Genomic DNA, 72,089 nt, shown 5'->3' on the forward strand with positions numbered 1-72,089 from the left:
GATGCAGCATGTCAATTTTTTCTTTCCGCTGCAGCCTTGCTCCTCTCTATAAGGGAGAGAAAGACGCAGCGGAAAGCCAGCGGCCGAACCACTTCAGAACTCACGGCGAAATGCGTAGATGTTGAAGCTGCGCTTTTCCAGTGGCATTCTCGTGTTTTTTAGGCACGGCCAAACCGCAGGAATTCCGCTGGAAATCCGCGACGTGGGAGCCTAGCCTAAGGGCTCCTTCACACAAGCATATTCGCACACATTTTTGAGCGTGTGAAATTTGTGCATGTAACACGCAGAGAATGGAACCCATTGGAGTCAATGAGCATGTTAACATGTGAGTATTTTTCACATGCATTTCGGTATAAGGAAAAAAACACAGCACGCTCTCGTTTTGTGTGCATTTAGGCACCAAATGTTCCCATAGAAGTCTATAGAGTGTGAACAAATGCGTGCGCAACACGTAAGGAGATGCAATAAGCTGCAAAGTTTCTGCAGATAGAAGTACCCATCTGTAACTCATTAGGCTAAGTAGCCATTTAAATCGGGTTGTCTTTGTCTGCCACGAGCAAATGAACATGCCCCGCAGGCCCCAAAAGTACAGTAAAATACGCGGATACCAGTGCAAGAAAGATTTATTTACAGTGCAAATACATTGCCCTGCACACGGGCATTTACAAATATGACCGTGTGAAGGAGTCCTAATAAATTAAATAAAAATGATACATTTACTATTAAACATTTTAAATACAAAACTAGATGTCTGAATATAAAATATTATAAAAGGGTTATTATTATTATATATTTTTTGTGGCACAAGTTATGTTTTTAAAAGGTGCTATTTAATGTACTTTACAATGCACTGACAACCTTTAGAGTGGAGTGAAATGGGAAAAATACTTCTTTGGGGAGGTATTGGTTTTATGGCGTTCATAGTGTGTTAAAAATGACGTTAACTCTATTTTTTGTGTTGATGGGTCTGTGTGAGCACTTTTTTCTTGTGGGGTGAGCTATAGTTCTTATAGGTACCATTTTGGGGTATATATGACCTTTTTTTAATCTTAGAAATGTTGTGACCATAAATTGCTGAGACACCTCCTCATTGCCGTTTCTGCAACCCCGCAGTAAGGAAGAGTGTGAATGGAGTCCTGGTCACGAAAGAGATTCGTGGCTCCATATTTCGCTCGCCCGTGTGAAGTTAGCCTAAATCTATTACATCACACCCTTACATTTCCAGGACACCCTTTTTATATATCCTGTGTTGCCACGCAATGCTTAAAGGGGTTGTCCCGCGCCGAAACGGGGTTTTTTTTTTTAAACCCCCCCCCCCCCGTTCGGCGCGAGACAACCCCGATGCAGGGGTTAAAAAAACAACCCCCACAGCGCTTACCTGAATCCCGGCGGTCCGGCGTCTTCATACTCACCTGCTGAAGATGGCCGCCGGGATCCTCTGTCTCCATGGACCGCAGGGCTTCTGTGCGGTCCATTGCCGATTCCAGCCTCCTGATTGGCTGGAATCGGCACGTGACGGGGCGGAGCTACACGGAGCTACACGGAGCCCCATAGAGAAGAGGAGAAGACCCGGACTGCGCAAGCGCGGCTAATTTGGCCATCGGAGGGCGAAAATTAGTCGGCACCATGGAGACGAGGACGCCAGCAACGGAGCAGGTAAGTATAAAACTTTTTATAACTTCTGTATGGCTCATAATTAATGCACAATGTACATTACAAAGTGCATTATTATGGCCATGCAGAAGTGTATAGACCCACTTGCTGCCTCGGGACAACCCCTTTAACCCTCCTATTCCCTGGGACAGCACCATCCATCAATCAAAGCATGGAACTTAATATAACCATAATCAACAATAAAACCTAACAAAACGGGGTTAGGGACACCATGTTACACCTATAAAAGGGTGCAAGATGTTAGGTTTCAAGTAAACATTTCTCGAAGATGTGCTGGAAGCAGGAATATGGGTACATGTCAAGATCTGAGCAACTTTGACAAACACCAAAGTGTGATGGCTCGACGATTAGATCAGCGCATCTCCAAAAGAGGAAGTTTGTGGGATGTTCGTGGTTTGAAATGGTTAGTACCTACCGTATCAATAGTGGTTTGAGGAAGGACAGCTGCTGAACCAGCAACAGGTTCATGGGCGTACAAAGCATATTAATGCAAGTGAGGAGTGAAGGCTACCCCATCTGATCTAATCCTATAGAAGAGCTACTGTAGTGCAAATTGCTTAACAGGTTACTGCTGAGTATAATAGAAAGGTCAGAACACGCAATCCATCACAGCTTGCTTTTGTATGGGGGTTACATAGCCACAGAATAATCAGAGTGGTCATGCCAACCCCTGTCCACTGCAGAAAACGCCTTCCATGGACATGTGGGCATCAGAAGGGGACCATGGAGCATTGGAAGAAGGTGGCTTAATCTGATGAATCATGTTTTCTTTTAAATCACGTGGATGGCTGGAGGTGGGTGTGTTACCTACCTTGGTTGGAGATGGTACCAAGATGTAGTTTATGAAGAAGACAAGCTGGCAGAGACAGTGTAATACTTGGATCCTGGCATGTGGATGTTACTATGACATGTACACATCAAGTACATCCTTCATAGCAATAGTATCTCATCTTACATTTTTTTATGTCCCTGATCGCTGCTTGTGTACTGCAATATCTTATTGCTTACAATAACGATCATAGGCCATGGTAACCCATGACACCAGTATCTGGCTTACAGTCGTCATGGCAGCCCATAAGCTCTCCACAATTACATGATGTAGGGCCGGTGACATCACAGAGGGAGGGCGCTCCCTCTGTGACTCCTATACAGTGGGGATCACTGTTCTTGGCTATCAGTCACAGCCGACTCCTGCTGTAGGATGGTGTGGGCTCAGCTTTTAAATGCACGCCATTTACAGGATGTATGTTTATGTCCTGTTGTGTTAAGCAGCCCACAGCCAGGACGTAAGCTTACGCCCTGTGGCATTAAGGGGTTAAGTAATCACCTTGTAGTTACTGACTGGGAATTGAAAGCTCTTTAAACATTTTTTTTTAGTATTATTACGGGTGAAAATCTAATATTAGAAGCTTTTCACATCGTTACTCCCCTTCACAATAGAGACTTCCTTTGGAATAATTCCACAGTCTCCATTGTATAAATTCTTGTATATTTGAATAATTTCAAATTTTTATAATCTTGGCCTTTTTGTTTGTGCATATGTATAACCACTGTCATTGATACATGATTAATGCCTTACTTTCCAATAATAATGTGTGATTTTCTTTTTTCAAACTCTGAAATATTCCTGATTTTTCACTATTCACTGGAGAACATGCAATCAGTCCACATTTTAGCTTTGCTGTGTAGACTTTGGAAGTCATCTCATTATCATTAGAGGGTAGGAAATTTAATGACTGACTACTGCTATGTTGTATTGCCCAGGGCCAGCTCCACGTGCATGTGGACTCTTGGGTGACGGTTACAGCAGGCCTTCTGCCTAACCCACGCTAGGTTTGGTAAGCATAGAACATGTTCAGCCAGATAGTCATTGAACCAGAGTCCACTGGTGGTGCTCTGGAAAGGAAAGGGATAAAACCATGTTCTAATTAGGTTAACAAACCAAATAACAGCTCTACAGGCTGCAGAGGGTGACATTTGTAACTCTATCATTTCCAGAGTACTTGGCATTTGCCTTGGTTTGCCTTGCTGGTGAGGTTCCTAGACTTAAAAGGTCACCTGTAAAGTTATGCAGTGATTTTACTAAGACGTAAATTGAGTATGGGGGAATTCTTTAAACTTGCGTCTGAAAAGTGGCTGAAGCTTGTACATAAATTTTCTGAATATTTTTAGTAGCCTGTCATTTAGAACATTTACATAACACTCTGAATATAATGCTGTCCTTTCCTTTCAATTGCATCTAAAGTGCAGCTCAGGAGAGCAGCCAGAGACTTTTCTTAGATCCAAAGGTGTTGCTAATTACAGTCCTTGTAAAGCTCAGCGTAATGTCTAAATCACTTTGAGCATACACAGCAACTCAAGTAAGCGCCAATCACTGTTTTCTATGGCCAAGACTAGCTGATGTCTGTTGACTTCGATTACATTAGGAGACCCTTGTCACGTCTGTAGATGAGAACACATTGAATCAACACAGATGTTGGGTAAAGTACAATTCTGTTTCTCGGAGTACTTAAAAGTTTAAAGGGGTAGTACAAGTAAATGAAGTTATCGCCTTTCTTGTGGATAGGCTATAACCAGTCGATCAGTTGGAGCTGATGTCTGGGACCACATCAACCCTAAGAACAGGGTTCCCTAAGATCTCTTAATTATGGAGCTGTGGTTAAGCATGCATACCTCTGCTCTATTTATTTCAGTGGGACTACCAGAGATAGCTGAGCACTTGTAGTCCGCTATTTTGGACCGTTCCACTCAAGGGAGAAGTTTGCCGGTGCGCATGCTTCATTTATTCAGGGATTGGGGATGAAGTTTGTGGGCATCCCAGTAGTTGAACCCCAACTATCAGCTAGTTATTCCCTACCCTGTGAATAAGACAGAACCTCATTTGGTAGGACAACACTTTACAGTCTCCATAATAAGTGCCTAACTTTAGAAATACTTTCATTGTCTTTGTGTAGGTTTTAAGTTCTTTCATACAATTACATTTATATACAGAGCCGCCTTTAAATCCTGCTGCTTTTCTTTAGAAATATGGTAGGAGGCTGTCTAGCTCTATCCCATTCTCAGACATGTGATTTGACCTAGCAGCTGGGATGTAATTGGGTTGCATTGGTAATAACTATGTTAGCACCTATTGATTTCTGTTTTTGATAAAGGTCTCAAATGAGGTATCCTCTACAACGGACAGAGAAATGTTGCTTGTGTTGTGGGTAATGACAGATGACGGCAGTATACAGAAAAATTCAGACATTCCGTATGATCAGTCACAGAAACTTGTATAAAACTCATAAGGCATATGGAATCCTGTTTTACAGAGGTGTAGGTACATTGTGTTCTACCACATGGTACCTTCCAGGCGAGATACAGTATGTGCCCATTATAGTCTATGGGTATTGTATTACTAATTTTTATAACAGAGATTCTTAAAATGCCATGTGTGATAGGCGAAGTGTGTAGCACCTTCAGAAAGTAAAAAATATGCTAAGCTATAAATGTAGCATGCCATAGATGTCTAACACCCGATGTGCATTTTTTTCACTTTAATGTGGAATTAAAATGAGGTTCAATCTTTTTGGACTGAAGGGACAGACTTACTCAGCCAACTAATCAAACTCCCTGTCCAAAAAAAAGTTTATTTAGTAAGGGCCATTTCACACGCAACACTTATCGCTCAAAATTCATTCAAATGGCCCAAATAATTGTAACCTGTAAACACGAGCAGTTGTGCACTATTCATTCAATTGTCATTTAGCGCATAAAACCCATCAATTAATCTCTCAGAATTCATTCCATTTGAATGGAATTTTGAGCGGCTTTTGTTTGCCTTGCATACATAATGAGTAAACAGTGTACTCATTATGTACTCTGCTGAGAGGAGCCAATTGGATCCTGTTGGCCAGATGACAATCGTATAAACAGACGCCCAGCTGAGCAAACAACTCATGGAGGAAATGCAGGTGATTAAAAGCCATTATCTGTACATGTAATTTTATTCAAAAATGTCGCCAGTTCGTTCCATTATGCGGTTGTTTAAGCGATAATCGTGTGTAAAATGGCCTTTAGTCTTCTTGATGCTGAAGAATGGCGTCACCATATACTAATCTTACTTAGTGAAGTACTTTTCGTAGCCCCTAAGACAATGGCGATTAAATGAATGCACAAGGGACCCCCAACTATAGCTCGATGGCATAACCTGGTTAATAGGATTATTAAGAAAAGAGTGTTTTTAGGAACAGAAAATATGCTGAAAAATTCCACTAGATATGGGATATATAGTGTAACTCTACATACAGTCTTCTCTCAAATGTACCTACTAGATAATCTAGTAATTTGATCATATTGTCAAAAATATGACATGACCAAAAAATTAACTAAGGTAGACTTTAAAATATTGGTTTGACAATAAACAATATACAATTTCTCCTCTTTTAACATATTTACCTTCTTCTTTTCCTTCTCTTCCTAGAAACTATTGGTATCCAAATCTGAATACTATGTATTTTGGGACTGTAGTCTTTGTATTATATCATTTTGAATCTATCACACATATCCTACTTATTGTAAATGGAATACATTGTAACTGCAGTTGTTCATATTAGTGGAATATGTTATTCTTCAATAAAATAAGTTTTAGAAAAATGTAGCATTGATTTTAATTAGCGAAAGATTTTAATTGGTTGTCTGAGCTCATAACCTGTCAAGGGCTGAACTAATGGCCTACCTGAACACTCACCTAACTGAATCAATACACATACAAACAACATTCTTTATTAGACAGGTGACTGGTTACAGTTTTATTGAATGTTCTTTTTAAATTATAAACCTGGAAGATCTAAAGTTAGGAAAACACAAAGCTATACATCCATCATGTAAGGGCTCAGTCACACGGGCGCATCGGCACCCGTACACCGGCGCCGATGCGCCCGTGTGACTGACAGTTAGAAGACGGCCGTACCTGAAGACTGCTGTCTCTCTCCAGCGCTGATCATAGAACACATGACCGGCAATGGAGCCGGTCACATGTTCTTTCCTCCAGCGCTGCAGAGAGACGGCCGTCTTCAGGTACGTCCGTCTGCTGGTGTCAGTCACACGGGTGCATCGGCGCCGGTGTGACTGAGGCCTAATGTTGCTATGGCAGAGTCCTTGACACTTATACTGTATCTATACATCTCATCATTAATCACATATACAAAACTGTGCCAAAGTGTAATTTTTAGACAAGTGTGGAAAATTCTGCAAGTAATGGCTTTCAAAACATAAGTGTTAATAGTTTATTTTTGTTAGTTAAATGCAAAGTGAATGAAGAAAGGAGAAGTCAAAATCAAATCAATATTTGGTGTGGCCACCTTTTTTTCTCCTAAAAAGTATGGCTTCCTCTAGGTACAATTGCACAAACTCAGGCATTTTGTAGGATTATAGTCAGGTATATGATTGATCATTTATTATACCAAACAGGTGATAATGGTTATCATTTTATTTGTTGGTTGAGACGGTCATTAACTGAAACAGACAGCTGTGTAGGAAGCTTAAAAATGGTAGAGGAAAAGCCAAACTCGGCTACAAATGTGAGTTTGTGGAAGACAGTCTCATGTAACAGGTCATACACCATGGCAATATTTAGCCCAGCAACAAGACACAAGGTAGTTATACTGTATCAGTTCGTTCTTTCCCAGGCAAAGACTTCAAAGCGAACTCTTTTGCTCATTTACTTTGTATTTTTTTAATTGACAAAAACTATTAACACTTCTATTCTTGAAAGCATTCTTACTTTGCAACATTTTTTCCACTTCTGCCTAAAATGTTTGCACAGTTCTAGCTGTGATCTTCCTAGCTAAAGTGGCATAAACCAGGGTAGTGCCTCAAAATCTTTAAACCGAACTACAGTGTGCGTCCTGGTGTCCGCTCCTTAGATGAACCCTAATCAGAGCTAAGGAGAGAGCAGGCTGGACTAACTTCATCTCCCAAAGCTAACGTACCTATCATTTCTGGTCTACCCTCCACCCACCAAAGTCCCACCACCCTCACGTCTGAAAGTATTATCTCCTCTTATCCCCTCCATATCATGACTGCACTTCACCTAGCTTTTTGCCCAGCTCCATGCTGAAAAACTTTTGCATTCATGGTATATTGCAATTCTGTTCTGTAAACAAGTGCCAAATTATCGGATGCCGAATGAAACAATTTCACATCACATCTATAAAGCTGATTAAATAAACAGCTGAATGTTCACAATCCTCATTGAGCAGTCTATTAAAGAGTTTTCTGGGTCTGAGATATTGATGACCTTTCCATGTGATTGCACCCATTGATCTGATATCAATGACCTAATACAACCAAATTATAGAAAAACAGACATGGGCACACAACCACATACTATATATTGATCTAGTGCTTCTCAGCATTATTTTAAGTATGAACATGAGATTCTTAGTTACATTTTGATCAAATTGTATAGGCACACTAGCCACATCATGGCAACTTCCTTTAATGGGTTCTTAAACTACTAGGCGCAGCACCGCATGGCGACCCCTGCCATTTCTGGGAGCATATGGACAGGTAAACTTTGCTCCTCCTGCAGGTGCTGTGTGGTGGCAGCAGGGGTCGCCATGCGGTGCTACGCCAAGTAGTGTAGGGTCCCACCAAAAGAGGTTGCCATGACTTTCATGAGGATTAATCATCAAAATCTTAGTCTCAGAAAACCCCTTTAAAAATACATTATATTCATTTAGAGTTTGGGGAGTTCTTCTGGTAGTTGAGGGTTTGTTTGGTTCTTTGTGTTTAGCTTGCTGCAAAGACGGTTCACCTGCATGTGAAATGTTGATGTCCGGAAAATAATGAAAACCCAGGGGTTCACTATAGAATTGACGCACAAGAGTCTGAGGATTATAAGGTCATAATAATCATTTGCTTCATCTGAGAATACTCTTACATAGACACGTCCCTGTGGAGAGAAAGTCAGACATAATGATGCAGTTATGCAAATTAGCAGGGTCATTTAAGTGCATTTACCATTATACAGTATTTTTGCATGGGAATATATGAAACTTTATAATGTATCATATTAGAAGGGCGCAGTATTTTTTCACCATCTAGCAGCCTGTAGCTTTCTTTTCTCAGCCTACAGAATTTTAAAAAAAAATCCCGAGTCCCTTTAGTGTAATACTATGCAGTTAGGGGTGCCCTGTCTATGCATTTATGGTCTATTTGCAAGCAGTGATAGCTAAGGAAATATTTAGGCGCTGTATGGTGGAATGAACAAAGAAAATAACCATAAAAAAGCACACTAAACTCATTGTACGCAAAGGCAGCACTAAATTACTAGTACATCTTTATTTGCAGCTATCAGGACTTGTCTGCTGAGAGTTGTAGTTTTTGAACAGCTGAAGAACCACAAGTTGAAGATCAACACCATAGATATAGTAGCAGAGGCCCAGGAAGTACCATGTTCCCTGAAAATAAGCCCTACCCCGATTTTGGGGGGGGGCTTGAAATATAAGCCCTTCTCCGATAATAAGCCCTAGCTAAACTACATGAAAAAAACACATCAATACTCACCTAGCCCGTGCCGTCTGAGTCCCTGACTCTGGCCTGCGGCCCTGCGGCAGGCTTCCATGTCCTCTGCACTGACATATCACTCTCTTTCTGGTGACGGGGCTTTGAATACCCAGCTAGTGCTGTGATTGGTTCATAGAGCGCCGGCTCTGATTAGCTGAGCCAACGGCGCTTGTGATCCAATAACAGCACTCACAGTATTCATAGCCCCGTCACCAGAAAGAGAGTGATATGTCAGCGCAGAGGACACAGAAGCCCCTCACAGCGCCGAAGACCAGCGTGAGGGACTTGGACACTGACGGCCAGGTGAGTATAAGACACCCCCCTGAAAATAAGACACTGTGCCTCAAAGGCAAAAATCAATATAAGACAGTGTCTTATTTTGGGGGGAAGCACAGTATATAGCACTACATCTAAATATAATGATTTACTTCCCTTCCTTACTAGTTAAAGGGGTTATTCCAGAATCTGCCTTCATGACAGATCCACAGGGTGGATGATAAAATTTATGATCAGTTAGGGCTCACAGCTGGAATTCCAACCAATATCGAGAATATTGCCTCCTCTCTTTCTCACTGCAACCACTCATTTAGGAAGAGCTTGAATGAAGTAGGGACCAAGCATGTGTGCAGCCAATCTATTCCATTTTATGGGTCTCCTGGAAATAGCTAAATGCTTGTACTTGGGGCAATTGTAAATAGGTGATAAAAGTCAATTTTGGGATACTCCACTGAAGGTTTGAGAATCCAAGTTGGCTGGGTCCCGTCCAAAGTCCTTCTCACTCATAACTGGTATGACTGGAAGTAGATAATGACAGGCGCACAGAGTACCAGTGTAGCAGGTTGCCCCAGCTAGAATTGGTGTGGAGCCAGCCCCAATAAAGTCAGTGGACAGACTGCAATAATAAAGTTGGTCACTAGATGGATACAGGTAGTGACTATGGTCAATAGAAATCAATGGATCCTACTGATCATGCTCAATAGGGATGTGCTGGAAACTTCCAAAAGAAGGCTCTGAGGAAATCTAAAAGAGGCTGAGCAGTAGTTGTTGTTGGTGGAAAGTTTAGAGGAGACGGTTTTGCTGTGTTAATTGAACTATGGCTAAGGATTGCTAGAGCTGAAAAGTGCTGCTGCCAAGCACCTCTTGTTCAGCAGGCTGCCAGATTGCCCAACTTCAGAATGTGTGCCTGCTACAGACAGGGTCTCCCAATGATTATCCAGGGGGTTAGTAACTAGGTTAAGATCCCCACCCCTACAAATCTGACAAGAAGGATTTGCTTGAGCTATTCATCAAACCAATTTAGACATATCTGCTAGTCGCATAAAAGACCGGCCTCTGACTAGCTATTGTGCACACTCTAAGGGCTTATTCAGACGACTGTATATCGGCCAGGTATTCAATTTGCAATGAGAGGAGGCAGGGCAGGGGCGGGGCTAAGTTACCAGAATTAGCCCCGTCCCCGTCCCACCTCCCCTCATTGCAAATAGTGCAAAGGGGCGGGGAGGGGGCGGAGAGGGGGTGGGAGCTCAGTGCACTGCTCCCAGCTTTTCCAGCCTCCTCCCCCTGCTGAAAGGGACGCCGTATATCGGCCAGCGTGAATACGCGGCCGATATACGGTCATCTGAATAAGCCCTAATAGACTGTTACTTTAAGGACTGTATGGCTCAAAAGGGCCTGATTACTATGGACTGAGACAAGTTATGGGGGTATCTCCTTCAAATGATAGTGGCTAACATACTGATTGAACTCAGAGCTGGCCTCTGGTTAGATGGCGCCCTGTGCAATCTTTTTTTACTTTGCACTTTTCCCTAGTATTCCACATTATAGCAAGAAATACTACGTAAAACAGTGTTGGGATGTCAACAAAGGCGAGTGCAGCTGTGCTAGTTGAGTGCAGCAAAGGGGCTGGCTGCCAAATTTTAAGATGGAGAGAAAGCACAACACACTGGTCAGTGAATAGTGACCCACCCTTAGGGCATATTCACAAGTGGTGGATTTACTATGGTCTCTCTGCAGTGGAAAGAATCCACAGCAAATCCACACCAAAATATGCATGATTTTATGTAAACTTCAACCCTTTCCAATCCAATTTGTATCCTAGTTTTCCTATGGGGCTTACTCTTTTTCTGCCATTTATACAGTGGCGCTATCTGCTGGCTGAAGCCAGTACTGCATGAGGTGACACGTTGGATAGGCTTTGACAATAGAGAGGCTGGCATTATACAGTAAGAGAACCCCAACAGATGTCTTCCAACATCGGAGCTGTACAGCCTTAAATCATAATGTCTTTAGAGGTCAGACAGTGGATTGGAAAGAGTTAAAATATATTTTGGTGTGGATCTGCAACAGAGTTCATTCCTGCAACTGAAGGCGTGAAATCTGCTATGAATCCACACCAAAATTAGTTTCAAAAGCTGCACCAAAAGGTGTGGATTTTTTTGGTGCAGATCTGCTGTAGATTTTTCTGCCATGGAATCTCCATTGCAAAGAGTTGTTGATCCAGGGATTATTCTGAATGCCAGATGGGGAAAATTGGCCCCTACCTCATTGGGTTGTTTTTTTTTGTCTTCCTCTGGATCAACATTGGGGGTTAATAGGCTGAACTGAATGAACATATGTCTTTTTTCAGAGTAACATACTATGATACTATGAAATCTGCCAAATATTAATGTACCCTCAGCCAAAGTATGGGCACACAAATAATGGTTCAAATTTAGCACACCTCTAAATAATAGTTACCATATAATGTACGAAAATACTGGCTCTACATAGTCATTACAGACCTCCTGTGATCACAGGTTCACAGTCGATGTTGTCTTTATTTGGAGTTGTCCATATTCTGTTTTCTTCTCTCTGGGCCCAGACTACCAGTAAGATGTCTTCCAGACATGACTCTTCTCTGCATACACTCCCCAGCCTTTTGCTGCAACTTCTATTCAACTTTTCAGTGACTCCTCAATAATTATGATTATTAATATATCGTCTGTGTGCCCCCACTTTGTAATAGGACTCCTATTTGCCCCAATTAAGAAAAAGATCTCCTATGTGGCTCCAATTAAAGGTATTGTCTCATGACAAACTTTTATCACCACTGAAACACCAACTTATCTCTTGCCCCCCTCTTTTTGTCACTGAACCGATCTGGAGTTATGTCATTTTTGAAAGAGCAGTGGCTGTGTGTGTGTGGTGCCGCTCCATTAATTTCAATTAACCTGACTGAAATAGCCGACCATTAGCCCTACTAAAAAGAATGGAGCAGCGGAGCGCATGCACAGCCCTGGCTCGACTCAATGTGATATCACTTTGAGATGGTTAAACAATCCCACAGTGACGAGATGTGGGTGCAAGGGACTCTATTACATCCAACCTGGATATGCTGGATCTATCACTCACAGATCTACCAGAAAAGCATTAAACAATAAAACAATAATGGAACAAAAATATGGGAAACACTGTCCCTATGCAAAAAAACACTGGGAAGGGCCCTGCCTAATCGGCAGGCCGATCGCTCTGATAAGTGCGGACCCACACACGCACCTCAGCCCTAGTTGACCCTTCGTGGGGTAAAGAAACAAAACAAAAAAACTAAAGTAATAATGTAAAACAAAGGCAGTATTTAGCTTTACGCTGCAGCAAGTGACTGAATGATGCAGCAGGAACCATCTGACTGCTAGCCTAGTCAGGGAGAGACTGAGAATCAGTCTCAGTTCATCTCAGTGTCCAGCCAGGTTAAATAGCCCAAGTATTCATCCCCAGGTGTGACCAAGCACGTTACACCACATAGCACACTCACTGAGCCAGAAGATGTAGAAACATCTCCAAAACCAGCATCAGACTATCAGCAAGGCGGCAATCCCAGAACCGTCACAACACTCTCATTCTAGAAATTGGGTGGAGGTGTCAATGGTTTCATTACCTGTGGATAGGTAATAAAAGTCTGCTGTGAGACAACTTCTTTAATAGTAATATCCCCTCCGGTCCCACTTATTGGTAGGACCCCCTCTGGGTACCCTGAGATAATAATAGGACCAGGGTTGGACTGGGATTAAAAGACTGGGATTAAAAAGCAGCCCTGGCACACAAGCCCCACCAGTCCACTTACAATATTGCCTCCTCCATATTGTAGAATAATAGCGGTGCGCAATGCATGCTGCAACAAATTATGCTTAAGGTATAAGCATAATGCCTGTAATATGGATGAGTGTCCTAGCTTGACCGCAGGTCTACTGACGTAAAATCACAATATCATGGGGATCAGTAGACCTGCAGTTGGGCTGAGATGCTTGTCTATATTACAGGAGCATAAATGTGCCCGTAATAGCTCTTCTAGGAATATATTACTGTAGAAGCCGAATAGAAGCTCAGGGGCGAGGATTGTAAGTGATATCTGCTGTTATGTATGGGTTTAATCCAGTAGATCGGGCTTCTCAAACATTCTCTATGTGGTCAACTAACATAGCTGATGAGGCTGAGTACAGTGAAATGCACACTAGGATGGAAGTTCTTTCATAGCATCTCTGAACCTAGGACCCTAATATGAGTCAGGGTAAGCATGACCCATGTTTTCATGTTTATGACTAAGGTTAATATGATCTATCTTGGACTCTTATGATTACCCTTGGTTCCCCAGACGTCTGCATGATTATGCCTGTATGTTCATTATTAACTTTGGGCATTATTCATATCTGGACTACTTATTAATATTATAATGGTCAGTTTCATTATTACTTAACAGATGATGGTTAGTTGATCAGGATTTCTGGGTCTGTCATTGCCAGTTTTGCTTCTCACTGTCTGTGTGTCCTCTTGGCCAAAAGTATAAAAAATATACAAATTTTAATATTTTTTCAAAATTAAATTTCTAATCAAATACTAGCATTACATATAAAAAACATGACATTTATTCCTTGCATTTTGTTGGTTGATATAATTGAAGTAGATCCATGGCCCTATTATATATTTTGTGAGGCTTTTGTAAGAGTATACATTCTCTATATGGGTCTCACAAGCCAATCATTGGTGATGACAGGATCTGACTGGCAAACAAATACTACCACATAGCGCCAAATACCACCATGTATTGGGAATGTTGAGGTGATATTTTGTGCTGAGCATCAGCTGAACAGAACCAAATTATTACCACAGTGCAGCACAAAATATTGTTGCGGTGGTTCTTGGATTGCTGTCTTTCTGACAGTCTGGTACAGATTTTGTGGTGCTTCTCCAACTTCTGGCTCTGGTTGGAGTGGTATGAGATGAGACATGCCTAGTCTCACCTGTGGGTAATTGTCAGGGCTATTTAGCCTGGCCTGATCCTGAGCAGAAGTGCTGTTTAAAGTTCAGTCTCCTTCTGACTGGGCTAGCAGTCAGAGCTTGGTCCTGGATTTCACAGTTACCTGTTACATCTCAGAGCTAAGTATTGCACTTGCTTGTATTCCTATTCGGTTGTCTGTGTTACTCCCCTTTCCCATGTAGGGTTAACAATCGCCAAGCCATGTGGCCAGGTACAACCTTATCAGGACTTGTAACCTGCGTTTAGGCCGGCCCCTTCCTGTATTAGTAATATAGGGACAGTGTTTCCTGTATTTTGGTTATCTGTTTTGGACGCAACAATTATCAGCCCAACAGCACCAAATACCAAAGTGCAGCACAAAATATCAGCCCAGCAGCACCAAATGACTACCATAGTGCAGCACCAGAAATCAGCCCAGCAGCATACCTGCCAACTTTACAGGGAAGGAAAAAGGGACATATAGGATGACAAGCATGAAATTTGGGATGGTCATTCTGTAGGTCCTAAATAGGAAAAGTAAAGGAGTCACAACTCGATTATTCAATGCTAAGTACAAAAGTATTGGCGCCCCTGTGTAATGTACCAAATCTAATGCTCTAACTTCCCGATATCGTGCAAACATGAAATTTGGGAGGAGCATTCTTTAGGTCCTAAGTAGGAAAAGTAAAGGGGTCACAACTTGATTATTGAATGCTAAGTGCAAAAGTATTGGCACCCCTGTGTAATGTAACTTCCCGATGTCGTGCAAACATGAAATTTGGCAGGAGCATTCTTTATGTCCTAAATAGGAAAAGTAAAGGGGTCACAACTCGATTATTTAATGCTAAGTGCAAAAATATTGGCACCACTATGTAATTTACCTAACCTAATTCTCTAACTTCCTGGTATCACACAAACATGAAATTTGGCATGGCCATTCTTTAGGTCCTAAATAGGAAAAGCAAAGAGGTTACAACTCGATTACTCAATGCTAATTGCAACAGTTAGTGCAACCCAGTGTAATGTAACTTCTTGGTGTCGCACAAGCGTAAATTTGGTGCGAGCATTCTTTAGGTCCTAAATGAGGAAAGTGGGAGGGGTGGCACATTCTGCAGAGGGACATCGGTACATGCAGCCTGAGGAGAATCTAACGCTCCACTACGTCTATGCATATTTATTCCTCGGTTACTCTAAAGTAACCTTGACTTCATAAAACAACAGATAAACACCTGTATCAAATTAACTCGGGCGAGGTCGGGTATATCAGCTAGTTAGTTTATAACATACATAGTATAGAATAACAATTGTAACTGATGTTTTGGACATATGCTCACATTTTTATACTTCACTCCTATATTAGTACGTTATGCATACACTAATTTGTGAATGACTATACTGTAAAGGAGAATCTTGTACGAGAACAAAAGTAATCCTTAAAGGGGTTGTCTCATGAAAGCATGTGGGGTTATGCACTTCTGTATGGCCATATTAATGCACTTTGTAATATACATCGTGTATTATGAGCCATACAGAAGTTATTCACTTACCTGTTCCGTTGCTGGCGTCCTCGTCTCCATGGATCTGTCTAAAATCGCCTCTTCTGGCGATTTTAGACGCGCTTGCGCTGTGCGGTCTTCTCCCTTCTGAATGGGGCCGCTCGTGCCGGAGAGCTGCTCCTTGTAGCTCCGCCCCGTCACGTGTGCCGATTCCAGCCAATCAGGAGGCTGGAATCGGCAATGGACCTCACAGTGAAGATCCCGGCGGCCATCTTACTAAGGTAAGTAAGAAGAAGGAAGAAGTCGCCGCAGCGCGGGGATTCGGGTAAGTACTACCCGTTTTTTTTTTTAAACACATGCATCGGGTTTGTCTCGCGCCGAACGGGGGGCCTATTGAATAAAAAAAAAAACAGTTTCGGCGTGAGACAACCCCTTTAATAGTATAACAGTTGATTACATAAATACAGCACCAGAACTACGCTCAGCACATAGATACTGCATCAGAACCACACTTGGTAAATAAATCCAGCACCAGAACCAAGTTCACTACATCCATACAGCCCCAGAATCGAGCTCGGTACACAAATGCATCACCAAAACCAATATAAATAAATGGATAAACTGTCAAGTCAATCCCTAATATTTAAATCTGTACTTCTTAGTACAACCTGTAAGATAGGAGTTGTCCTATCACAAATAAGAATGCTACTACCCATCATCACTCTACAGACCATGCAGTGACTACCTCACTGATCATAGGCAGAATAAACAATGACACTGACTCACACATGATGTCAGCTCTAATTAGTGTTGTGTTTTTCTTCTCCATCTAATTCAGATTGACATGACAGCTTCTCTAGGACACAACTTGTTGTCTTTAGACGTTGCCAAACAGATGTCTTTGGCTCTTTGCTTCTTCATATGTGTAATCCCTGTATTAAGATAAACTTTTAAAAATACCACACATGGTGTTCTCTACATACTGGATAACAGTGCAACACACAGCTCCCAGAGTTATAACAATAATGATCTACACTTTGCCCCTGTAATAAAGAGCCATACTGTCCCCCTGCAGTAATATATTGCAATACTGCTTCCCTTTAGTAATATATAGTCATACTGCTCCTCTGTTATAATATATAGCCATACTGTCGCTCTCTAGAAACATACAGCCATAATGTCCCCTAATATAAATAGAGTCCCCTTGTAGTAAATAGCTATAATGAAAGGATCACGTTCAGTGCTGGAAAAAGCAGCGGCCGGGACACATAGGAGACCACACAGGATGGTGGGACACTGGTTCAAAACTGGGACTGTCCTTGTGATCCGGGATAGTTGAGGGAACTGCAATAGCGACAAACGAATACCACAGTGCAGCACATAATATCAGCTGAACACAATTAATTAAGTACCAGAGTGCAACACAAAATATCAATCTTAGGCCGCCTGCAGACGAGCGGGTCGGATCCGGCAGCGAGAAATCTCGCCGCGCGATCCGACCCCAGAGCCTGCAGGGACGAGCGCGTACTCACCCGCGCCTGGCGGCCCCGGCTCTTTGATGTGCCGGCTGCCGCGCAGCCGGCGCATGCGCAGACCGGAGCCGGCGGCCAGGTGAGTGCGTGCCCCGCAGAAAATTAGAACATGCCGCGGTTTGTTTGCCGCGCGAGATTTCGCGCGGCCAAACCGCGGCCGTCTGCATAGGAGTGCGTATTGTAATGCACTCCTATGCAGACTTTCAGCGGCGGAAATCCCGCGGGAAATCCCGCGGCGGGATTTCCGCTCGTCTGCAGGCGGCCTAAGAGGCAAATACCACAGTGCGGTACAAAATATCATCCCCAACAGTGTAAGTGCAGCGGAGACCCCGGACACCTGACATACGTGGGGAGCTGGGAGGGTAAAGTGATGGCTTGTCACGGTGGCACTTACCAGACTCCTTTCCCGGAGGGAAAACACACAGCCAAGGCCAGAGTATAACTGCAGGCCACCAAAGACACCCCTAGGATAGGGAATGCCAATAAACAGGATGAAAGGGGTTGTAGTTGTCACAGGTGACACCACCGTTCCTGCACACTGGTATGACCTTCGGTGGAGAATAAATGCAGACAGAGACAGTCTTTGAGTACCACGGGTCCCTAGCAATGGTTAGAGCCAGGTATAAACAATTATTGCAAGGCAGTTCACTTTAAGACTTTACAGTGCCGGCAAATGACTTTCAAACGTAGTAAAGATTATTTATTTGCAGTACCTACACCCCGACTTGCAGACACATAGGTGTGACAGTTAAAGAGTGTATCTCTACACAGTGATCCTGGCTCTGGGAAATGAAACTGGCCTTGTCAGAAGAAGTAGTTACATACAATTGCTCTCTCTCTATTGGGGGCTCATCAACTCACATCCATAATTCAAACATCATGGAAAATCTCTCCTCTGCTTCCATCTTTACCACAAGGAGGCTGAAGGTAGCTCCATGTAGCTCTGTGCTTTAGACTCTCTCAACTCCAGAAGATGGAACTCCTTTCCCACTCTCAAGCACTCCCATTTATACCTTCTCACATACCACATGACATGACATACTAATACATTTACATGCAGGCTTGTATTTTATTAAGGTTAACCTTTCTAGCGCCTCAGTTGTACAACACAAATACTGGAAATGACAGGACAGCTTTGCACAGTGCATCCACATAAGACAAACATGTATGACATTTATGGAGATGACCAGGATGATGTACTGGGCCACTACATAGGCATAAAAGGTCTACACAGCGGGTGCTGCACCTATGAAGAATTGATATGAGACATGGTGAGTAAACTGCAATAGGACGCTTACATGCATTTCTATGAGAGAGGCTCCGGAACAAGTGGTGAGGGAGAGCTGACGTCAGAAACAGAGAGCCAGTAACTGAGTGATTAGTGCTCAAGACTGGAAGTAAGTCAGAGTGGAGGAGAGCTGACAGACGCTAAAATAAAAAGCTGCTCAGAAGAAAGTCGGCTAAGTCAAACCAGAAAAAGAGTAGGCCAACATGCAAGAAAGTCATGGGAATGAGGAGATGAGGAACCTTAGGTCATTGACCCTTGTATCCTGAAGAAAACGGAATCCATACTACGAAGATAGACTATATCATTCCATGTTCTGTTGCATGTGATTTGGAGTTACGCCAAGCCCACCTTGCTACCAAAAACACTTTGAGGCAATCCCACATGGGCAGCCGGACTGTTCCGACTAAAGATGCAGAGATGATGTATTAGTGTATGAGACTGTCCTAATTGGGCGCTAGGTAGTAATAAAGTGTTCAGTGGTTTAGTTAAGCAATGTTTATTGGTTCGAAGTGTTCATATAGAACGAAAGCACTGCATATTAGATTTTTCTTATAAGAAGTGGGGTTCACTAGATGTATAGCTGCATTTTGTTCTAAAACAAGACTGATCTTTATGTCATAGTCAGTCTGTGTTCTTGAAGCTAGTATTGATGAAAAAATCAGCCACATTCACACTGTGGTCCCAGTTTAGTAAGTCTTATTATAAATAACAATGCTTTGTAACATTGTACAATTAAATGTATGTATGGTGATATGGTGCAAACTGTAATAATGTGTGTTTAGTAAAAGCTTAGTTTTTTCCCTTAAACTGCCTCCATCTCCTGTTTCTGGGCTGATGCACTGAGCTGATTTCTGCCGGATGCAGAAAGCTCCATTCTCACTGCATTGGCCATACTTTGTATTACAGCAAAGTTACCATTTATTTCAATGCCTGTAATACCATGCCTGGCCACTACAGTGAGAATAGAGTTGTCCACTTCCTACAGAAATCAGTATAGTGCTCAAGTGCATCGGTCCTGCAAACAGCTGATCAGTGGGGAGGGGGGGCTGGTCACAGACTCCCACCTAGCTACTATTGATGACCTGTCATGAGCATAGGCTATCAGTAGTTTACAACTGGACAACCCCTTTACGTTAATGCATAAAATAAAACAAGTATCCAAGAAATCTACAGCCTTGTAGAATTACAGTTATACATTTCACAAAATTATACTGACCTCCAGTGGTCATCTGGTTAACTAACAAGAAGTCTGTACAGTTCATTCTCTACTAGCTTTCAAATAGATCATAAATAAAGTTCAATTCAATCCTTTTCATTGTCGATTTGTGTCCCCTCCTTTCAAGAGCCATAACTTTTACAAGGGCCAATAAGTTGTTCAGATTCCCACATCCAGTGGGAATTGAACAATTTTCAGTGTAAATGCATGCAGGAAACTGCCTGTTTTAAACCTGTTGTCTCCTTCAGTCGTTCACTTATGAGTGACTGACTGCTTACTATGAATTTTTACACCATTCACTAGCAATGCTTGTTTCGGTGTAAAAGCACAGGAACGATTATGCTGTATTGACCTGTCGGGAATCTGATATAGAAACTTAACTACTTTAAAAAAAAACAAAAAAAAACAAAACAGTATCCCCAAACCTCAAATAAGTGTTGGAGATGCTCCGTAGATAGCGGCACTTTCCTTCATATTGGTGGACATGTCCCTCAGTTTATGCCCTCTTGACCACTCTTTTCTCACATTTTCCCTCTTTCTAGAAATGGCCCTCCTATCTATGATGCCAGAATCCATCTACAAAGTCAAAAAAGATCTACTTAGATCTACTTAGTGTTACCATGCAGGGCGGCACGGGGTCCCGCGGTCGGTGCGCGTCGCTACAGCGTCGGCTCTGGCGGCCTGGAGCTCTGTGTCGGGGTTCTCCCAGCGGCTTGGGGCGGCCGGTGGGCGGCGGCGTGGGCGTGTCCGCCCATAGGGTGCCGCCCACACTCCTCCGCTCTTCTTATACAGCAGTGGGTGGAGTTGCCTCCTCCCACACTCCGCCCCTGGGTGGAGCCTTGTGGTTAAAAGACTGGCAGTGAATTGAGCTCACTGCCAGTTATTGGTTCTACTTGCATCTAGCCAGTCTGTCTGCAGTTATCCTCAGCCAGTCCCTAGTTGCCGGTCAGCTCCTTCTAATTATCTATTGCCCAGTCTTTGTCTTGTTGGTTCTGCTAGCCTCTAGTTAGGTCTGTCTCAGTCTGCTCTAGTTGCTCGTCAGTGTCCTGTCAGTTTGCCTGTGAGCTCCATCTCCAGCCTTACTCTGCTTGTAAGTTCTGTTGGTCTGTTCCACCTGCCTCTTCTGTCGGCACTCTGTCCCCTGTTAGTAGTTCCATCTAGGTAGTCGCCAGGTCCCTAGCCAGTGCAGGGACCACCGCCCAGTTGTCCGCCTGGGGTTAGCCAGGGCCGAGGCAAATAGGCGGGGATAGTGGGGTGCGGGAAGATCAGGGCACCCCACCTGGCGCTCAGGGGGCAGAGTGCCGTAACACTTAGCCCACCACCAAACCGACGCGGACCTTATTCCCGTACTAACGAGTGTGGAGGATTTTGTTTTTTTCTTTATTATTTGGATCTGTACCAGAAGGCCCACTTTCCAGTGGGTCTTTCTCTCCAGGCGACTCTCCAGATATTTGGATATAGACCAGACGGATGACACTGTGACCACTGATTCAAGGCTAGCCAGGACAAGGAGATGCTAGCGGGTAGCCCCCAATCCAGGAGCTCCTGCTGCTCACCAGGTGAGTCCCCATCACCTAATTTATGATGTGGAATATCAGATGACCCCTGCTGAGGCACTGCTCATATTCTCTTTCTGTACAAAGTCAAAAAAGATCTACTTAGATTTTTCCTTTTTAGCTATGCATCAGATCATCCCTAGATTGTGGAGGTCCCAGTCACCGCCTATGAGGCTGATGTACTTGAAGGCCTTCAATTACATAATGTACTTGGAGGAACTGAGGGCGAACGGTGACAGTAGATCCTGTGCCTTCTATGCCACATGGGCTTTGTGGATGATATACTGCTGGTCCTCTGTGCTAAACACCTGGCTCCTTAATGGTGGTGTTCCATCATAAATACTAAACCTTGTCATTGAATATAACACAACCTGATCCATCACTGAGCTTGCCCCGATGCCGCACATTCTCATCCTTTTATCCCCATGCCTGCCTCTATTCGCTAACCAGCCACCCTCTTACTTGCTTTTGCCTCTTTTCAGCTTCATTTTCTTTAAAAATCGGACGCCATGTTGCAAGACTGTGACAGGAGCCCTTTGGTTACCAGTTAATGTTAAATGTTTGAACAATTGAAAAACACTGTAAAACAAAATCTGCAACCACCGTGTCATGCAGGATAATGTGATCCCAGCAAGAGAAACCAAGTAATCTTATAGATATGATAACTTTTAATGGCTAACAAAAATATGTGATGTTAGTGTGAGCTTCTGACCCAACGCAGGGTTCTTCTTCATGCTTCAGTGAAATGGATCCGAAGATGTGAAGGTTTTATGGTCCCTGAATTAGCGTTAAAGGGGTTGTCCCGCGCCGAAACGGGTTTTTTTTTTTCAACAGCCCCCCTGTTCGGCACGAGACAAACCCGATGCAGGGACTTTAAAAAAAAAAAACGCACAGCGCTTACCTGAATCCCCGCGCTCCGGTGACTTCTTACTTACCCGGTGAAGATGGCCGCCGGGATTTTCTCCCTCGGTGGACCGCAGGGCTTCTGTGCGGTCCATTGCCGATTCCAGCCTCCTGATTGGCTGGAATCGGCACGTGACGGGGCGGAGCTACACGGAGCCGCTCTCCTGCACGAGCGGCCCCATTGAGAAAAGAAGACCGGACTGCGCAAGCGCGTCTAATCTAGAGATTAGACGCCGAAAATTAGACGGCACCATGGAGACGAGGACGCTAGCAACGGAGCAGGTAAGTGAATAATTTCTGATAACTTCTGTATGGCTCATAATTAATGCACAATGTACATTACAAAGTGCATTAATATGGCCATACAGAAGTGTATAGACCCACTTGCTTTCGCGGGACAACCCCTTTAAGGGGTTATTAGATCAGCAGTGTTATCTGTGCTATAGATGTCTCATACTTCCCAGCCACGCGTAAACCCTCTTGAACTATTTAACCCTCCGTTGAAAGTGTCAAAAGTTGTTATAAAATTATATTCCCAAATTCTTCTATGGCTTTGTGATTTGAAATTGCCTTTCAGTATAATAACTTTCATATCTTCTATGTTATGTCCATGACTAGAAAAGTGCTCGGCCACAGAGAATACACTGAATTATTAATGTTCACCTTATTACCAGTTATGCTTGTACCAATTTTGGACTGGGATTTTGCACTAAAAAAATATTTTGAACCATAAAAAAATAAGAAACCTTTTTTTAAATTTCTGTTGCCATATACATCACTTTTTGCCATTTTTCATCAATGTGGGTGTGTGAGCTGGTTCTTTGTGGAGGGAATTGTAGCTTTTATAGTTACTATTTTGAGGTACATAATGTAGGAATTAGATCACATTTTCATTTAATTTTTTGGTGTATGGAATAACTAAAAAAAACAATTCTGGCATTGCATTTTTTTACACAAAAAGAACAAATTCAGTCAGCACTTCCTACAAATGATTTAAATGCCAGGTGCACATACGCCATGAATGGGACAATACAGTACAAGCTAAAACAACTATAAACAGAACTCATAAACACATCAAACATCTAAATTAAAATTACACACCTGTTATATTTACTAACCACATAAAAAACAAGGTTCTTAGCACATATTTAGATCCCAATATGTGACCCATCTGCCATGTCAAGGTGACCTTATTTAGATGGGACCTACAGTGACCGGCTCAGCTCTCTCTACACCCAGGCCTTCAAATGTATTCAGGGTAAGTGGGATCCAGCTATATACTCTAATTATAAAGTTTATGGCAGGTGGTTGAATAGGGCGCAAGACCGATATGGATGAAGGAAGCTCCTTTTTTTTTTTCAGTCCTGAAAAATTGACCTTATTTTATTATTTTTTTGTGCCGTTTTAATGCAATTTTCACATGATTTGCATCCATTTTTTATGCTCGTAAAAACACATCAGTACAACGGCTTTGCTCTTCCTCGTTCTCTTTAGTTATTTGTTATGGTTCCCATGGTTACATAAATTAAAAACAGAACTCGTAAGTAGGTTCTGTTTTCCTTAGAAATGCGTCTCAGTGTTTTGTTTTTTTCATATTTATTAAAGTCTATTATAAGTTAAGTCATTCTCTGAACTATCCGCCTTCAGATCTCTATTTCCAGGAACACGCCAGGGACAGATAATCTCAGCAGGGGGATGTTTTATGGTCACACCACTTATCAGCAAACCCCTCAATGGAGCAAGTCTGATTTGAGATTATAACAATTTTTACTTCCCACATTGGCTTTCTTGAGTGCTGGGTTTTCTATTATGTTTTCTGTTAGGATCAGAGCAAAGATGGCGCAGTACCTTGTTATCCAGAACAATCTTTGTGATGTTTAATAGTCTTGTATAAAAATAGCCATCAGCATCACTGAACATTGTAACAGCACTGTCACAGTGTCCAGGGATGAGGGGACTGCAGTGGGGACAAAAGAATCTCCTGCCACAGCTTTAGCAGTGGTCCGCGATGCTATCCCATTACTTTCAATGGGGCTGGCGCTGCTGCCACCCTATTAAGAGCAATGGGATGAAGGCAACCCATCCCTCTGATTGGTCACAGCGCTCAGCCAATCAGAGGCAGCCCTTTCAGGAGGCAGGGATTTTTAAATCCCCAGCCAGAAGAAAATGCTTTAGAACAGTGCAGGGGAGTTGGCGAGCAGACTCTCAGAGCCCCGACTGCGCTAGAGAGGTGATATATTATTTTCTATTTTTTCAAGCAGCTACTGCTTATTTTCAGAGAAGGGCTTATATTTCAAGCCCTTCACCAAAAATGCCTGTGGGGCTTGCCTTTATCCCATTGCATCCCATTTGAAAGCAATGGGGATAGCATCGTGGTCCTCTGCCACAGCTGTGACAACTGTGGGAGGGGATTCTTTCATCCCTACGGGTAGTCCCCTCACCACTGAACACTGTGACAGTGCTGTCACAGTGTTTAGTGATGAGGGGACCTTCGTGGAGCAGCTGTGCTCATCCAAGAGCAGCTGCTCCAGTGAACAGGCAAAGTCTCATGTGCTGCCCATATGAAACTTTGCCAACTCACGCGTTTTCAGCAGCGCTTTTTCCTGTGGCTGTCTGACTGTGCTTTAAATGGGAAACCACTGGGTAACACTTACATGGAAAAGAAATTGGGGATGTTGGTTAACTTTAAGCTTAACTAGAGCAACTAGTCTCAAGCAGCTGCAGCCAAGGCAAATAAGATCATGGGGTGCATCTAAAGCGGTGTAGGGGAACATTACAAGAAAATTGTTCTTCCTCTTAACAAGTCACTGGTCAGGCCACACATCGAATATTGTGTACAGTTTTGGGCACCAGTACTCAAGAAGGACATATCGGAGCTTGAGCTGGTACACAGGCGGGCATCTAAAGTAATAAATGAAATGGACTACAATACCCAGAGAGGTTATAAAAATTAAGGTTATTAGGTTAAAAAAAAATCTTCTGAGAAGTGACCTAATGTATAAATACATCAAGGGACAATACAGAGACCTCTCCTATCTATTTATACCCAGGACTTACTGGAACAATGGGGCATCATCTACGTCTAGAGGAAAAAAGGTTTCCACACCAACATAGAAGGGATTCTTTACTGTTAGAGCAGTGAGACTATGGGACTTTCTTCCCAAGACGTGGTGATGGTGAACCTGTTAAAAGAATACATAAGGGACCCAAACACCTTTCTTGAGTGTTACCATATTACATGTTCTACTCACTAATTACTTAGAAGGGTTGTTGATCCAGCGATTAATCTGATTAACAGATTAGTCAGGAAGTAATTTTTTTCCTCTAAAACGGGGAAAATTAGCTTCTACTTCATTGTTTGGGTTTTTTTTGTTGCCTTTCTCTGGATCACCATTGTGGGGAAATAGACTGAACTGGATGGACCTATGTCTTTTTTCAGCCTTACCCATTACTGTATGTTATAAAGTTACAAATATGCTTAGTCACACGGTTACACTTTGGTCAAGAGTTAATCTCAAATTCTCAAATGTTCTCTGCCCTTTACAAAAAATACACAGCCTTGATTAATTACCATCAGTTTATTTGTAAATATCTTAATAGTCTTCGTTTCGGGTGTTTCTCTCATTCACAACAGCTACAGTAGAACCAATACTCTCTCAACGGTCTCCGGGATCGGTGCTCTCACTCTTCCATGGTCAACTGTCTCGACCCCCTTGTTCGGACAGGATGTTCCCTCAACTTCTCACATACAGGCTTCCTGCCTTGCTCTACTCACTCATCTTTGCACACTTCTCCTTTGCAACAGTACACACTAGCTCCACAGCACATCACATCTGCGATGACACTCCAAGCCACATGCGTGCTACAGGTCACCTTTTATACCTCACTCATGTTACACCCTGTGGGACATAACATGTCTTCTGCTTTGCTCACATATGCACCAGTTCTGCCTAGCACAGTAATGGACAGTGGAGCATTCAACAATTGTCACCATGAGTAGTTTGGGGGCTTCACATACTGATTTGCATGTGCTATGGCAGATATGTGTAGAATGACTAAATAATTTTTCTGTATGGCGATTATGTTTAACAGTGTAACAGCATATCTGTCGTATATCTAGACCGAACTACCCTTACCATAGCTGTCTGGGCAAATATTCTAACAGTCAAAGCTAATAGTACTATTAAAGGGTATGTCCACACAGGGGGATCACGTTGGATTCTTCTGTGCGGATTACACCTCAGACTATGCAGCACAAATCCGCATCTATACAATTCACTGCATGCAGATTTAACCTTTTTAAATAGGCAAATCTGCTTGGATATTTTCAGGTGTGGATATCGTAAGAAATCTGTGCAGAATCATTGTCAAGAAGTGATATTTCACCTTTTTTCCTCATGCAGAGCTCAAATCCTCTGAAGTTGACACATGCCACAAAATCTGGCTCTCTTCAGAGTCCCATGTGCACGTTTCACATAGACTTGCATAGAACTTGCACACAGAACTCTGAAAAGAGTCAGATTTTTGTGCTGCGCATTGATTTTAGAGGGATCACCTGCCTTCCTGTCACATTCCCTAACAGCACCATAACTTACTTCATGGTGCTGTAGGGACGGAACATGTTCCCTTTAACCATGATAACCTTTTTAAATGGGTTGTGCGGTTTTAACAGAAAAAATTCTAAAGGCTGGACAGGTGATAAAATAAAAAGTATACTCACCTGTCTTTGGCCCCTGGAACCCAGCTAAGCCACTCTTGCTGCTCGGCCCTCCTCTCCATCTGTGGATAGCCACCAGAAGTGAGGTGACCAATGGTGGCATTGCGGCCTTTGATTGGCCACAGTGAACTTCTAATATCAGTGCTCACATGCTGGGCACCATGATGCCAGATGTTCGCTGTGGTTTCTAAATGGGTGTAGCAGTCACCTGACTAACGTCATCTATCCGTGGATGAAGAGAAGCATGGGGTAGTGGGAGTAACTTAGCTGAATCCTGGAGGTGCCAAAGACAGGTAAGTATACTGTGTTTTTTTTTTCTCACCTGCCAATCATTAAAGGGGTTGTCCCGCGAAAGCAAGTGGGTCTATACACTTCTGTATGGCCATATTAATGCACTTTGTAATATACATTGTGCATTAATTATGAGCCATACAGAAGTTATCAGAAGTTTTTCACTTACCTGCTCCGTTGCTAGTGTCCTCGTTTCCATGGAGCCGTCTAATTTTCAGAGTCTAATCGCCGGATTAGACGCGCTTGCGCAGTCCTGGTCTTCTTCTTTTCTCAATGGGGCCGCTCGTGCCGGAGATCAGCTCCGTGTAGCTCCGCCCCGTCACGTGCCGATTCCAGCCAATCAGGAGGCTGGAATCGGCAATGGACCGCACAGAAGCCCTGCGGTCCACCGAGGGAGAAGATCCCTGCGGCCATCTTCAACCGGTAAGTAAGAAGTCACCGGAGCGCGGGGATTAAGGTAAGCGCTGTGCGGTTTTTTTTTTTAAGTCCCTGCATCGGGTTTGTCTCGCGCCGAACGGGGGGGCTGTTGGAAAAAAAAAAAAAACGTTTCGGCGCGGGACAACCCCTTTAAGAATCCTTTTTTTTTTTTTGCCTAAACCACACAATTCCTTTAAATTCAAAGAGTTAACTATTCTGATCCCCTTACATACTCCTTGTTAATGTAATATTTTCTTGGAACCTGCTACCTTGCTCCTTCTAAGTTGTTTTCAAATGAGTGAAAGGAAGCGAGAGTTGTGACACACAGGAAACTCCAATAATCTCTGTGGTAAGGGTTCTAAATACCACAGAATCTTAGGAAGCCGGTAATTTCTGTATAGTTCCACAAAAACTGTTTTTGGAGCATCTAGGTGGGGTTTCCTTTAAAGTCATGTGCCCCTTTGTTGTAAATTACCCCACTTCTATAACTTCTGCAATGAATTCTGGTCAGATCTATTTTTTGTAGTCCTATATATTTTGGTCTTTCTTATTGATGAGAAATACTTACTGTTAAAGGAAGAGAGCAGATCATAAATAATACAGTCATGAGAGCCAGGAGCAGAAGGTGATCTAGTTCCCCCATACCAGCTTGCTTTACATTCATAGGCTTGTGTTCAACTTTGGTTCCTATGACATTCCTAATGTTTTGCTTTCTATACATGCTGTAACGACGCCTCATGATGTCCAACTTGAAGATAACAATGGCTATGACCAGCAGCCCCATGGCCGTGCCATAGAGTACAGAATAAGTAAGATTGTTTGAGTTTTTAGTTGTCATTTGGATAAAGCACCAAGTTCCTGGACAATACTGTACAAATTCGCCAATGCCAACAAATGGTAAGGAACAAAATGCAAGACTGAAAATGCAGGACACTAGAGGGACCAGAAACCCAACTTTGTTTGTAATATGTTTATGGTAAGTAAACGGTCGAGCCAATGCAAGCCAACAGTCAAGAGCCAGAGCAAGAAGGATGATTGTTGGAGCCAATCCAAAGAAGGTCATGCAGAAGGCAAAAAACTGACATAGAGTATCTGTACCAGCCAACTGGACCAATGTCTGGTTTTTCGAATAAGCACCCAGCACCACGGGAGATACCATAACCTTCCCAGTTAGATTTACAATTGTAAGACCCGTTACCAATAGGTAGAAAACTGACTTCTTACTCTTTTTTATGTTCAATCTGTTGTTCCATAGTATGGCAAGGGCGATGAGGTTACCCAGAAGACCTATAATGAATGACAGAGAGCTTGATAATTCATAATAATTTTCCTGTATAGTTCTGCTTGAAGAGCAAGGATAAGGCTCCATGTGAAGGCAGAAGCTCTAGAGATGAACTGTGAAAATACTGCAGACTTAATTTTAAGTTCTCGTTGTAACTTTTTTCCCACATACTGACTCATCTGTGATGAATAAAAACTGGATGGAACCAGATGAGGGATATAATATGATTTGCATATCAGATAACTTGCGTGCTTAGAAGCGGAAAAAGACAGATTGACTGGTCTTAATTTACGAATAATAAAGCTGAACGATTCCGGAGACAAAGATTTACTACACTATAACAAAAGGCAAATTAAAATTACATTTCACGACCGGTACTGCTCACTGTGTTTGAGACAGTAATTATACTCTAATCCAGAATATATGCATCTTGGGTCCAAAGGGTCAGTCCCAGAATTGGATGGCTGTGTGCATTTATTTTTCAATGAATGTGGTTCAGTGGTTAGCACTGACACCTTGCAGTGCTGGGGTTCTAAGTTCAAATCTTATGAAGGACAACATCTGCATGGACTTTGAAAACTCCATACAGAAGTTGCCCTTGATTGAATTTTGGATATAGAGCTCTAACATTGCAATGCAGCAGTGCTAACAACAGAGTCATCACACTTGTCCTTTCTGCTCCAGAGGAGGAGTATAAACAGAATAATAAATACTAATAAAATCATCTTCTCCTCCTCCTTTGGAGAAGGAAAAGGCAGTTGCAGGAAGAAGCTTAGTGGCTCAGTGGCTCAGTGGCTAGCACTGTTGACTTGTAGCACCAGGGTTTTAGGTTGACTATGGAGAATATCTGCATGGAGTTTGTATATTATCTTTGTATCTGTTCTTTTTTTTCTCCATCTTCCCCTTCTCTGGCGAAGGAACAAGTGTGGTGGCTCAGTTGTTTGTGCTGCTGCCTTGCAGAGCTGGAGTCCTAGTTTAAAATCTGACCAAAGGCAACATATGTATGGAGTTTTTAATGTTCTCTTTTGTGTTTATTTTCTTTTTCCTTGTAGAAGAAGAAGTAAGTGTGGTGGCTCAGTTGCTATCACTGCTGCCTTGCAATACTGGAGTTCTAGATCCTACATTAAGTTTTTTTATTTTTACTTTGTGTTTCTTCTTCTCCTCCTCCTCTGGAGATGAAAGAAGAAGTGTAGTGGCTCACCTGTTAGCACTGCTGCCTTGCAATTTTAGTGTTTTAGCTTCAAATCAGTACAACCTCTGTATGGAGTTGTTGAAAGTCCATGCAGATATTATCCTTGATGCGATTTGAACCTAGGACTCAAGCACTGCAAGGAAACACCATCACCGCAATGTGTTAAGACCTTCTGGAGGGCAAATTAGTGAACCCCACTTTTACTTTTATTGATTTTAATGGGAGTCTCACAAGAGCTGTATGATAAATTTGACACATCTTTAGTCTAACTCTGCTAAAAGAGATTCATTGAGCATAGTCCCCTTTCAGGGAGTGTACAAAAAATGACTAGTCTGAGTTCCACACAAATGTTGTGTAGTGGCCCAGAACACCATCCTGGTCCCCTCTATAAGGCCTCATGTCCACGGGCGGGTCGGATTCCATAGGCGGGAGCCCTGCAGCGGGATCCCACCCTGCCCATGGCATGGGGACATTATTTACCAGTCTGGATGCGTGCGGCTCGTCCGACGTGTCCTCCGTGCATGTGGGTGGGTGCGCCGGCATGTGGGCGGGAGACATGCGCAGTGGAGATTTTTTTTTTTTAAATCTCCTGCTTTACCGCAGGACCCGCAGCACAATCAGAGTGATAGTTCCGGGTGTGCCGCAGATCAGACGGCTTCCATTGACTTCCATGGAAGTCGTCCCGCGGGACCCATGGCAAAACGGAGCATGCTGCGATTTGTTTTCTGGACCAGAAGGTCCAGAAAACAAACCTGCATGGTTTAATTACGCTGCAGGTGCCCATAATTGTCTATGAGCGACTTGAACTCTGAATCATCCACGCAGGTGCCCCACATGGATCCCGGAATTCAAACCCGCCCGTGGCTCACCCTTCTCCTTCTTCATGGAGAATCCCGCAGCGGGTCCCTCCTTTCCCGCGGACATGATGCTAAAAAATAAGAATTTCCGTACCTGTCCGGATGCTGCGGACCTGCCCTCCGTCGCGGCCGGATCTTATGTCTTCGGCCCGGCGGATGTGCTCGGCACGCCGGCAGCGTGCCGCGCGCATGCGCCAGGCACTCCGTTTTTTTTTTTAAACTCCTGCTCTCCCTCGCTCCCGGAGAGCAGAAATTCAGGCGCGGGTGTACCGTGGATCTGGACAGCTTCCATAGGCTTCAATAGAAGCCTGCGGGAGCCGTCCCTGCGGGACACCCGCACTAAATGGAGCATGTCGCGTTTTTTTTCCCGCACACGCAATCCGCGCCTGAAGGGTAAAATGACATCCGCAGGCATTTAACTAACTACCTGCGGGTGTCCAATGCATCCCTATGGGGCGCGGATCCCCTTGCGGGAAAAACGCTGAGGATTTAAAAATCACAATTATCCCTTGGACATGAGGCCTTAATGTCATACATGTTTGTCTTCTGTAGATGCACTGTGCAAAGCTTGTCATATCCAGCGTGTGTGTTGCACAGCTGTGGCGCTTGAGAGGTTAACAGTAATAAAATTATTGCCTGCAGGTAAATGTATTAGTCTGTCATGTCATGTGGTATGAGTGAAGGCATAAATAGGAGTGCTAGAGAGCAGGAGAAAAGTTCCATCTTGTCTGCTACCCAAGAGAGTGCTAACACAGAGCCACATAGAAGCACCTTCAGCTTCCATATAGGTGAAGATCAAAGAGGAGGAGAGATATCCTGGAGTCTGGATGTGAATGGAGTGAATCCCAAGGTCCTAGAGAGCAAGAGCAATTCCCAATAGTTCTGTATAGAGCAACCCACTGTACAGGTACCAATTAATACTACACGTTTTTCCTGTGTGGCCGTCCAGAGTTAGGATCACCGCACAAAGGTACACTGCTGAGACACACCCACATGCCTGCTGTTAGGGGTGTTATTGCTAAGTCTTCCAAGTAAATAATTGTGACCCCCACCCCCTTTTCTACTCTGGAGTGCTCCTAGTCTAGGAGCGGTGCCGTACAGATAACGCGGACTGTAGGACTGGTTTCATCCTGTGTATCCTCCCTGACCTCTGAGCCTAAGGACTACTTTCCACTAGCCTTTTTTTATCGCTGCGTTTTTTTCATGCAGTTGTCAATGGGACTTTCTAATGTTAAAAACGCAACGCAATGCACCAAAAATGCAATTGCATTGTGTTGCGTTTTTAACATAAGAAAGTCCCATTGACAATCGCGTGAAAAAAAAACGCAGCGACAAAAAAAGGCTAGTGGAAAGGCACCCTTATAGGGCTCCTTTCCACTGGCGACAGCGATATGGCTGCAAGAAAATCGCAATGTTAAAATCGCATCGGAACGCTGCAAAATTGCAAGCTTTTGCGCTGCGATGCAAGAATCTGTTTTGCCATTACACTATATGGGCAATAGAAAAATGCAAAACGCTGAAACAATCCTCCTGCTGCGATTTTTACTCCTCGCATCGCCGCTTGCCCTTAAACATCGCTAGTGGAAAGGTTGTCATAGAACAACATGTGTGGGACTTTCTTGTGAGAACTCGCACTCTCGCATCGCACTGAAAACGTGCGATTACCTCGCCAGTGGAAGGGAGCCCTTAGGGCTCCCACACACTTGCGTTTGCGCTTTTTGTTAACGCAATTGTCAATGGGACTTTCTAATGTTAAAAACGCAACACACGCAACTGCGTTTTTGGTGCATTGCGTTGCGTTTTTAACATTAGAAAGTCCCACTGACAATCGTGTTAACAAAAAACGCAAGTGTGTGGGAGCCCTTAGTCTACTTGCACTTAAGAGAAATGTTCCTGCATTGCCTTGAATATCTGTTTGTTAAAGCTATTCTTTGAAGTAAAGTTATACCGGGCCCTAACTCTTCCTGGGGACCCGAGGTACTATACACAAGTCTCTGTTAAATCTCCACCGCATAGCATACCGGTGTGTGGGAACGGTGGTGTCACGAGTGATAACTACTACTACTCCCCTCATCCCGTTGATTGGCATTCCCTATCCTAGGGGTGTCAAAGGTGGCCTGCAATCTTGCTCTGGCCTTGGCTACGTGGAATCCCTCTGGGACCAGAGCCTGGTAAGTGCCGCCGTGTCCAGGGTACCCTTCTGGGGTGTTGCAGTTGCCCTACAAAGGTGTCAGAAACGAGCCAACGGCTGCAAACTGCTTGTGAGTCTGGAAACTTTCTGTGTCCAAGCTTACAATGCAGAAGCAAGCACTGACTTCAGTCTGGAGTCTGTATGACCTGGCGATGGCTGCGAAGGTTATTTGGCGGGTGATGAGAGTTGTTTGGAGGCGAAGTGGAGGATGATTTGGAGGTTGTTTGGAGGACTCTGGAGAATGATGGGGGCTGTGTGGAGGATGATGCTCTTCATCGTTTGTGTTTGTGCCCCAAGACAAGACTTCTTGCAATTTGGCCTAAAGATGCCAAAAGGTTGGACATCCTTGGTTTAAATGATTTACATTTTTTTCAGTTTTTAAGTTTGTTCTGTTTCGGCAGCTAGATCATTAAAATCTATTTCTAGAGATTTGAAACTGCATTTATTTGTTTTACATTTCTTTTCATACAGCTGGTAGGCTGGGTTATAATTGAAATGGTCACTAACTTTTCAGGAAATTTGTATTAACATGATAAGCTATTTGATAATTATTAGCTAAGTGCTAATGACTTTATTTGCCTAAAATTACATTTTTGTGCTTAAAAATCCTTCTAAACTGCTGGGCACTAGGGGTCTCCCTTTCTTCTAATTTGCTGCCTGTTGTCAAGTGAAGTGCTTTTAAAGAGTTAGCAGGCACAATCAGTGGGAAACTGCGATCACAGCTGTTGCGGCCAAGTGTCAGCTGTCAAAGACAGCTGACAGCAGCCATGTATAGAGCAAGCTCAGTTTCCGAGCCCTTGACACATTAACCCCATGTGCCCGGGACTTAACCCTTTCCAATCCAATTTGTATCCTGGTTTTCCTTGGGGGCTTACTCTTTTTCTGTTTTACAACAGCGCTATATGCTGGCTAAAGCCAGTACTGCATGAGGTGACACGTTGGATAGGCTCCGACAGCAGAGAGGCTGGCAATATACAGTAAGAGAACCCTGACGGATGTCTTCCAACATCAGAGCTGTACAGCCTTAAATCATAATGTCTTCAGAGGTCAGGCAGTGGATTGGAAAGGGTTAAATACATACATCCTGGGGCATGAAGGGGATAAAAATCTCCTACCCTTTTCTGTATGCTGTTCCGATGCAAGCTGAGAATTTCAGATTGGCTTACACTTTAAAAATAATTGCTACATATCAGAATTCCAGAGAATGACATTTTAAATATTCTGAGTAATGTTATTAGTCACCCTTCTTTATGTACAAAAATTGCAGTCGGAGTACTTCTTTTAGAATGTAACATCTACCAAATCAATGTCCAAGACAGGACTGCAGAAATTATCATTTAAAAAATGTTTATTGAAAATTACATTTTTCTATAAAAACATTTAAAAAAACAGAACATGAAGGAAATACAGCATCAATACAAGGGAATACATCACCTCAGGTAGCACATATAAGAAGTTCCTAAAGAAAATCATACTCATATCAACCTATAATAGGTACAGCCAAACTCAATACTATGCACATAAAGTGTCACCACATAACCCAGGGTATGGAAATCTATGCGTCATTAGCGTTGTCCAGGGAGTCACAATCTTTTAGAATGTGTATGCAGCAAAACGGCAATATCTATGATACTATTTTTAATGAAGAGCTGACTAGCCAAACATGCACACTGTATAGTATCATATAAAGGAGTCTGTTCCCTTCCATGTAGTTCTGGTTTACAATGGAAGCTTGAAAAAGCAGACATTTTGCTGGTTATGTCCTCTGAAACATGTTGCTGTTTTTCCTGACCATGTCCAAATAAAGTCCAAGGCTTTTTCATCCTGAGAATGTAGGGGTCTGATATTCCATTTCCAGATGTAAATAGATATATGGGGAACAAACTTGGATTTTGCGGCTTAAGTGAACTATCACCCTCCACAAAGTAAGCGATACTCTATTCACCTTTTATTCATTTCTCTAAGCACCACTGTGAATCGATGCACCCCTGAGCGTTTGTATTTTTCACCTTTCTTATACCATTATTCCAGCACTGGGACCAATTGGATTTCTGGGACAAGAGCAGTGTGCTCTCCAGCTCGGATGTTCATGTGGGACAGGGGGACCAGTTGAGGGAAGAAAGAACACTAGAGATGAGTGAACACCAAAATGCTCGGGTGCTCGTTACTCGGGACGAAATTTTCGCGATGCTCGAGGGTTCGTTTTGAGTAACGAACCCCATTGAAGTCAATGGGCGACCCGAGCATTTTTGTATATCGCTGATGCTCGCTAAGGTTTCCATTTGTGAAAATCTGTGCAATTCAAGAAAGTGATGGGAACGACACAGCCTCGGATAGAGCAGGTGAGGGGCTACATGTTGGGCTGCATCTCAAGTTCACAGGTCCCACTATTAAGCCACAATAGCGGCAAGAGTGCCCCCCCCTCCCAACAATTTTTACTTCTGAACAGCCCTCATTAGCAATGCATACCTTAGCTAAGCACCACACTACCTCCAACAAAGCACAATCACTGCCTGCATGACACTCCACTGCCACTTCTCCTGGGTTACATGCTGCCCAACCCCCCCCCCCCGCACGACCCAGTGTCAACAGCGCACACCAAAGTGTCCCTGCGCAACCTTCAGCTGCCCTCATGCCACACCACCCTCATGTCTATTTATAAGTGTGTCTGCCATGAGGAGGAACCGCAGGCACACACTGCAGAGGGTTGGCACGGCTAGGCAGCGACCCTCTTTAAAAGGGGCGGGGCGATAGCCCACAATGCTGTACAGAAGCAATGAGAAATATAATCCTGTGCCACCGCCATCAGGAGCTGCACACGTGGGCATAGCAATAGGAAACTTATGTGCCACACACTATTCATTCTGTCAAGGTGTCTGCATGCCCCAGTCAGACCGTGGTTTTTTATAAATAGTCACAGGCAGGTACAACTCCTCAATGGGAATTCCGTGTGCACCCACAGCATGGGTGGCTCCCTGGAACCCACCGGCTGTACATAAATGTATCCCATTGCAGTGCCCTGGACAGCAGAGCTAACGTCAGATTAAATGCAGGTGGGCTTCGGCCCACACTGCATGCCCCAACCTGACCGGGGTTTTTAATTCATAGACACAGGCAGATACAACTCCCTATTGTGAAGTCCGTGTTGATCGATAGCATGGGTGGGTGCCAGGAAGCCACCGGCGGTACATAAATATATCCCATTGCATTGCCCATCACAGCTGAGGTAATGTCATGTTTAATGCAAGTGGGCTTCGGCCCACACTGCATGCCCCAGTCAGACTGGGGTTCTTTATAAGTAGACACAGGCAGGTACAACTCCCTATTGTGAAGTCCGTGTGGACCGACAGCATGGGAGGGTCCCAGGAAGCCACCGGCGGTACATAAATAAATCCCATTGCATTGCCCAGCACAGCTGAGGTAATGTCATGTTTAATGCAGGTGGGCTTCGGCCCACACTGCATGCCCCAGTCAGACTGGGGTTCTTTAGAAGTGGACACATGCAGTTACAACTCCGTGTGGACCGACAGCATGGGTGGCTCCCTGGAACCCACCGGTAGTACATAAATATATCCCATTGCAGTGCCCAGCACAGCTGATGTAACGTCAGCTTTAATGCAGGTTGGCAAAAAATTTATTGGATTACACTGTAGGCGAGGGCCCCAAAAAATTGGTGTACCAACAGTACTAATGTACGTCAGAAAAATTGCCCATGCCCAACCAAGAGGGCAGGTGAAACCCATTAATCGCTTTGGTTAATGTGGCTTAATTTGTAACTAGGCCTGGAGGCAGCCCATTTAAAATAAAAATTGGTTCAGGTGCAAGTTTAAAACGCTTTAATGAGCATTGAAACGTATAAAAATTGTTTACAAAAATTATATGACTGAGCCTTGTGGGCCTAAGAAAAATTGCCCGTTCGGCGTGATTACGTGAGGTTTCAGGAGGAGGAGCAGGAGGAGGAGGATGAATATTATACACAGATTGATGAAGCTAAAAGGTCCACGTTTTTGATGGTGATAGAGAACAATGCTTCCATCCGCAGGTGCAGCCTACGTATTGTTTAGGTATCGCTGCTGTTCGCTGGTGGAGAAGAGAAGTCTGGGGAAATCCAGGCTTTGTTCATCTTGATGAGTGTAAGCCTGTCGGCACTGTCGGTTGGCAGGCGGGTACGCTTATCTGTGATGATTCCCCCAGCCGCACTAAACACAAGACGCTAGCCACAGGACAAGCAAGCACCTCCAGGGCATGCAGCGCGAGTTCAGGCCACGTGTCCAGCTTCGACACCCAGTAGTTGTAGGGGGCAGAGGCGTCATGGAGGACGGTCGTGTGATCGGCTACGTACTCCCTTACCATCCTTTTACAGTGCTCCCGCCGACTCAGCCTTGACTGGGGAGCGGTGACACAGGGAGCCAGAAAGCTGTCAAAGGCCTTAGAGAGTGTTTCCCTGTCTGTGCTGTACATGCTGCCTGATCTCCGCGCCTCCCCTGCTGCCTGGCCCTCGGAACTGCGCCTTCGGCCACTAGCGCTGTCGGATGGGAATTTTACCATCAGTTTGTCCGCCAGGGTCCTGTGGTATAGCATCACTCTCGAACCCCTTTCCTCTTTGGGTATGAGAGTGGAAAGGTTCTCCTTATACCGTGGGTCGAGCAGTGTGTACACCCAGTAATCCGTAGTGGCCAGAATGCGTGTAACGCGAGGGTCACGAGAAAGGCATCCTAACATGAAGTCAGCCATGTGTGCCAGGGTACCTGTACGCAACACATGGCTGTCCTCACTAGGAAGATCACTTTCAGGATCCTCCTCCTCCTCAGGCCATACACGCTGAAAGGATGACAGGCAAGCAGCATGGGTACCCTCAGCAGTGGGCCAAGCTGTCTTTTCCCCCTCCTCCTCATCCTCCTCATGCTCCTCCTCCTCAACGCGCTGAGATATAGACAGGAGGGTGCTCTGACTATCCAGCGACATACTGTCTTCCCCCGCCTCTGTTTCCGAGCGCAAAGCGTCTGCCTTTATGCTTTGCAGGGAACTTCTCAAGAGGCATAGCAGAGGAATGGTGACGCTAATGATTGCAGCATCGACGCTCACCATCTGGGTAGACTCCTCAAAGTTTCCAAGGACTTGGCAGATGTCTGCCAACCAGGCCCACTCTTCTGTAAAGAATTGAGGAGGCTGACTCCCACTGCGCCGCCGATGTTGGAGTTGGTATTCCACTATAGCTCTACGCTGCTCATAGAGCCTGGCCAACATGTGGAGCCTAGAGTTCCACTGTGTGGGCACGTCGCACAGCAGTCGGTGCACTGGCAGATGAAACCAATGTTGCAGGGTGCGCAGGGTGGCAGCATCCGTCTTGGACTTGCGGAAATGTGCGCAGAGCCGGCGCACCTTTCCGAGCAGGTCTGACAAGCGTGGGTAGCTTTTCAAAAAGCGCTGAACCACCAAATTAAAGACGTGGGCCAGGCATGGCACGTGCGTGAGGCTGCCGAGCTGAAGAGCCGCCACCAGGTTACGGCCGTTGTCACACACGACCATGCCCGGTTGGAGGCTCAGCGGCGCAAGCCAGCGGTCGGTCTGCTCTGTCAGACCCTGCAGCAGTTCGTGGGCTGTGGGCCTCTTCTCTCCTAAGCTGAGTAGTTTCAGCACGGCCTGCTGACGCATGCCCACCGCTCTGCTGCCGTGCCGCGTGACACCGACTGCTGGCGACGTGCTGCTGCTGACACATCTTGATTGCGAGACAGAGGTTGCGTAGGAGGAGGAGGAGGAGGAGGGTGGTTTAGTGGAGGAAGCATACACCGCCGCAGATACCACCACCGAGCTGGGGCCCACAATTCTGGGGGTGGGTAGGACGTGAGCGGTCCCAGGCTCTGACTCTGACCCAGCCTCCACTAAATTCACCCAATGTGCCGTCAGGGAGATATAGTGGCCCTGCCCGCCTGTGCTTGTCCACGTGTCCGTTGTTAAGTGGACCTTGGCAGTAACCGCGTTGGTGAGGGCGCGTACAGTGTTGCGGGAGACGTGGTTGTGCAGGGCTGGGACGGCATATCGGGAAAAGTAGTGGCGACTGGGAACTGAGTAGCGCGGGGCCGCCGCCGCCATCATGCCTTTGAAAGCCTCCGTTTCCACAAGCCTATACGGCAGCATCTCCAGGCTGATAAATTTGGCTATGTGCACGTTTAGCGCTTGAGCGTGCGGGTGCGTGGCGGCGTACTTGCGCTTGCGCTCCAACACTTGCGCTAGCGACGGTTGGACGGTGCGCTGAGAGACATTGGTGGATGGGGCCGAGGACAGCGGAGGTGAGGGTGTGGGTGCAGGCCAGGAGACGGTAGTGCCTGTGTCCTGAGAGGGGGGTTGGATCTCAGTGGCAGGTTGGGGCACAGGGGGAGAGGCAGGGGTGCAAACCGGAGGCGGTGAACGGCCTTCGTCCCACCTTGTGGGGTGCTTGGCCATCATATGTCTGCGCATGCTGGTGGTGGTGAGGCTGGTGGTGGTGGCTCCCCGGCTGATCTTGGCGCGACAAAGGTTGCACACCACTGTTCGTCGGTCGTCTGCACTCTCAGTGAAAAACTGCCAGACCTTTGAGCCCCTCGGCCTCTGCAGGGTGGCATGGCGCGAGGGGGCGCTTTGGGAAACAGTTGGTGGATTATTCGGTCTGGCCCTGCCTCTACCCCTGGCCACCGCACTGCCTCTTCCAACCTGCCCTGCTGCTGCACTTGCCTCCCCCTCTGAAGACCTGTCCTCAGTAGGCGTAGCAAACCAGGTGGGGTCAGTCACCTCATCGTCCTGCTGCTCTTCCTCCGAATCCTCTGTGCGCTCCTCCCTCGGACTTACTCCAATTACTACTACCTGAGTGATAGACAACTGTGTCTCATGGTCATCATCCTCCTCACCCACTGAAAGCTCTTGAGACAGTTGCCGGAAGTCCCCAGCCTCATCCCCCGGACCCCGGGAACTCTCCAAAGGTTGGGCATCGGTCACGACAGACTCCTCCAGTGGGAGAGGATTCGGAACCATTGCTGCCCATTCTGGGCAGGGGCCCGAGAACAGTTCCTGGGAGTCTGCCTGCTCCTCAGAATGTGTCATTGTAATGGAGTGAGGAGGCTGGGAGGAAGGAGGAGCAGCAGCCAGAGGATTCAGAGTTGCAGCAGTGGACGGGGCAGAATTCTGGGTGGTCGATAGATTGCTGGATGCACTTTCTGCCATCCACGACAGGACACTGCTCATTTTCTAATAAAGGTCTACCGCGTGGACCCATTAATTGTGAGATGAATGTGGGGACGCCAGAAACATGCCTCTCTCCTAATCCCGCAGCAGTCGGCTGCGATACACCTGGATCAGGAGCTCGGCCTATGCCCACACCCTGACTTGGGCCTCCGCGTCCTCGCCCGCATCCACGTCCTCTAGGCCTACCCCTACCCCTCAGCATGCTGTATTACCAGTAGGGCAGAAACAGAACGCTGTAATTAAATGTGCCGCTTATTGGCCTGTGGTTGGAGTCTGACTTCGCTTACGGAACGCACAGCAGAGGCAGGAAAGAATTTTGCGCAAGCCTGCTGTAACACTTAGCTGGCTGCGTATGAATTAGGACAACTACCCCCAGCAGAGATGCAGTACAGTCAGGACAGTCACAGGCAGCCCAAATAGATTTTTTTTTCCCAAATTTTTTTGGAAAAGCCCACTGCCTATATAGACTGGATATGTCTTTCACTGTCCCTGCCTCACCACCACTACTGGCCCTGGACTATGTAAAATTACTGCCGGACGCAATGTTCTGGACGCAATGCTCTGCACGGCCGATATACAAAAAAAAATAAAAATGTGCAACACTGCAAAAAGCAGCCTCAACAGTACTGCACACGGTCAGATGTGGCCCTAAGAAGGACTGTTGGGGTTCTTGAAGCCTAAAATCAATCCTAACACTCTCCCTGTAGCAGCTCCGGCATCAGCAGCACTTTCCCTGATCTCTGTCAGAATGCATCTGTGGCGGGCCGCGGGAGGGGCTGATTTATATACTCGGGTTACACCTGATCTCGCCAGCCACTCACTGCAGGGGGGTGGTAGAGGGCTTGAACGTCGCAGGGGGAAGTTGTAATGCCTTCCCTGTATTTCTATTGGCCAGAAAAGCGCGCTAACGTCTCAGAGATGAAAGTGAAAGTAACTCGAACATCGCGTGGTGCTCGCCTCTAGTAACGAGCATCTCAAACACGCTAATACTCGAATGAGTATCAAGCTCGGACGAGTGCGTTCGCTCATCTCTAAAGAACACCAGTGATTAATTATCTAAAGCAGAGGTGTAACACCCCAATACACTTACTGTGCGTATGGCCGGAGGCCTAGTCCTTATCATGGTGACGCCACACTCTAATTGGACTTTCCAGATGATATGCTGCAGAAATAAAGGAGACGAGTCCAGTGAAGTAGTAATTTGAGAGTGAGCAGATTTACTAATTGGAGTAATTTGCAATGAACATGCTGGATTACAGTACTTGGTGAAAATATAGTTGTAATGATGACACTTTAACCTCAACGCTCTCTCTATAATATTTATTGTCGAACTAGGCAATTTACCCACTAATAGATTTGACTGAAGAATTGGTTTAGATAAACTGAAGAATAACTGAAGCAGAAGGATAGGTGGCTAGATTACTAATCATGGTTTGACTTCACCGGAAAGTTATGACTCACTATTTTTGTAGAAGTGGATCTCTAAGAGATGCTTCTTTTCCTCTGCTGTGGGATGCCAAGGGACTGGGTATTAACTCCGTTCAGCCTTGGGGCAAAATGTGCTGCACTCCTCACTCTCTCTATCTGATGTCCTCCTCCTCCTATCTGACTCTGACAGTGACTCCCTAACTGCTCACTGTGTCCTCCTTATATCACCTCTCTCGCTACCCGCCCACTTGCATAGGAACTTGTGTGACTGCTTCCCGCCCTTGGGGCTCTGCACCAGTGAGATTAAACCTGACTGTCAGGCAATAATGAGCCAGCAGAAGGGGAAATGCAGGGTCTCTCCCACAGACGGCACCTTCTGTATCCAGGGATGGCATACAGGCAGGTAAGACAGTACAAGTGGGCTGTGTGTGTTCTGTAGTGCCTGCTGGGACACTACAGAGGCGTAACTTGAAGCTCCAATGCAAAACCTGTTAAAGGGTCTCAACTATAATGCTTTACTCATAGCTCTGGACTCCCTATATGGAGAAGAGAAGCTTTATGGGCCCCCTAAAGCTCCTGGGCCCGGGCGCAACTGCATCCCCTATAGTTACACCCCTGAGAAGACATGCAGGGATTGATGGTGTGGGGGAGTGCTGTCTGGCTTTCCCTCCACACTAGGTGAGTCCTATCCTTATCCGTATGGGATCTAATAAGTTGACACATTTGTCATCTGTGAGGGCAATGTATTCAGATTATATATTGGGTTTTCTAGGTTTACATGGAAACGTTTTTTGATTTGATGTACAGACTGGAACATTCTAACAGTTATTGGGTTTCAGATAAGCTCCAATTCAGGAAATGAATTGCAGGAACCTAGAAACATAATAAGACTGCATTATATTTTGATTGAGCTCAGTGATATGATGCGTTCCTCACTGTAAAAAAATAGAATAAAAGTAATAAAAATGGAGGATCATCCAAGAATTGCAAGATATGTGAAGGCGTCTTGGTAAATGTTTCCTTCCAAAAGAAAAAGAGGCAAACAGAAAATGGGGCACATTTACTGTCTAAAAGTTACACAATGTAAACTAAGGTCTCCTTCATACGAATGTCTTGTGACAGCATATTCCGCTGGCGGGTTTTGCACGCGGAATACGTTGCACCAATCTGCCATAGGGTCCCATGCTGCCGATCAAACATATTGCACAAAATACGCACGAAATAATGACCGCAGAATGCTCTATCTTGGCGAGTATTATTTGACACCCAAATAGTGCCTGGCAATTGGCAGCCCACAGCAAGTGCACAATGTCATTGCATACTTGCTGCACGACTGTCACATGCGGGCAGCATGCAGCAAATTATGCTCATGTGCAGCCATGCAGTGACTTATGCTGGATGGTAAATCTGTCAAATTTTAGGACTGACTAGTCTCAGTTTATACCATCTATTAGTTGTATAGTTTGAAGCAAAATTTTGGCACAGGTTTTCCAGATGAAAAAAGTGTCTAAAAAAAAAAACCATAAAAGGAGTCTGGATTCACACGGATGTTGGCGTTTTAATGTTCACCCGTCGACAACGTAAAAACACGTAAACGTTAGGTTTGTGCGCCTGTTCAGATGGTCCTGGCCAAGCACATATAAATGTCGTGTAAATGAGCCCTAATAGAGAGTTAAAAAAACATTCTAATGAATGAATCTAAAATAAATGATACATAATCATTTTGTAAAATTAGTTTAAATACGATATTCAGACATCTACATTTGTATTTAAGAGGGTTATTATTTTATATCTATAGGGGGGGGGGGGGAATAAATGATATGAATGTGTTAAACATATGCAGAAATGGTAATTTCCTCATTTTCCCATGACCTGTGTATTAACTGATGCACCTCTATTATGGCTTATTTACATGAGTGTACATCGGCCGGCCAATATACACTCCCATCTGATACATTGGAATCCAATGTATCAGGTGGTAGTATATACCAGTCAGCTGTGAAAACGCCGGCCGATATATGCTCGTGTGAATAAGCCCTTATTCGTGCAGCATAAATGACACAAGATATTTGTTCTGCAGGTTGGTACAATTGCAACGATACCAAAATTCTTATTTTTTTTAGGTTTTTCCACTTTTCCGCAATAAAACCCCTTTTTTTTGGAAATAAAATTTTTTTTTTCCGAATCGCTGCATTCAAAGTACTATAACTTTTTTATTTTTTCATGGACAGAGCTCTGTGAGGGCTTATTTTTTTGCAAGACGAGCTGTAGTTTTTATTGGTATGATGTTACGGTGCATACGGCTATTTGGATCACTTTATATTGTGTTTTTGGGGAGGCAAAATGAAAAAAATAAGCATTTTTAAAGGTTTTTTTATGCTTGTTGCTGTGCAGGATGTTTGTGCGCGTCGTTACGGATACGACGATACCAAATATGTCGGATTTTAATTAATTTAAAAAAAAAAAATATATATATATATATATGCTAATATGGGAAAAAGCACAAAAAAGGGTTTTTTACTAGAAATGAGCGAGCACCAAAATGCTCGGGTGCTCGTTATTCGGGACGAACTTTTCGCGATGCTCGAGGGTTCGTTTCGAGTAACGAACCCCATTGAAGTCAATGGGCGACCCGAGCATTTTTGTATTTCGCCGATGCTCGCTAAGGTTTCCTTGTGTGAAAATCTGGGCAATTCAAGAAAGTGATGGGAACGACACAGCAACGGATAGGGCAGGCGAGGGGCTACATGTTGGGCTGCATCTCAAGTTCACAGGTCCCACTATTAAGCCAGAAAAGCGGCAAGAGTGGGGCCCCCCCCCCTCCCAAAAACTTTTACTTCTGAAAAGCCCTCATTAGCATGGCATACCTTTGCTAAGCACCACACTACCTCCAACAAAGCACAATCACTGCCTGCATGACACTCCACTGCCACTTCTCCTGGGTTACATGCTGCCCAACCGCCCCCCCTCCCCCCCACAGCGCACACCAAAGTGTCCCTGCACAGCCTTCAGCTGCCCTCATGCCACACCACCCTCATGTCTATTTAGAAGTGTGTCTGCCATGAGGAGGAACCGCAGGCACACACTGCAGAGGGTTGGCACGGCTAGGCAGCGACCCTCTTTAAAAGGGGCGGGGCGATAGCCCACAATGCTGTACAGAAGCAATGAGAAATAGAATCCTGTGCCACCGCCATCAGGAGCTGCACACGTGGGCATAGCAATGGGGAACCTATGTGCCACACACTATTCATTCTGTCAAGGTGTCTGCATGCCCCAGTCAGACCGGGCTTTTTAATTCATAGACACAGGCAGGTACAACTCCCTATTGTGAAGTCCCTGTCGACCGACAGCATGGGTGGCTCCCTGGAACCCACCGACGATACACAAAAATATCCCATTGCATTGCCCAACACAGCTGAGGTAGTAATGTCGTGCTTAATGCAGGTGGGCTTCGGCCCACACTGCATGCCCCAGTCAGACTGGGGTTCTTTACAAGTGGAAACAGATGCATTTATAATTCCCTGTGGACCCACAGCATGGGTGGGTGCCAGGAAGCCACCGGCGGTACATAGAAATATCCCATTGCATTGCCCAACACAGCTGAGGTAGTAATGTCGTGCTTAATGCAGGTGGGCTTCGGCCCACACTGCATGCCCCAGTCAGACTGGGGTTCTTTACAAGTGGAAACAGATGCAGTTACAACTCCGTGTGGACCGACAGCATGGGTGGGTGCCAGGAAGCCACCGGCGGTACATAAATATATCCCATTGCATTGCCCATCACAGCTGAGGTAATGTCATGTTTAATGCAAGTGGGCTTCGGCCCACACTGCATGCCCCAGTCAGACTGGGGCTCTTTAGAAGTGGACACATGTAGTTACAACTCCGTGTGGACCCATGGCATGGGTGGCTCCCTGGAACCCACCGGCGGTACATAAATATATCCCATTGCAGTGCCCAACACAGCTGATGTAACGTCAGCTGTAATGCAGGTGGGCAAAAAATTAATTGGATTACACTGTAGGCGAGGGCCCACAAAAATTGGTGTACCAACAGTACTAATGTACGTCAGAAAAATTGCCCATGCCCAACCAAGAGGGCAGGTGAAACCTATTAATCGCTTTGGTTAATGTGGCTTAAGTGGTAACTAGGCCTGGAGGCAGCCCAGTTTAACGAAAAATTGGTTCAAGTTAAAGTTTCAACGCTTTTAAGAGCATTGAAACGTATAAAAATTGTTTAGAAAAATTATATGACTGAGCCTTGTGGCCCTAAGAAAAATTGCCCGTTCGGCGTGATTACGTGAGGTTTCAGGAGGAGGAGCAGGAGGAGGAGGAGGAATATTATACACAGATTGATGAAGCAGAAATGTCCCCGTTTTGGATGGTGAGAGAGAACGATGCTTCCATCCGCGGGTGCATAATACGTATTGCTTAGGTATCGCTGCTGTCCGCTGGTGCAGAAGAGAAGTCTGGGGAAATCCAGGCTTTGTTCATCTTGATGAGTGTAAGCCTGTCGGCACTGTCGGTTGACAGGTGGGTACGCTTATCCGTGATGATTCCCCCAGCCACACTAAACACACTCTCTGACAAGACGCTAGCCGCAGGACAAGCAAGCACCTCCAGGGCATACAGCGCGAGTTCAGGCCACGTGTCCAGCTTCGACACCCAGTAGTTGTAGGGGGCAGAGGCGTCACGGAGGACGGTCGTGCGATCGGCTACGTATTCCCTCACCATCCTTTTACAGTGCTCCCGCCAACTCAGCCTTGACTGGGGAGCGGTGACACAGTCTTGCTGGGGAGCCATAAAGCTGGCAAAGGCCTTGGAGAATGTTCCCCTGCCTGCGCTGTACATGCTGCATGATCTCTGCGCCTCCCCTGCTACCTGGCCCTCGGAACTGCGCCTTCTGCCACTAGCAGGGAAGTTTACCATCAGTTTGTCCACCAGCGCCCTGTGGTATTGCATCATTCTCGAACCCCTTTCCTCTTCGGGAATGAGAGTGCAAAGACTCTCCTTATACCGTGGGTCGAGCAGTGTGTACACCCAGTAATCCGTAGTGGCCAGAATGCGTGTAACGCGAGGGTCACGAGAAAAGCATCCTAACATGAAGTCAGCCATGTGTGCCAGGGTACCTGTACGCAACACATGGCTGTCTTCACTAGGAAGATCACTTTCAGGATCCTCCTCCTCTTCCTCCTCCTCAGGCCATACACGCTGAAAGGATGACAGGCAAGCAGCATGGGTACCGTCAGCAGTGGGCCAAGCTGTCTCTTCCCCCTGCTCCTCCTCAGGCTCCTCCCCCTCCTCTTCCTCCTCCTGAACGCGCTGAGATATAGACAGGAGGGTGCTCTGACTATCCAGCGACATACTGTCTTCCCCCGGCTCTGTTTCCGAGCGCAAAGCGTCTGCCTTTATGCTTTGCAGGGAACTTCTCAAGATGCATAGCAGAGGAATGGTGACGCTAATGATTGCAGCATCGCCGCTCACCACCTGGGTAGACTCCCCCAATTTTCCAAGGACCTGGCAGATGGCTGCCAACCAGGGCCACTCTTCTGTAAATAATTGAGGAGGCTGACTCCCACTGCGCCGAGCAAGTTGGAGTTGGTATTCCACTATAGCTCTACGCTGCTCATAGAGTCTGGCCAACATGTGGAGCGTAGAGTTCCACTGTGTGGGCACGTCGCACAGCAGTCGGTGCACTGGCAGATTAAACCGATGTTGCAGTGTCCGCAGGGTGGCAGCGTGCGTGTGGGAATTGCAGAAATGTGCGCAGAGCTGGCGCACCTTTCCGAGCAGGTATGACAAGTGGGGGTAGCTTTTCAGAAAGCGCTGAACCACCAAATTAAACACATGGGCCAGGCATGGCACGTGCGTGAGGCTGCCGAGCTGCAGAGCTGCCACCAGCTTACGGCCGTTGTCACACACGACCATGCCCGGTTGGAGGCTCAGCGGCGCAAGCCAGCGGTCGGTCTGCTCTGTCAGACCCTGCAGCAGTTCGTGGGCCGTGTGCCTCTTCTCTCCTAAGCTGAGTAGTTTCAGCACGGCCTGCTGACGCTTGCCCACCGCTGTGCTGCCACGCCGCGTTACACCGACTGCTGGCGACGTGCTGCTGACACATCTTGATTGCGAGACAGAGGTTGCGTTGGAGGAGGAGGAGGAAGGTGCTTTAGTGGAGGAAGCATACACCGCCGCAGATACCACCACCGAGCTGTGGCCCGCAATTCTGGGGGTGGGTAGGACGTGAGCAGTCCCAGGCTCTGACTCTGTCCCAGCCTCCACTAAATTCACCCAATGTGCCGTCAGGGAGATATAGTGGCCCTGCCCGCCTGTGCTTGTCCACGTGTCTGTTGTTAAGTGGACCTTGGCAGTAACCGCGTTGGTGAGGGCGCGTACAATGTTGCGGGAGATGTGGTTGTGCAGGCCTGGGACGGCACATCGGGAAAAGTAGTGGCGACTGGGAACTGAGTAGCGCGGGGCCGCCGCCGCCATCATGCTTTTGAAAGCCTCCGTTTCCACAAGCCTATACGGCAGCATCTCTAGGCTGATCAATTTTGACCTTGACCTCTGCAGGGTGGCATGGCGCGAGGGGGCGCTTTGGGAAACAGTTGGTGGATTATTCGGTCTGGCCCTGCCTTTACCCCTGGCCACCACACTGGCTCGGCCTGTGCTCACACCCTGACTTGGGCCTTCGCGTCCTCGCCCGCGTCCACGTCCTATAGGCCTACCCCTACCCCTCAGCATGGTGTATTACCAGTGATTTGATTTCCCAGGCAGGAAAGAAAGTGGCGCAAGCCTGCAGCCAAAATACAATTTTTTCCCTTGTTTTTCAAAGGACAAGCCACACTGCGTGTATTCAATGAATACTACTATGTTTAATAACTGTGTTGTGGCCCTGCAAATGTGTCAGAGAACTGCAGTGATGCAAAGTTATTGGCTCCAGCAGATCAGGGATTTCCCATGCAGGAAAAAAATTGGCGCAAGCCTGCAGTAAAACGTAGCTGGCTGCGTCTGATTTTTTTTAACGTTCTGCACGCAGCACACACGTACCCAGAGCCCTGAGGACTGTCAGAGGCAGGCGAAATACAATTTTTTCCCTTGTTTTTCAAAGGACAAGCCACACTGTGTCTATTCAATGAATAATGTATGTCTTCTGGCCCTGCCTACACAATTCTATCCCTGTAGTATTAATGCCGGGTGCAATGGTCTGCACAGCCGGTTTTGAGAAAAAAAAAAAAATATGCAACACTGCTAACAGCAGCCTGGACAGTACTGCACACGGATAGATGTGGCCCTAGAAAGGACCGTTGGGGTTCTTGAAGCCTACACTCACTGCTAACACTCTCCCTGCCTAACCACCACTTCTGTCCCTATTGCAGGGCGCAATGCTCTGCAGATCCAATTTTGAAAAAAAAATAAAAATCCAGTGCTAACACAGTACTGCACACTATTAGATGTGGCCCTGAGAAGGACCATTGGGGTTCTTGAAGCCTACACTAACTCCTAACGCTCTCCCTACAGCAGCTCCAACACGATACCACTGTCCCTCAGCTAACTCACAAGGCATGTGTGGCGAGCCGCGGGAGGGGCCGACTTTTATACTCGGGTGACATCTGATCGCCCCAGCCACTCACAGCAGGGGGGTGGTATAGGGCTTGAACGTCACAGGGGGAAGTTGTAATGCCTTCCCTGTCTTTCAATTGGCAAGAAAAGCGCGCTAACGTCTCAGAGAGGAAACTGAAAGTAACCGGAACACCGCGTGGTACTCGTTACGAATAACAAGCATCCCGAACACCCTAATATTCGCACGAATATCAAGCTCGGACGAGTATGTTCGCTCATCTCTATTTTTTACATTTTTTTTAACATTTCTCGTTTTTTTACATTATTATCTTTTTTTTACATTTTTTATGTCCGTGTAGGGGACTTGGACCATAGCAGCTTTGATCGCCATGATAAAGCATTGCAGGACACAGAGGAAAGGGGTTAGCAGTGGGGGTCATCGGTCCGATGCACCCCCGCTGTTGCAGCGGGAGGCCGGCTATCAGTCACAGTCGGCATCCGCTGCGGGATAGCGCGGGATCTCGCGCTATCCTCAGGACATAACTGTACATACTGTTGTGCTAAGTACCTCCCTGCCAGGACGTACAGTTATGCCCTGTGGTGTTTAGGCGTTAATGTACCTTACAGTGCTTTTAGTGGAATGAAAATCCTCAATAGTACCATCTTTGAGGAGGTTTTGTCTTCATGGCATTCACAATTGGTAAAATGACATGCAAACTTTCTTTTGTGCGGCAATAGGACCACAGAACTGCCAAATTTATATATGTTTTTTATTATGTTGCACTAATTAAAAAAATATATGTATGTGTATATATATATGTGTATGTATATATATATATATATATATATAGATAGATAGATAGATAGATAGATAGATAGATAGATATATATAGATATATATATATATATTAGAGATGAGCGAACGTGTTCTTCCGAGCTTGATATTCGTGCGAATGTTCGTTATTCGTAACGAACACCATGCGGCGTTCTGGTTATTTTCACTTCCTTCCCTGAGACGTTAGCGCGCTTTTCTGGCCAATTGAAAGACAAGGAAGGCATTACAACTTCCCCCTGTGACGTTCAAGCCCTATACCACCCCCTTGCTGTGAGTGGCTGGGAAGATCAGGTGTCACCCGAACATAAAAGTCGGCCCCTCCCGCGGTTCGCCTCAGATGCCGTGTGAGTTAGATGAGGGACAGTGCTGTTTGTACCGGAGCTGCTGTAGGGAAAGAATTGGTAGTTAGTGTAGGCTTCAAGACCCCCCAAAGGTCCTTATTAGGGCCACTGATAGCTGTGTGTTGGCTGCTGTTAGCAGTGGCAATTTTTTTTTTCTCAAAATCGCCTCTGCAGACCGTTGCACCTGGCATTAGGGACAGAAGTGCTGCATAGGCAGGGAGAGTGTTAGGAGTGAGTGTAGCCTTCAAGAACCTCAACGGTCCTTTCTAGGGCCATATTTATCCGTGTGCAGTACTGTCCAGGCTGCTGTTAGCTGTGCTGCATTTTTTTTTGCTTCTCAAAATCACTTCTGCAGAGCATTGCACCCTCCATTGATACTGCAGGGAAAGAATTGTATAGGCAGGGCCACAACACAGTTATTATTCATTGAATATATGCAGTGCTGCCTTTTGCTTGTAAAACAAGTGAAAATAATTCTATTTGTCCGGCCTCTGTCCGTCCTAAGGGCGGTGGACACGTGTCGGCTGCGTGTGACACCTTTAAAAATCATACGCACCCAGCTACGTTTTACTCCTGGCTTCGCCATTTGCTTTCCTTAATTGGGAAAAAAAATACCTGCTCTGCCACAGTTAATAACTCTGCTACCCTCACGTTCTGTGACACATTAGCAGGGACACAGCACAGTTATTAAACTTCTCATGTTCATAGAATATACGCAGTGCTGCCTTTTGGTGCCAAAAAACGGAAAATAATTCTATTTGTCCGGCCTCTGTCCGTCCTAAGGGCGGTGGACACGTGTCGGCTGCGTGTGACACCTTTAAAAATCATACGCACCCAGCTACGTTTTACTCCTGGCTTCGCCATTTGCTTTCCTTAATTGGGAAAAAAATACCTGCTCTGCCACAGTTAATAACTCTGCTACCCTCACGTTCTGTGACACATTAGCAGGGACACAGCACAGTTATTAAACTTCTCATGTTCATAGAATATACGCAGTGCTGCCTTTTGGTGCCAAAAAACGGAAAATAATTCTATTTGTCCGGCCTCTGTCCGTCCTAAGGGCGGTGGACACGTGTCGGCTGCGTGTGACACCTTTAAAAATCATACGCACCCAGCTACGTTTTACTCCTGGCTTCGCCATTTGCTTTCCTTAATTGGGAAAAAAAATACCTGCTCTGCCACAGTTAATAACTCTGCTACCCTCACGTTCTGTGACACATTAGCAGGAAAACAGCACAGTTATTAAACTTAGATTATTCATTCACTAGAGGCAGTGGGGTCTTTCGTTTTCAAAAAAGGGAAAAAATTATATTTGGCCTGCAGTCTTGCGCCAATTTATTTCCTGCCTGTGAAATCAAATCACTGGTAATACAGCATGCTGAGGGGTAGGGGTAGGCCTAGAGGACGTGGACGCGGCCGAGGACGCGGAGGGCCAAGTCAGGGTGTGGGCACAGGCCAAGCTCCTGATCCAGGTGTGTCGCAGCCGACTGCTGCGCGATTAGGAGAGAGGCACGTTTCTGGCGTCCCCACATTCATCGCCCAATTAATGGGTCCACGCGGGAGACGGTTATTAGAAAATGAGCAGTGTGAGCAGGTCCTGTCCTGGATGGCAGAAAGTGCTTCGAGCAACCTATCGTCTACCCGCAGTTCTGCGCCGTCCACTGCTGCCAATCCGAATCCTCTGTCTGCTGCTCCTCCTTCCTCCCAGCCTCCTCACTCCACTACAATAACACCTGCTCAGGAGCGGGAGCACTCCCAGGAACTGTTCTCGGGCCCCTGCTTAGATTGGGCAGCAGCGGTTCCTCTCCCACCAGAGGAGTTTATCGTCACTGATGCCCAACCATTCGAAAGTTCCCGGGGTCCGGGGGAAGAGGCTGGGGACTTCCGCCAACTGTCTCAACAACTTTCTGTGGGTGAGGAGGACGATGACGATCAGACACAGTTGTCTTGCAGTGAGGTAGTAGTAAGGGCAGTAAGTCCGAGGGAGCAGCGCACAGAGGATTCGGAGGAAGAGCAGCAGGACGATGAGGTGACTGACCCCACCTGGTGTGCAACGCTTACTCAGGAGGACAGGTCTTCAGAGGGGGAGTCAAGGGCATCAGCAGGGCAGGTTGCAAGAGGCAGTGCGGTGGCCAGGGGTAGAGGCAGGGCCAGACCGAATAATCCACCAACTGTTTCCCAAAGGGCCCCCTCGCGCCATGCCACCCTGCAGAGGCCGAGGTGCTCTAAGGTCTGGCAGTTTTTCACAGAGACGCCTGACGACCGACGAACAGTGGTGTGCAACCTTTGTCGCGCAAAGCTCAGCCGGGGAGCCAACACCAACAGCCTCACCACCACCACCATGCGCAGACATATGATGGCCAAGCACCCCGCAAGGTGGGACGAAGGCCGTTCAGCGCCTCCGGTTTGCACCCCTGCCTCTCCCCCTGTGCCCCAACCTGCCACTGAGATGCAACCCCCCTCTCAGGACACAGGCACTACCGTCTCCTGGCCTGCACCCACACCCTCACCTCCGCTGTCTTCGGCCCCATCCAGCAGTGTAGCTCAGCGCACCGTCCAGCCGTCGCTTGCGCAACTGTTGGAGCGCAAGCGCAAGTACGCCGCCACGCACCCGCACGCTCAAACGTTAACCGTCCGCATAGCAAAATTCATCAGCCTTGAGATGCTGCCGTATAGGGTTGTGGAAACGGAGTCCTTCAAAAGTATCATGGAGGCGGCGGCCCCGCGCTACTCAGTTCCCAGTCGCCACTACTTTTCCCGATGTGCCGTCCCAGCCCTGCACGACCACGTCTCCCGCAACATTGTACGCGCCCTCACCAATGCGGTTACTGCCACGGTCCACTTAACTACGGACACGTGGACAAGCACAGGCGGGCAGGGCCACTACATCTCCCTGACGGCACATTGGGTGAATTTAGTGGAGGCTGGGACAGAGTCAGAGCCCGGGACCGCTCACGTCCTACCCACCCCCAGAATTGCGGGCCCCAGCTCTGTGGTGGTATCTGCGGAGGTGTATGCTTCCTCCACTAAAGCACCCTCCTCCTCCTCCTCCTCTGTCTCGCAATCAAGATGTGTTAGCAGCAGCATGTCGCCAGTAGTCGGTGTCGCGCGGTGTGGCAGCACAGCGGTGGGCAAGCGTCAGCAGGCCGTGCTGAAACTACTCAGCTTAGGCGATAAGAGGCACACGGCCCACGAACTGCTGCAGGGTCTGACACAGCAGACCGACCGCTGGCTTGCGCCGCTGAGCCTCCAACCGGGCATGGTCGTGTGTGACAACGGCCGTAACCTGGTGGCGGCTCTGCAGCTCGGCAGCCTCACGCACGTGCCATGCCTGGCCCACGTCTTTAATTTGGTGGTTCAGCGCTTTCTGAAAAGCTACCCACGCTTGTCAGACCTGCTCGTAAAGGCGCGCCGGCTCTGCGCACATTTTCGCAAGTCCCACACGGACGCTGCCACCCTGCGCACCCTGCAACATCACTTTAAGCTGCCAGTGCACCGACTGCTGTGCGACGTGCCCACACGGTGGAACTCTACGCTCCACATGTTGGCCAGGCTCTATGAACAACGTAGAGCTATAGTCGAATACCAACTCCAACATGTGCGGCGCAGTGGGAGTCAGCCTCCTCAATTCCTTTCAGAAGAGTGGGCCTGGTTGGCAGACATCTGCCATGTCCTTGGTAATTTTGAGGAGTCTACCCAGGTGGTGAGCGGCGATGCTACAATCATTAGCGTCACCATTCCTCTGCTATGCATCTTGAGAAATTCCCTGCAAACCATAAAGGCAGCTGCTTTGCGCTCGGAAACGGGGGCGGGGGAAGACAGTATGCCGCTGGATAGTCAGGGCACCCTCCTGTCTATTTCTCAGCGCGTACAGGAGGAGGAGGAGGAGCATGAGGAGGATGAGGAGGAGGGGGAAGAGACAGCTTGGGCCGCTGCTGACGGTACACCGGCTGATTGCCTGTCATCCTTTCAGCGTGTATGGCCTGAGGAGGAGGAGGAGGAGGAGGAGGAGGAGGATCCTGAAAGTGATCTTCCTAGTGAAGACAGCCATGTGTTGCGTACAGGTACCCTGGCACACATGGCTGACTTCATGTTAGGATGCCTTTCTCGTGACCCTCGCGTTGCACGCATTCTGGCCATGACGGATTACTGGGTGTACACACTGCTCGATCCACGGTATAAGGAGAACCTGCCCACTCTGATTCCCGAAGAGGAAAGGGGTTCGAGAGTGTTGCTATACCACAGGACCCTTGCGAACAAGCTGATGGTAAAATTCCCAGCCGACAGCGCTAGTGGCAGAAGGCGCAGTACCGAGGGCAAGGTAGCAGGGGATGTGCGTAGATCGAGCAGCATGTACATCCCAGGCAGTGCAACAGTCTTTAAGGGCCTGGCCAGCTTTATGGCTCCCCACCAAGACTGTGTCACCGCTCCCCAGTCACGGCTGAGTCGGCGGGAGCACTGTAAAAGGATGGTGAGGGAGTACGTAGCGGATCGCACGACCATCCTTGGTGACGCCTCTGCCCCCTACAACTACTGGGTGTCGAAGCTGGACACGTGGCCTGAACTAGCGCTGTATGCCCTGGAGGTGCTTGCTTGTCCTGCGGCTAGCGTCTTGTCGGAGAGGGTGTTTAGTGCGGCTGGGGGAATCATCACAGATAAGCGTAGCCGCTTGTCAACCGACAGTGCCGACAGGCTAACACTCATCAAGATGAACAAAGGCTGGATTTCCCCAGACTTCTGTTCTCCACCAGCGGACAGCAGCAATACGTAAGCAATACGTAGGCTGCACCCGCGGATGGAAGCTACGTTCTCTCTCACCATCCAAAACGGGGACATTTCTGCTTCATCAATCTGTGTCTAATATTCCTCCTCCTCCTCCTGCTCCTTCTCCTGAAACCTCACGTAATCACGCTGAACGGGCAATTTTTCTTAGGGCCACAAGGCTCACTCAAATAATTTTTCTGAACAATTTTTATAAGTTTCAATGCGCTTAAAAGCGTTGGAACTTTAACTTGAACCAATTTTTCGTTACACTGGGCTGCCTCCAGGCCTAGTTACCACTTAAGCCACATTAACCAAAGCGATTCACCTGCCATCTTGGTTGGGCATGGCCAATTTTTACTGAGGTATATTAGTACTGTTGGTACACCAAATTTTTGGGGCCCTCACCTACAGTGTAATCATAGCAATTTGTATGTTCTTCGCCTGCACTCATGGTACAGAAAGGTGTGTGGGGTTGGCCTACACTTTAGCTACATAAATGTAACTTGGGCCTTGGCTATACTAAGGCTACTGAAATGGAACTAAGACTGCGCTCCCGCTATACTGCTGCTTCGGAATTGTTACTGGGGCCTGTCTTGAGTGCTACTATTGCTGACATGGAACGAAGACTGCGCTCCCGCTATACTGCTGCTTCGGAATTGTTACTGGGGCCTGTCTTGAGTGCTACTATTGCTGACATGGAACGAAGACTGCGCTCCCGCTATACTGCTGCTAGTGATATGTTAGTGGGGCCTGTCCTAATGCTACGGCTGAAATGTTACGAATTCTGGCCTCTGCCTATACCGCTGCTAATGGTATGTCTCTGGGGTGTGGAAACAGAGGCTTCCCAAAGACATGATGGCGGCGAGGCCATTTCCTACCAACGCGGTTACTGTAAAGGTGCATATAACCACGGACACGTGGAGAGGACACGTAGTGCCTCAAAAACATCCCCCTCCTCCTCCAACAGGGAAAACATTCTTGGCAAATGTCTTTGCATTGGTTCGTCTGGTGGCAGTCCAAGAATTTCACCTTTACCGACACAACGAGAGCCCCCACACCATCCCCCCGCCACGGCCCACTTAATCCTGGCCGCATTCCGAAAACCAACAAAATACAACCGTGCTACTAGGTCCGCAGTCACCACCACATTACCACCAACGCGGTTACTGTAAAGGTGCATATAACCACGGACACGTGGAGAGGACACGTAGTGCCTCAAAAACATCCCCCTCCTCCTCCAACAGGGAAAACATTCTTGGCAAATGTCTTTGCATTGGTTCGTCTGGTGGCAGTCCAAGAATTTCACCTTTACCGACACAACGAGAGCCCCCACACCATCCCCCCGCCACGGCCCACTTAATCCTGGCCGCATTCCGAAAACCAACAAAATACAACCGTGCTACTAGGTCCTCAGTCACCACCACATTACCACCAACGCGGTTACTGTTAAGGTACATATTACCAGTCTGACTGGGGCATGCAGACACCTTGACAGAATTAATAGTGTGTGGCACATAGGTTCCCCATTGCTATGCCCACGTGTGCAGCTCCTGATGGCGGTGGCACAGGATTCTATTTCTCATTGCTTCTGTACAGCATTGTGGGCTATCGCCCCGCCCCTTTTAAAGAGGGCCGCTGCCTAGCCATGCCAACCCTCTGCAGTGTGTGCCTGCGGTTCCTCCTCATGGCAGACACACTTCTAAATAGACATGAGTGTGGCGTGGCATGAGGGCAGCTGAAGGCTGCGCAGGGACACTTTGGTGTGCGCTGTGGGGGGGAGGGGGGGCGGTTGGTCAGCATGTAACCCAGGAGAAGTGGCAGCGGAGTGTCATCCAGGCAGTGATTGTGCTTTGTTGTAGCTAGTGTGGTGCTTAGCAAAGGTATGCCATGCTAATGAGGGCTTTTCAGAAGTAAAAGTTGTTGGGAGGGGGGGGGGGCCCACTCTTGCCGGTATTGTGGCTTAATAGTGGGAGGTGTGAACTTGAGATGCAGCCCAACATGTAGCCCCTCGCCTGCCCTATCCGTTTCTGTGTCATTCCCATCACTTTCTTGAATTGCCCAGATTTTCACACATGAAAACCTTAGCGAGCATCGGCGAAATACAAAAATGCTCTGGTCGCCCATTGACTTCAATGGGGTTCGTTGTTCGAAACGAACCCTCGAGCATCGCGGGAAGTTCGTTCCGAATAACGAACACCCGAACATTTTGGTGTTCGCTCATCTCTAATATAAATATATATATATATATAATGTAGAGATGGCCGCAGCACACACATATACCTCAAAATAGAGGGAGAAATTTTTTTAAAGAAGAATGGTTTATTGCTGTATTTTGACACCCATAACTCCTTTTATTTGTGTGTTGATTTGGCTTTGTAAGGATTTCTTTCATAGTTATTCAGGCAGGTCTGTATGGATGTTACAATTCTTTTCAAAATGAATTTCCATCCTTGAACATTATTTAGTTTGTTCAAGGATGGAATGTTTTAGGTCCATAATGCTGTGCTTAATAATTTCTTTATATATCTTGAAGCAAGGCAGTAATAAACATGTACAGTAGGAGGCTTTTAAACAAGTTATGTGAAAAAATGTCCAGCAGAGAAGGAGTTTCTTCTGCTAGTTAATCAGTAAACACCTGGTTGGGTGGTTATGCCTAGTGTGGCTCACTGGGCTGTGAGAGTTCAATATAGACCAAGCTGCTGCTGGCTGAATAAGAGTTTGACAGGGAAGGACGCCTCCTAGACTGACACCCCAGATAACTATGACGTATGGACATTATGATGTTGTATTGAGCCAATAGGCCTGAATAGTTAAGATACGGGATCCTGTATAGGTAGTAGCCAGATGGCTAGAATTTATGTTTATGGCATGTACACTGTTATATCTTATTACAACTGTGTAAAGATTGCAGTGTGTTTTGTGCAAATAAACACTGGGTACTGGTTAGAGATGAGTGAGCATACTCGCTAAGGGCAATTACTCGATCGAGCATTGCCCTTAGCGAGTACCTGCCCACTCGGAAGATAAGATTCGGCTGCCGGCGGCGGGCAAGGATCTGCGGGGAAGAGCGGGGAGGAACGGAGGGGAGATCTCTCTCTCCCCCGCGCTCACCGTCGCAGCTCACCTGTCACCCGCGCCGGCAGACGAACTTTTTCTTCCGAGCAGGGAGATGCTCGAGCGAGCATTGTCCTTAGCGAGTAATTGTCCTTAGCGAGTATGCTTGCTCATCTCTAGTACTGGTGCATTATGTTTACACTGGAAGCTAGGAGTGGACTGGCTTTATGTGGAGGTAATGCCCCCGTCACGCCCCTAGCTGCTAATTGGCTCCTGCAGATCCATCTACCCATCCAGGCCACCGGGGAGCAGAGTGACAGTGGAGTCGGGAGAAGCAGCTACACACTCCTGCACACTGCACGAGGGAGCCCAAAGATTACCGTTACAGCGGTGCCGCTTAGCTTGCGCAGCCATGGACGCTGATGACAGAGGGGCCGGCTGATCAGGGGTACCAGAGTGCACATTACATCAATGGACGTCAGCAGATTACAACGAGGAGATTGACAGCGGGGCCGCCTGATCGTTGGAACAGGAACGGACAGTGACACCCTTGGACGCCAGTGGAGCACAGCAAGGAGACTGACACCGGGGCTGGCTAATCGGGGTGGATGCGAGCGGACATGCCAGTTGCCCTGCAAAATGTGTCAGCTTCTCAGTGGGACGGGAGGGGACATGCAGTATGCCAGTCTGTCCGGGAGATGTGTGAGCTGTTTGGGGGCGATGGAAGAGTGGACATGCAGTATGGCAGTCCAGCAGGGAGATGTGTGAGCTGGTCGGGGGTATGGGGAGCTGTACCTGTGTCTCTGGGGACGTGCGCAGCCAATCTGCAGATGTGGCCATCACCTGGGCGTACCCTGTAACTCAGGGTTACCAGCGCATGTCTCCACCCATACATCCAGTGGAGACATAACACACCAGAACCTAAACACAGAAAGCATCAGTTTTTACTAAAATTCTGGTGTGGACATCCCTTTGTGTGTGCTGCCACCCATCTGGTAGAGTATGGTGCTGATCTCATGAGCTCAATACCCCCAACTTATCACAATCTTTATAGTGCTCTATTTTTCTGATACATTGCTCCAAAGCCCTAAGATCTTTGATGTATGCCTCCTACTGACCAGAGGCATATTGTTAGGTTGTTTTTGCTGGGATCTGTTGTGCTACATAGGTTTCTAGCAGCACAGCCCCACAGGTGTGAAATGATTGAGCTGGTTGGGTGTGGTGTTCTCCTGCTAGTCAATCACCACCAGTCTGGTTGCAGATAAATATCCTCCCTCTGCAAGAGGAAGCTGGTATCTATTTACTCTAGGGTTTGTTGGTTTTGCATGCCTGTAAATGTGGTATGTGTTTGAACATGGGCTGGTCTAGTGCAGGTGGCCAGACATTAGGTGTGGATTGCCCTGTTCTGTATACATGGTGTGAACAGTGTCGAGTTCTGTATGTCTGAGCAGGTGGCTAGACATAAGGAGTGAACTGTCATGTTCTATGTGGTTGTGTGTCTGGCATGCTAACCCTAGTGTGTTGCTGTGTGAATGGTGTCCTGTGCTGCCTGGTTAGTGTCTTGCTAGAGTAGGGACTGCAAGACACGAGGAGCCTTGTCACGGTCTTCCAGTTTAAGTTCATTGGCCAATTTACAAACTAATTCCTCACTTTTATATGCAGCGTTGCCATCTCCTTTAGTGTGCAAGGTTGTGTGGTAAGTGAGTCTGTGCATTTAATGTGTCAGTTCTGCCTGGTTGCGAGTATCACCCTTTCAGGGAGAGCAGGGCCAAGGTTCCAGCGTGGGGCCATCTTTATAGAGACTATTGCCCCGCTTTGTAGGTAGGGCCTCGCCATCTTCCCTGCAGCACAGGGTCAGTTGTCCCAAAACCCGTGTCTTCGGGTCACGTTCGTGTGGGCCTGGTGCTTGTTTGCCCACATGAATGTAATATATATTTTGAGGTTCCCAATTCAAAATCGGTAATAAGTCCCCCGCCTACCATGCACCGTTTATAATAATACTAGCATTGTATGTGAAAGAGGGGCCTTGGCGTCCCCTCAGGAACTGGTTGCAATTATGATTATGATCCCGCAGCATGCAGGAGGAGACCAAGAGAGTCTGCCAGACTTTGATAAAGAAATACACGGATCAGTCATAATATTAATTTGCCTGTCAATGGGTGGGATAAATTAGACATCAAGTGAATAGTCAGTTCTTGAAGTTGATGTGTCCAAAGCAGGGAAAATTTGATGCTCACTTGCTCGCATCCAGGACTTCTCTAGAGCAGCAGCAGTCCTCTGGAACGCACTACCCCAAAACATTCGGACAATCTCCGACGCATAGAACTTCAGACGCACCTTAAAAATGCACTTCTTCAGGGGTATCTACAGGATTACTTGAGAACAATCACACAATGCACATTAATACATGTGAGGAAGGAAGGCTAGACTCTCTGGTCTGATCCTATAAAAGATCTACTATACTGCAAATTGATATAAAAGTTATTGCTGCCTATGACAGAAAGATGTCAGAATTTGGTCCATCACACTATGCTATATATATATATATATGGCTACAGAACGATCAGAGTGCCCAGGCTTACCCCTGTCCACTGCCAAAAATGCCTATAATGGGCAAGTGGGCATCAGACCTAGACTATGGAGCAATAGAAGAAGGTGGCTTCATCTCATGAATCATGTTTGCTTTTACATCATGTGCACAGCTGGGGATGAGGGTGTAATCTCTAGTTGAGGCAAGTGACGCAAAGTGTTTACTATAAGAAGAAACAAAGTCAGCAGAGACAGTGTAATGCTCTAGGAAAAGTTCTGCTGGGAAACCTCAAATCCTGGCATTCAAGTGGATGCTACTATGACACATACTGCCTACCTAAAAATTGTATATACCAAGTGCACCACTTCATAGCAATAGTATTTCCTAATGGCAGTATGCCTCATTGCAAACATTGTTCAGTAATGCTGTGAGGAGCTGATCTCCCTGCTTGATGCTGTATATGTTTAGATTTTTCTGTACAGGCAATTTTTACTGGTGGGAAGTTTTAACGGGACATGTATTACTGCAGCCTGAATGCTGTCTTTACCTGTTTGTACTTTTAGGGTATGTTTCCACATAGCGGAAATGCTGCAGCATTTCTGCATCCAAAACAAATTTGAAATCCGCACCATTGGATACAGAGCTCCCCTTACCTTCAAAGTCTTAATGTTATCAGCACTCCCCGAAACTAGGTACCCAGAAGCCTCTAGTAAGCACTGGTCAGGTGATGCTACTTCTGCATCACCTGACCAGTAGCACTGTGCTTACTACAGGCCCTGGGAGCGCTGACAGCATAAAGACTTTGCAGGTGAGTTTAGCACTATATCTTTTGAAATTGGCTGCAGATACTCGGCTGATTTCGAGTCAAAATCCACACCAACAGTACAGATTTCGACTTGATGCGGGAATGCTGCAGAATTTGCTGTGAAGTTTTCCACGGCGGAAGTTCTGTAGGTTTTTTGCTATGTATTAACATACCCTTTGCTTGGGGTAGGTTACTCTGTTCTCCCTCAAGACGAATGTAAGCATTTAGTAATCACCTTGTGGTCACTGACTAGGCACTGAAAGTTCTCACCTCACATTTTTTTTAGCATTTTTACAATGTGTGAATATCTAAAATTGGAAACTTCTTATATTATTACTCTCTTTCACAATAGAAGCTTCCTTTTGGAAAATTCAACAGTTTCCATTGTATAAATTCTTGTATGTTTGATTCATTTCATACTTATAAGTCTTGGCCTTTTGTCGTCTGCGCATTTGCATACCCACTGATATTTTACATGATTAATCCTTTACTTTCCAATGAGAATGTGTGATTTTCTTTTTTAAACTCTGAAATATTCCTAATTTTTCACTGGTAACAGGAGAACATGTAATCAGCTCACATTTTAGCTTTGCTGTGTAGACTGGGACAGAGTCAACAGCCATTTTATTATCATTAGAGGGTAGGAAATGTAATTACAGATTACTGCTACTCTGTACTGCGCAAGGCAGCTTCCAGGTACATGTGGAATCCTGGGCGACAGTTACAGCAGGGCCCCTGTTTACCCCCCCCCCCCCCAGCATAGATCATGTTTAGCCAGCTCATCATTGACCCAGAGCCCACTGGGCTTTGTGGACATGTGATCCCTGTAAGCCAGGTACTTTGGAAAGGAAAGGGATAAAACCATGTTCTGATTAGGTCTACAAGTCAATTAACAGCTCTACTGGTCTGCAGAGGGTGTAAGTTTTAACTACATAATTACAGTGCACAACATGGGGCCTACTCACACCTGCATTTAGGACTGCAGTCACAATTCTGTTTATCTGAGCTCTGTAGTCTGCAATGCTATTTGTACTTGTAAAAAAATGGAAAAACAAAAATGGAAGCAAACTTTAAGCTTTCTGTTGGATTTCCATTTTTTTAAAAACCCATTGAAAGCAGTCGTGAAACGTTTATGTTTTAATTCCCTTTTCCTGCTCCAATAAAAAGCAGAAAAATAGGATTGTGATTGAAGCCCTATATGCATGTGTGAATGGGCCCTTAGGCATCATTCACATGAGCACATATGAAAATGTGAAAACGGCCAGACGATATACGCTACATTGGGGGTGAAAAAACTGGGGGCGAAATCAAACGTTTGTGCGCCCGGTCATATGGCCTGGTGTGGCCGGCACAAATGTGCTGACCTCACCAGGCCATCGCCCATTTCCACTCCCTCTCCATCGCAGGCTTACCTATCTTCCTCCCTGCTCCGTCTGCGCAATGGGAGGGGGCAGGACGGGCGCGGAGCTAAGCGTCAGTCCACCCCACCTCCTCCCATTGATGGCTATGAACATAGGAGCCCATGCAGCTGCCCGACGTATTCTGGCCCAAACATAGTTCCAGAACTATGTTTTGGGCTCAACATGAAAATGCCCGGCGCTATATTGGCCAGCCGGGCATTTTTATGTCTCGCAAATACGCCCATGTGATCTGATGCATTGGAATCCAATGCATCAGATCTCAGCACATATCGGTCGGCCGTGAAATGGCCGGCCGATATGCGCTCATGTGAAAAAAGCCTTAGAGTGAACAGTGCCTGGCATTTGCCCAGTTTTGCCTTGTGTTAATGCTGATCATGACCTAGACTAAAAAGGTCACCTGTAACATGACTTTACTATGAAGAGATTGACCAGAGGGAACTCTTTGGAACTTATGTTTGAAAAGTAATGGAAACTTGTACGTAAATTTTCTGGGTATTTTTAGTAGCCTGTCATTTAGAACATTTACATAACACTCTTAATACAACACTGTCCCTTCTTTTCAACAGCATCTAAAGTGCAGCTCAGGAGAGCAGCCAGAGGCTTTTTTTAGATCCAAAAGTCTTGACAATCACAATACTTGTAAAGCTCAGAGTAATGTGCAAATCACTTTAAGCATAAACAGCAACTCAAGGAAGCGCCAATCACTGTTGTCTATAGCCAAGACTAGCTGATGTTTGCTGACTTCTATTGCATTAGTAGACCCTTGTCACGTCTGTAGATAAGGACACTCATTGACTCAATACGGATGTTATTAGCCTATCCTGTGAATAGGGAATAGCATCAATAGGCAGGACAACCCTTTTCAGTCTCCATAATGCATTGCCTAACTTTCAGAAATACTTTGCTTCATTGTTTTTGTGTAGGTTTTAAGTTCTTTCATGCAATTAGAAGTCCCAGAAAAAAGGGAAAATGTCAGAAAAATGACCACGTTACTTACCAAAGTACTAACAGGACATAGATGGGCAGGCAAAAACACCCCCTCCCTTAAATGCAGACAGCCCAAATGCTAAATGGAGGAGGATACCACAGGTGCAAATGTACTGATGAACAACCGCTGATGTGATCACCCTGTAATGCGGGGAGGGGCTACTTACTACTACACTTGCACATAGATAAAGCATATAAAGGTTGCCAGGCCGGTTGACATGTGTTGCGCACTCTGCAGATCTACAGTCCATAAATAATGGCAAATTTCAATTCAGAGGGCTCTGCGACTTTACATTTATATACAGAACCGCTTTAGAATCGTACAGTTTATCTTTGGAAATAGGTAGCTGCAGTGTCCCAACTGCCACCTAGAGACGAGGCCCACACTGAGGAGCTAGCAGGGCAGAGTTGGCAGTTGTCACGGTGGCTCTACCAGACTCCTCCCCAGAGGGACGTATGCAACCTCGGCTCAAGTACCGCTAGGCCTCTTCCAGGCAACACTGGGGCAGCGGTTACCTGTATAAGTATTGGTAGACTTGAGATTTGTCACGCGTGATACCACCGTGCCTTCTCACTGTAGCTTGTACCTGGCGGTTAAATGAAGAGAGTCCACACACATGGTTGAACTGGATAACTCAGTCACTTGGAACGGGCAGTGACCGGGGAACTTTTCTGTAGTTTTGCAAAAACAGTTTTACACACCAGTGCAGGCAAGACAGAGGAGATGAGGTCAGGGAGGAGGCACAGGATGATGCCGGTCCTACAGGCCAAGTTATCTGAAAGGTACCGCTCCTGGAAGGGGAACAGTCTGGAGGAGGATGGGGGTAGGAACACTCCACAGACACTCACTCAGTATTTGAAGACAACTCTTTACGGCAGACTTCTCACTCCTTTCTCTCTTTAGAGGTGGCTCCTGGCATGGAAGGCCTCAGGATACTTTTCCTTCTCTTCCGTCACTTCACCACATGAGGGTTGAAGGTACCCTCATGTGGCCGACACTCTCACTCCTTTCACTACCGTTGAAAATGACAGAACGCTACTACCACACCCCAATCACTCATATTTATAGTGTACAGACATCATGTGACTAGACAAGATATTTATACTTTTCCAGACATATCCCAGCCACTTTCCGACATTAACCTCTTACATGCTTTAACTGTGCAATACACATAACAGCAGACAAGACACTTTGCACAGTGCATCGACATAAAAGACAAGAGATGTATGACAATTATGGAGGGGCCAGAAATAGGTGTTTCGGGCCACTACGTAGCTATTACATCAAACATGAGATGCAACCTAGCAGTTGGGGTGTAATTGGATTGCACTGCTAATAACTATGTTAGTACCTATTGATTTCTCTTTTGGATAATGTCTCAAATGAGGTATCCTCTATCTGTGATTCTCCGAGCAGCTGATGCGAACACTGATTTGGGACACAAGAATATACCTGTAGCGCTCCATTGCGCTGACATATGCAAGATACAGTATATGCCCATTACAGTCTATGGGTACAATATTACAGATTTTTATAACACCACTTCTTAATACTTCATGTGTGTTGAGTACCTTCAGAAAGTAAAAATATATTAACATAAAATGTAGTATTGAGTTTAATTAATGTAATTTTCTAATTGGTTGTCTGTGCTCATGACATGTCCATGGGCCTACCTGACTACCCATCTAACTGGATCCATTCATACACAAACAGCATTTTTTGGAAAGGTGAAACGTTCCAGGTCGATTGAATGTTCAAATTAAAAAACCCGGAAAATCATTGGCACTAATTTAGCTTAATACACAGCAGCCTCTTGAAGGATAGATCATCAATATCTTAGTCTTGAAAAACCCCTTCAAGTAAATATATATTCATTTAGAGTTTGGGGTCTTCTTCTACCGTAGTAGTTGAGGTTTTGTTTGATTCTTTTGGGTTCAATCTGCAGCAAAGACAGTTCATGTGTATGTGAAATGTTGATGTCTGTAAAATGATGAAAACCCAGGGGTCCATTATAGAATTGGTGGACAAGAGTCTGAGGACTAAAAGGCCATAATAATCATCTGCTTCATCTGAGAACAGTCATAGATAAACGTGTCCCTGTGGAGAGAAAGTCAGACATCTGTAATAATGCAGTTATGCAGACTAATGGGGTCATTCAAGTGCACTTATCGTTTTATTTCTACACGTTAATATATGAAACTTTGTCATGTCTTATATTAGGGATATGCAGTATTTTTATTACTGTCTAGCAGCCTGCAATTTCCAGACCCCCAAATCATCCTTTAGTGTAATACTGTCATGTCTCATCTACCTGACTCTATTCATTGACATGTATAACCTGTACTGTATCTGTAAGTGCTTGCCTTCTTTAGTTTGTCCCTCCTGGTTCTCTGTACCCCCCTGTGTTGCATAACCCCTCCCTTTCCTCCTGCTAGGGAGTTTCCTGTCTATAGCTTATGTCTTAGGTCTCTACTCTGTGCTCTGGCTAACCATCACTCTTTTTACCTACTGCTGAATGTGCATTCTACAAGATACCTGAATAAACCCTGGAATCTTCTCACATGCCTCTGCAGTCGAGTTGGATGCTGTCTGACAACATATACCTACTGTGAGTACTGGTTCATAACTACAAGAGAAGTTACTTCAGCCGATACGCTTACAGCCATGTTATTGAGTCAGAATAGTAAAAAGAATGTATAAATACAGCCAGACACCGCTGTAAAGACTCCTCCAGCAGCTCCACATACAACCACAGCTGCAGCTCATCATCTCCCACCAAGTTATAACTCTCCTCAGTGTTACCTCCATCCTGTGTGCTGCATCATGGCTGAAGGACACTCTGAGGCACAAGCTAGCATGGACCCTAGTCTGCAGTCTAGTGAGAGAGACAGGCGCTCTAATAAGCCAACCTGGAAAGTTAGAGAGAACCTTGAAAGTCTCAAGCAGGAACTTTCCTCTGACATTTTAAAACTGTGGGAAACATTACTAAGTCATGTCTCCAACATTCAGCAGAGTCTGTCTTCACTCCATGTGTCACCACTAGAGGGAGCCCTGCAACAGCTTTGTGCAATGTATGAACATTATAATATAAAGGTCCAGGAGTACGAAAATGCTTTGAGAAAATTAAACACAGAGGATTCCATAGAGGAATTGCAAAGCTTCCAACATCTCAGTGTAGGAAGAGACAGCTTAGTACGCGACATTAAGTCTAAGACAGAAGTGAGAATTGCGCAACTTCAGAAGGTGTCATCTCACATTTCTGACTCTACCAGGCACTCCAAGCGTACATCTAGGTCACGATCTTCAAAGCATTCCACCCTCAGTGAGCAGCTTCTAAAAGCACGCGTAGAAGCGGAAGCGACTAAGATACAGGCCGTCTTTGCGCAGAAGAAAGCGGAAGTGGAAGCTGCGCATAAGGAAGCAGAAGTGGAAGCTGCACATAGAAAAGCGGAAGCAGAAGCGGAAGTGGAAGCTGCACATAGAAAAGCAGAAGTGGAAGCTGCACATAGAAAGGCGGAAATAGAGGCTCTGGAGAAACAATGCGAACATGTTACAGCCGTAGCAAGGTTAAGAGTTTTAGAACAAGCCACGAGTCAGAGCGAAAGAGACAGCATTGACTTCAGCGGAATGGATGCAGAGGAACCTCTCAAGCGTACAAGAGACTATGTACTAAGCCAATGCTTCAATTCCCCACCTGCCGCAAACATTCCAGACAAAACAGACGTCTCTCCAGAGCGGCAGGCCGCACATCCTTCCACAGCACCAGGCATGCAAGGTCAGCACAGAACTCCGCTCGTTCCTCACACCAACCTTCCATCCTATATGGAGCACCAAGGCTCTGCACCCCAGCAAGCTCAATATACCGGTATTCATGGACAATTCAAAATACCAGCGGTTCTCCAAACCTCTAGCAATTACATGGTTCCATATCCACATGTCACCAAACCTATGGACTTCAAACCAGCTCCCAGGCTGAATACCCTGGCAGCCCCATATGTACCTACGTCTCTCATGCAAAACACCACAAACGATGTGATTAGCACCACTCAACCAATTTCACACCTGAAGTCAGAGAAAACCGACATGTCAGAGTTTGCAAAATACATGGTACGTCGTGAGCTCACCAAGACAGGACTGATAAGGTTCGACGACCAGCCTGAGAATTACAGAGGCTGGAAATGTGCCTTCAGAACTGCAACTCACGATCTCGGCATTACTGCTTCGGAAGAACTAGATCTACTGATCCGGTGGCTTGGCCCACAGTCTACAGAACGAGTAAAGAGACTCAGATCTGTCCACATTGAAAATCCAGCAGCAGGCCTTGCAGCCGCTTGGGAGAGGCTGGAGAGAACCTATGGTAGTCCTGAAGCAATAGAAAACGCTCTGTTCAAACGTCTGCAAGCCTTTCCAAGGATATCTGGTAAAGACAATCAGAAATTCCAAGAGCTCTGTGACTTACTGCTAGAGCTACAGCTGGCCAAGGCAGACACTCACCTACCTGGCCTCAGTTACCTGAACACTGCTCGTGGAGTAAACCCAATCGTGTCAAAGCTGCCATACAACCTTCAAGAGAAGTGGACCGCTCTGGGGTCAAGATATAAGAGAGAAAATCAAGTCTCCTTTCCTCCATTTTCCTACTTCTGTGAGTTCATCAAAAACATTGCAGAATCCAAGAACGATCCAAGCTTCTCCTATGAGGAATCCAATCCCGGTCCACATCCATTCAAGTCTGACAACCCACGCATCGACTACAAAGGCCGCAGAGGTCCAGTGTCAGTAAAAAAGACTGATATTTTTCCCTCTACTTTGTCAGCTTCACAGGGAGTCAGTTACAAGAGCAATCAAGATGAAAAGGTTGAAAACCCTAATCGCCTGTGTCCCTTACATAAGAAGCCTCATCCCCTCAAGAAGTGCATCGGCTTCAGGAAGAAACCACTCCAGGAACGCAAGGAGCTTCTAAAGAAGTTTGGGGTATGTTTCAGATGTTGCGCTTCTACTGAACACATCGCTAAAGACTGTAAAAATGCCATCAAATGCATTGAGTGTGGTCGTGAAGATCATGTACAAGCTCTTCACCCATCTCAACCTAGAACCGCACCAGCTACAAGTTTCCCTACCCCACCAACGTACGGCGGGGAGAACACAGATCAAGCAGAAAGTCCTACCACTGTATCTTCTTCATGCACAGAAGTCTGTGGAGAAGGCATTTGTGACCAGTCCTGTGCAAGGATATGCCTAGTTGATGTGTACCCCCAGGGTCAACCAGAAAGGACTATGAAGGTGTACACCATCCTCGATGACCAGAGCAACCGGTTACTTGCAAGGTCAGAACTCTTTGATTTGTTTAACATAAAGGGAGATGTTTACCCATACACCTTGGGTACATGTAGTGGAGTGACAGAGGTCTCGGGGAGAAGAGCCAGCGGACTTGTAGTAGCCTCTCTTAAGGGCAACCTTGAGATACCCTTGCCCACACTTGTTGAATGTAATCAGATACCATCCAATAGGGGAGAGATCCCTACACCAGAGGCCGCTTTCCATCATCCCCACCTAAGGGCTATAGCTAACGAAATACCAGCCCTTGACAAGAGCGCAGAGATCCTACTTCTGCTGGGTAGAGACATTCTTAGGGTGCACAAAATACGTCAGCAAATTAATGGACCTCATGATGCACCATTTGCCCAGCGCCTTGACTTAGGATGGGTCATCATAGGCAATGTCTGTATAGACAAGATGAAAAAGCCAACCAAGATTTCCTCATTTAAAACACACATCTTGCCAAATGGTCGCGGTACTTATTTTCATCCATGCCCACACCATTATCGGGTGAAGGAGAAACTGACTAACAGTAAGTGGCACCACGACCAACAAGACAGTACAAACACTTTCCTCTGGGATGACAGTCTTGGATCAACAGTGTTCAATACAACAAGTGACGATAACAAGTTGGCACCTGCTAGGGAAGACATTGAATTTCTCAAGGTCATGGAAAGGGAATTCACCCAAGATGACTCCAATAGCTGGGTAGCTCCCTTACCCTTCCGTTCTCCAAGAGTAAAGCTACCTAACAATAGGCAGCAAGCTACCACTAGATTCTCCTCTCTGAAACGCACTCTTGAGAGAAAACCAGTAATGAAAAAACATTTCGTAGACTTCATGCAGAAGGTATTCGATAGAGACCATGCAGAACCTGCGCCACCGGTAAGGGAAGGAGAAGAATGCTGGTACCTTCCGTCCTTTGGCGTGTATCACCCCCGCAAGCCTGAACAAATCAGAGTTGTGTTTGATTCCAGTGCTCAGCATGAAGGTGTCTCTCTCAACAACCTTCTCCTCACAGGCCCTAACCTAAACAACAGCCTCATGGGCGTTCTAATTCGCTTCAGACAAGAACCCGTTGCGGTTATGGCTGACATCCAGCAGATGTTCCATTGCTTCATCGTTAAGGAAGATGACAGAAACTATCTCAGGTTCCTATGGCACAAGGACAATGATGTCAGCAAAGAGGTCATAGATTACCGGATGAAGGTACATGTCTTTGGCAACAGTCCATCACCTGCTGTAGCAATCTATGGACTGAGGAGGACAGCCCAAGAAGGTGAGAGGGAGCACGGATCGGATGCTCGGCAATTCGTCGAGAAGAACTTCTACGTAGACGACGGACTTAAATCCTTACCCACAAGCACAGAGGTGATTGATCTCCTCACCAGAACCAAGGAAATGCTGTCTGCCGCAAACCTTAGGCTTCACAAGATTACCTCCAACAGCAAGGAAGTAATGAAGGCCTTTCCATCTGACGATCATGCAATCAACTTGCGGGACCTGGACCTCAGCTCTGAGGTTCTTCCTATACAACGCAGCCTAGGATTGCTCTGGAATATCGAACAAGATACATTTATATTTCAAGTATTAGCTTGCAACAAACCTTTCACCAAGCGTGGAGTTTTATCGGTCGTGAACAGTTTTTATGATCCTCTCGGATTCATAGCCCCCATCACTATTCAGGGCAAGATACTTCTGAGACAGCTTACTACTGAGAATATGGATTGGGACGCTCCCTTACCTGTTGAGAAACAACAAAGGTGGGAAAAATGGAAAAGGTCCTTGAAAGTATTAGAACAACTCCAAGTACCGCGCTGTTATGCTCCCAGTTCTCTTTCAGCTGCTGTCAAAAGGGAAATACACATCTTCTCTGACGCATCAATGGAAGCCATAGCCGCAGTGGCCTATCTGAAGATCTCAGGAGCCAACAATGAGCTACACTGTGGATTCGTACTAGGTAAGGCCAAACTAACCCCAAAACCTGCGCATTCCATACCAAGACTTGAACTCTGTGCAGCCGTGCTAGCAGTAGAGATCACCGAAGTGATAAGGGATGAAATGGACGTCGCATTTGATTCATTCACCTTTTACACAGACAGTAAGGTTGTTCTCGGTTATATACACAACCAAACAAAACAACTCTACGTGTATGTAGGACACCGAGTAGAAAGGATCAGAAGTTTCTCCACCCCTAACCAGTGGCATTACATCCCTACAGAACTTAATCCAGCCGACCGGGGAACAAGAGCCGCACCAACCTCAGATCTGCTAGACCACATATGGTCTTCACCTCCAAGTTTTCTATACGAAGATCCTTGTTTGTTACCTACCAATGCCATCTATGATCTGGTGGACCCTGCGTCTGACAAGGAAATCAGAGCCCTAAGTTCTACACTTTA

At 46.1% G+C, this 72,089-nt stretch overlaps 1 protein-coding gene across 1 annotated transcript; it reads right to left on the reverse strand.

The window, feature by feature from the left end:
- Positions 1-8,395: 8,395 nt before the first annotated feature.
- On the reverse strand, positions 8,396-29,279 carry LOC136571779 (prostaglandin D2 receptor-like). Its single transcript, XM_066572407.1, has 2 exons — positions 28,479-29,279; positions 8,396-8,611 (listed from the first exon to the last, which is right to left on the reverse strand). Exons 1-2 carry the CDS (start codon positions 29,277-29,279, stop codon positions 8,396-8,398), a joined length of 1,017 nt encoding a protein of 338 aa, XP_066428504.1.
- Positions 29,280-72,089: the final 42,810 nt, after the last annotated feature.

The sequence above is a fragment of the Eleutherodactylus coqui genome, chromosome 6 (genome assembly GCF_035609145.1).
Source record: "Eleutherodactylus coqui strain aEleCoq1 chromosome 6, aEleCoq1.hap1, whole genome shotgun sequence".
In the NCBI taxonomy this organism is placed as follows: Eukaryota; Metazoa; Chordata; class Amphibia; order Anura; family Eleutherodactylidae; genus Eleutherodactylus; species Eleutherodactylus coqui.

Bases quoted from the DNA above. Each gene is read 5' to 3' on its own strand.
- LOC136571779 (XM_066572407.1), bottom strand. From the start codon at position 29,279: ATGGAGCCTTATCCTTGCTCTTCAAGCAGAACTATACAGGAAAATTAT. The intron at 8,612-28,478 runs GTAAGTATTTCT...TTCTCTCCACAG, and splicing joins TCTGCTCTCTTCCTTTAACA to GGACGTGTCTATGTAAGAGT.